At 37.8% G+C, this 72,089-nt stretch overlaps 1 protein-coding gene across 5 annotated transcripts; it reads left to right on the forward strand.

Annotated features, from left to right (window-relative positions):
- Positions 1–7,139: 7,139 nt before the first annotated feature.
- Positions 7,140–35,365, forward strand: LOC120781300 (43 kDa receptor-associated protein of the synapse homolog). 5 transcript variants are annotated; one of them, XM_040113498.1, is made up of 9 exons: positions 7,140–7,240; positions 22,337–22,390; positions 26,163–26,245; positions 26,298–26,464; positions 26,534–27,196; positions 27,266–27,364; positions 27,425–27,616; positions 27,680–27,879; positions 32,748–35,365. In XM_040113498.1, exons 2-9 carry the CDS (start codon positions 22,353–22,355, stop codon positions 33,181–33,183), a joined length of 1,878 nt encoding a protein of 625 aa, XP_039969432.1. In that variant the 5' UTR covers positions 7,140–7,240; positions 22,337–22,352; the 3' UTR covers positions 33,184–35,365. The 5 variants fall into 5 exon arrangements, with proteins under 5 accessions (XP_039969432.1, XP_039969433.1, XP_039969435.1 ...); XM_040113499.1 differs by having other exon boundaries at positions 7,153–7,286; XM_040113501.1 differs by having other exon boundaries at positions 7,208–7,229.
- The last annotated feature ends 36,724 nt before the right edge of the window (positions 35,366–72,089 follow it).

Here is a 72,089-nt window from a genome sequence, read left to right on the forward strand (position 1 = left end):
GAAAGTATTCGACGCTGTACCCGCCGGGGGAAGCAGAGGAAGAGGAAGACCTCCACTCCGTTGGAAGGACCAAGTGGAGAAGGACCTGGCTACGCTTGGAATATCCAATTGGCGCCACGTAGCGAAAAGGAGAAACGACTGGCGCGCTGTTGTTAACTCGGCTATAATCGCGTAAGCGGTGTCAACGCCAATTAAGAAGAAGAAACATGGATGGCACTGAAAAACTTAAGCATCTATCAATCGGAAAGTCTGCAAAGCTAAGGTGCTTAAAAAATATATGTAGCTTTCCAGTGCATTACCGGCACAATACGAAGGCGTGGATGACAACAACATTACTTAACGAATGGCTTCAATTGTTAAATGACTCCATGGCTGCCGACAATCGAATGATATGCTTTTCATAGACAATTGTACGGTGCATAATGGCTTCCCTCATCTTAGCCACTTAAAAATTGAGTTTTTGCCACCCAACACTACGCCTAAGCTGCAACCCCTAGACATGGGTATTATAAAAGAGTTTAAGTCATTATACCGTAAGGAAATGGTAATAAAACTGGTTAATAGCATTGATGAACAGAAAAAATTCAATTGCACAATATTTACAGCTATGCAAATTGCTTATAAAGCTTTGAAAAATATTAGCACACTGTGTATACAAAACTGCTTCCGTGCTTGCGGTTTCATTAAAACATTAAATAATAATTTATAGGAATATAGTCAATTGAACATTGACCTTGGGGAACTATTTCTTTGAGCTTTGAAAATGCTATCACTTTCGATGAACACGTAAATGTTGACATTGACGTTGCAGTAGCCGGTATTTTGACAGATAACGATATTTTGGAAGAAGTTTCGCCTAACAATAATGAAAGTTATGAAGATGATAACGTCGAAGAAGAAGAAATTTTAACAAACTGACAAGTCATAGCGTTAATACCACAATTAAGACGTTATTTTTCAACCCATGATGTCCCAAATAATGTCTTCGACAACCTAAAATGTTTAGAAAACTCAGTAGAAAAAATAAGAGAAAAAAATATGAAGCAATCCCAAATTACTTTAAAACTTTAATTTTTGTTATTTTACTTTTATGTTTCTAATCAATAGGCTTATTTTTTTGTTATTATAATTTTATGTTACTGTGTAACTCGTACTTATGTTGATTTGTTGGGTCCAACAATAAAGAAATATGTAAACAACATCTATAAAAAACCGCCGTTAATTCGAATTTTTCTTTGTTGAGCCTCGTTAAATGGAAATCTCGGTAAGTCGAAGTCCCGCGTAATTCGTAAAAAATGTGATCCCCGCGACATTACGAATTATCGCGACTCGACTGTACATAAATGTTAAACACCTTCATAGATATAAAAATGCAATTTTACAAATTTTATTTATTTCATGCCAACTGTCTCTGTCACGACATGAAGGTTCAAATAAATATCCCTTCAAAAAATATTAAAACTCAATTGTGTTATTCCTTTTCTTCAACATTTGACATACACAGAATTTTTTCCAATTCTGACACTAAAATTTTCAACTGCCAAATGTCAAAGCTCAGTCGTTTTGACGTTTAGCATTTGAAAAATAGGGGTGGCCGGATTGAAATCCTACCAAAAAAATATATAAATGGAGGGACTTGTTGTCGTGTTGAAGACCAATAATAAAAAGTGTGTAAGGAAAAAACGGAAATTTAAATGTACTCGATGAAACGTTTTGTAATGTGATGCCTCATAGTATTCATTTTCAATGGAAAATTATTAAAACATTTATTAATTGAGGGCTAACAAGCTGTATCGCTTTTTTTAAGTATTGAAAATTCAGAAGTAAATTTTTTTCAATGTATCATAAAATGATTTAAATAGTTTCTCTATATATTAAATTACCACTAAATGTTAATTTTTAATGTTAAAGGCACACCCTCAAATTATTGTTTTGTCCGATCTGGCTATAATGGAAAATGTTATAAAAAACGCATACTTTGAGGCGCTCTCACACTGGAATAAGTTGGCATTCCTTTTATCCCTGATTACAACGACAAAGAACGATTGTTTCCATGTCGTTACTATACTCGTTAGAAAATGGGCAATTCCAATTTATTTTCGATAAATGTCGATAACGTCAACTGGAATACAAGATAAACGCTCTTATTTCGCTTTACGCGTACAGGGAATAGTAGAAATATTGCCCTGATTTCATTCATTTTAGGCAAGAGGATACATATGTAAAAAATGATTACTTCTGAATTTTGATAAAATGGATACGGTACATTGTTAATCGAAAGTTCGAAAATATTTTTATTATCTGTATATTTTGGCACAAAGGCATCATAAAAATATTCTCCTCGATTTTCAATAATAGGTCTCGCAGATTGACCGATTGCTTCACTTTTTGGGCGTAAGACAAAAGAACTTGAGGGCACTATTTGCGTAAAGTTTTATTTCAAAAACTTTATTTATAATATGTTTGAATAATTTCACATACCAAATTTGGTTGAAATTATTCAAGCAGTTCCTGATTTATAGGTCCCACCACTAAGGACTAAATTATGATATAAAAGTGTAATTTGACACAGTAGCAAGGGGCACTTGTGGGCGAAAAAACAGTGGCCCCGCCCTATAATAAGTTTAATGTACATACATATCTCCTAAGCTACTGAAGCGAAATAACCCCCTCTCTCTCCTCATAACGGTACTGTTAACAATTACGAAAAGCGCAATAAATATATAATTAATTATGTCAGACACTTTAAATTGTACTTCCGAGATCTAATGAGAGGTCTTTATGGGAGTCGGTGTGAAAATTGGACGATGGGCATGGGACCGCCCAATTTTTTGTGAAATCACATACTTCGAAACACGACCGATCGATTTTAGTATTTAGCATTCTTTTCATATTCATATGCCACAGTGTAAAAATGGCCCAAATTACACCACTCGTATTTTCTATATAACACGATTTCAAATTCCGTTTGATTCTTTTACCTTGCAGAACACAAATTACGAAGTAATTAACATAATGGGATACAATTTTGCACTAATAATTCCTTTAAAGGTAGCACATGACTAAAAATTGTCCAAATCCAATCAAAACTGTTCAAGGCCCTAGGTACAGATTATGTGCACCCCAGTATCTATAGTTGACTTCTGACCGAAAATATCAGTCGATGTGTGAGATATACAATTGAAATTCAGACAGAATCCTATTCTGACAATATGAAATCAAAAATGGGTTGAATCGGGTCAATACTTCTCTGAGCCCCCATATAACTAAAATTTTCGAACTCCAGGTGACTTTATACTCCATATATCGGCCAATATTTGAATTATCTCAATGAAAACTACAGAAGATGATTTACTCATGACAGAGTATCTTCGTGTCTAAAAGAAATAAAATTGGACGAAAACTTGACCTAGCTCCCATATAATTAATACCAGGATTTTTGAACCTCCGACTGACTTTACTCCATATGTTTGGTGATTGTATGTAAGGTACCTTAAGGGGGGAGCCTGCTTTAGACGCTTCAAAAAACCGATTTTTTTAAGGATTTTTTTGGGAGGGAAAGCAATAAGTGATTAAAACAAATTTCTAGGGTCTACAACCTTGCTTCCGCCGTTTTCCAACAGATGTCTCTAGGGTCAAGCACTGGTCGATTAAATCGTTTTATATCGATCTTGGACATTTGTGTCAACATTAACCCAACAAAATATTTTTAGAGATCTGTTTGCATCCCAAACTTATTCTCCACTGAAAATGTCACTTTTTGAGCCGAATTCTCGACATTTGCGGAAAAATTTTGCTTTTCTTTTTTAATTCCAAGAAAAGTGCGGCTGAGGACCCGTCCACGCTTTACTGAGGCTGACACATACATAAATAATACTATTACTCTACTATTACCATCTATATGATTTCTATTAGGTATTAAAAAAAACGGCGGAAGCACACAAATTTTTTGGATACGAAATCTTTAATATTCTGCCTTTGGGAAGCATTTGCCCGATACATGTCGCTTGTGCATTTGTCGGACGGCGGGCAGGATGCAGGTCGCAATTTCTATCGGAAACTTTGACTTTTCTTATTTTTTTTTAGTTTAAATAGAAGATAATGTAATTCCAAACATAATAAACTTTGCGCCAATTCCATACGACGTTTAGTTTTTTTTCTATCCTGCCCGCCAATTAAAAAAAATCGTAAAAATGAAAAACCGAGAAATCGCGCGTCAAAGTTTTCGCTTTCTGCCCAATCGCTCATATATCTGCTAGACGCTCGGTCACTATTTTCCTTCTAGCTTCGAAATTATTTCAAATTCCCATCTAAAACTTTTGAAACATATTCTTAGATTATTTTTAAAGAGATTTAATAATACATATAATGCCGATACTAACCCAAGTCCCATATACTGAATACAATGATTTGCGTTTTTTTAACAAACCTTATGCCGAATATGTGGATATGTTATATATAATATATGTACTACTGTGATCAAATTGAAAGGTGAATTTTGTTCATTTCGTTTCCTTCAAAGTAATTCCCTCCCGCTGCAATACACTTATGCGAATTTTCCAGTCATCATAGCACCACTTGGAAAAATCCTCAGTGTCCTCGGAGTGGTCATGTGAATTTGCTGAATAGCCAGAAGTTACACGAAGGTAAATCAGGCGAATGCGGTGGTTGCGGCACTATATTAGTTGAAAATATGGTGAAATGATCACGAATACCCAATGCAGTATGAGATGATGCATTATCGCACTTCTTTGTTCAATAAATTCAGACATAGTAAAAATCGAAGAATTCACTTTTAGAGCCTCACAAACGCGACGTATATCTCAAATACTAATGAATATTTTGACGTGATATTTAGCATAGATGTTACTAATTTAGCATAGATGTTACTAACAGTACTACTAACTTACAGAAAAAACAAAAAACTCGCAAAGTGTAAATTAAAAATTCACCTTTCAATTTGATCCCAGTAGTATATATAAAATTGCTTAGATTCTGATTTTCTGGTTGACGTTTTACATCTTAAGGTATTTGCCTGTTTTTATTGTTTTTTTTTTATAAACATTTTCAAATTCAAGCTAAGGTCTTTCCGATGATTAATACTATTGGTTCAGCTGAAAAAGATTCGTTGGTTTTCCTAATTTTGAGGAGAAGCCGAGGAAGCCTTTGGTTGCCTTATATTGTTGTAAAGGCAGGAGTCTGTCACCAAAAGTTGTGCTTTTTTTTACGAAATCGTAGTCAAGCCAATACTGTGTTATGGTGTATTTGTCTGGTGGTGGCGCTCGATAAAGTCACATTGGCTAAACAGCTGAACTTGTTCAACAAGCGCACTTATAGTACATCACCAACAACGGCGTTAAGTGCCACCTTTCTACATATAGCACCCGTCGACATAGCTTCCTTTGCTGCGAAAGTTGCTATTCGACTCCAGGAAACTGGACACATTAGGGTCCCAGAAAGGGAATTTCCGAAATCTTCTTTCACCACGATTGTATTGCTGATAAGTTGTACCACCGCTCAGCGGAACCAACTGTAAGCGGCATTTCCTCCGCGCACATACCTCCGGGAGCTATGTGGGTGAGGCGGAGTCTCTGGAGAAGAGACGCAGTAAATGTTTTTATGAATGAGGGCTGAGAGGAAATCTTCTGTCGGGAGCTCCCAATCAACTCTTGGTTCATATAGCCAGATCACTGTAGTGGTTTTCAAGCCGAAGTGGGTTGAAGTGCGGCTTCATTTAAAGATGTATCCTTTCACTCCCATAGCGGATATACTATACAGACTTTGAGCTAATCAAGTAGTTCATGAGCCCACCAACAGTACCACCAAGCTACTTCAATATAAAACTTTTCTGTGTAAATGGCCACAGTGGAATCGTTGGAAGTTTTAAAGTTGATGAGCTTGCAAGAAAAGGCGCGAAACTTGTCAAAGTGGATCATCCAGATACTTCCTCTTCCACTATCCACCTATCGCCAGACTACGTTTAAAGCATGACGCTTGCCATACTTTTTACGAGCCCGACGAATTGACTGGAATAGATATTAAAGGCCTCAATAAATTTGTGGGAGGCTCTAGACGTTTCGTCGATATGCGACGGGCCGTGGGCATCACAACGGACAAGTATCTTAGAGCATCTTTGAACAGTTTTTATATCAATTCGCAATTCATAATTGTTTATATCTGTTGTATCTTTACAATTGCACGACTTTTAATGACAATTTTGGACTTTTCACCTAAAGACTTCCCGTTTGTACGATGCTGTACCACCAAATTTCTTTGATCTGAGGTTAGCGATATTTATATACTTACTTACTTTAACTAATTTTTGACAGTATGTTTGTATACATTTTTCTTTGAACTTAAGTATTTTGTGCATTTTGCTTTTGTATTAACGGCATAATGTGTAGTAACAAATTGCAACGTTATCAATAGTTATAAAAAAAAAACATTTATAAGAATTTAAATCTTACAATAAATTAATGGTTTGAGGCGTAAACTTCAGTTATAACTTTTGATGTTGACTGTACAATACATTATTATTAAATAAATACGGAAAAGTTATTGCTGGTGTAAAAATCTGGGTACTGAGATTTGAACTGGAGGTCAAAATTTGGAAATGATTGGTAAAAATTTGGGAACAATTTAGTATGACGAAGTGATGGAAAGAAATGTTGTGAAATGCTGAATTTAAACTTGTCAACTGATATGTACATATAATAATTACTCAAAGGATCAAGCTTAAAACGGCACAGTGGCAAGTTAGTAAACATAGAACATAGTTGAGTTAAAATACCATAATATACGACGATTTACAGAAGGTTTTGGAAGTAAACTTCATTTCTATATCGATTTCTAAGCACGATGTATAAAAATAAAAGCATATCTTAGCTATACTCAAACATATTCATATTTTGAAATGTTACTATTAAGTAGACTAAATAATATTAAATTCTGCGTATGTGAACAGGATACCGGCACGGGTGGCTGAAAATAAAAATAACGTGATTTTTATCTTCTAAAAGTCGCCGTTTCTAATCATAAATGACAAATTGAAAGAATAACGAGTGAAATTATTCACTGTCTGCTAAAGGTTAATAAATGAAATGGAGTGAAAGGCGAGCTCGAAGAAATGTCAGTGATTGTGGCATTTAAGCATCAGCAACTAGTAAGGACTCATTTTATCTGAGTAGAGAAGAGTCACGTCGAGCAGGGCAGAGCGAAAAGACAGCAAAGTTTGTGAATAGTACGATTTAATCTATTAAGCGATATTTGTATTTTTGTTAACGTGTGTACGGGAATCTACAACTATATTCATTATTTACATACACACCTTTTTGATATGTTTACATGGTGCTGCTGCTACAGCGGTTTCTTAAAAGGATAATGCAACTTTTTTTGGAAATTTTATTTCTAAAAAACAATTAACCAATGTGAATCATTACAGATGGTTGCTATCCTAATGTTCTCGCATAAAATAAGTTTTTGTGTGTTTTTAAATAGGTTGAAAAGTATTCATAATATATAGTCTATGTGCATTAACATCGCCATAAGTATTTAAACAGTAAGAATGTTGAAATGATTGATATTTTATATGCAATAAACCAAACCTAATCGCTTTGAAGATTTCAAGGACTATTTCAATGCATATATAGTGAGTGAAAAAAGTGGCAAATGAACAACGGTCATGCGCCTAAAAAAGGATACAATCATTCATGTTGTTTATTAGCACATATTTCATTGAAAGCAACTTTAGTTGTTACAAAAAAAGTTAACCATGCACATTTAGGGTAGAGGTACCAAGTGTTCTTGCAGTTTTATAGTTAAAATCTCTGACTAAATATGCAGTTCCGTCCTAAAAATTTAAGTTCAAAGACATTAATTTATGAGCAGTTTTTTTTCTAAAGGTTAGCCTAACAAGCAGTGGTATTTTTTCTAGCTTCAAATCGCCCTTGACCTGAACAACTCAGCTTAATTTTAAGTTTTCACTTAAAGCTTTTGTCAGAGCCTTATTTATAAATATCTTTTATTTATTACACAAATGTATGTACATTACAAATTTATTCACTTGCTAAAGAGATTTTTTCAAATCCTTGGTTGCTTGCTTGTACAAAAGTTATAGGTTTTATTGTCTTTAGTGAAATAAACTAGGTTTAAACTGCCTTACTACCAGTTCAACTGGTCAGCTCACTATCTTTTCAAAAAAGTATTTGTTTATTTTCCAGACCTGAAGTATAAGTTGCAAACATGCATTACATTTCAGGTTATCTGACTATTTAATTCAAAGTACGCTTTCTAAAATATTTAAGCTTACAGGTTTTGAGATATCTAGAATAAATACAGTGTTCAATAATAGAATTATAGTTCCGTAATTAAAACCCAAAAAAAAATCGGTGCAAGCGAAGATAGAATACCCTTCAAATACCAAAAAATGAAGCCAAATTTCATGAAGATATCTTGTCAAATTAAAAAGTTACCATAGAACAATTACATTCAGTTTGTATGACAGCTATATGAAATAGGGGCTCGATCTGGATAATTCCTTTAGATATTTCATCATCAGTTTATATGTCTATATGCAGTTCAATTTGTCTAAATTTGCCTTCGACAGTAATGTCCTTAATGAAGATATGCTGTCAAATAAAAAAGTTTTTCATAACAGATCTTAGGTCTGAGCATTCAGTTTTTATGGCAGCTATACAGTACCTGTCCAATAAATTACGAACGAACAAAAAAATTCTCCGGAGTTCTAACTTTAATCATTAATAAAAACATAAATATTTGGCGTATTTAAAAAAGAAAATATTTTTATATGCTATATACAGTAAACTTAAATTATCATATTTTTGTATTGAATCATATTCAATATTATTATACTATATTAAAAATATTACATTTTTGTTTTCGTTCGTAATTTATTGGACAAGTACTGTATGATAGAGCAGTCCGGTCTTCAACATTTCTTCAGATATTGTAGCGTTCCTTTGGACAATAGTCTCTGCAGTTTGTATGCCAGCTATTCTGAAAAATGATCAGTTTCATTGGGAAAAAGGCCGTGTGGAGATTTTTAGAGAAATATCTAAAAACTGAAGGCGACCTTGGCTAAATCGTCACGCTGATTATATATATACATACATACACTGTGATCAAATTGAAAGATGATTTTTTTTCATTTCATTTCCTCCAAAGTAATCCCCTCCCGCTGCAAAACACTTATGCCAACGAAATTTCCCGTCATCATAGCACTTGGAAAAATCTTCTTCGATTCAGCTTTTACATCCTCAATTGAATCAAAACGGTGTCCTAGGAGTGGTCATGTAAATTTGTTGAATAGCCAGAAGTTACACGAAGGTAAATCAGGCGAATGCGGTGGTTGCGGCACGATATTAGTTGAAAATATGGTGAAATGATCACGAATACCCAATGCAGTATGAGATGATGCATTATCGCACTTCTTTGTTCAATAAATTCAGACATAGTAAAAATCGAAGAATTCACTTTTAGAGCCTCACAAACGCGACGTATATTTCAAATATTAATGAATATTTTGACGTGAAATTTAGCACAGATGTCACTAGTACACCAACTTACAGAAAAAACGAAAAACTCGCAAAGTGTAAATTAAAAATTCACCTTTCAATTTGATCACAGTAGTATGTATATACTTGCCGACCTGGCAAAGTTTGTTTTGTCATAGTAAATTTTTGGAAAATATGTTACACTAAAAGTGTGTGAAAAATGTAATTATAATTGAAAGAGACATGAAGATGTAATATATGTGAAATTACAGTATTGATAGCTACCTATATGTATATCGAAAAATGTTCATATTTCTACTATTAACTATTTATATTAAAAATAAACAAAGATTAATCACTCAACGCAATGGGGTGTATACTTTTGTCGATCAGCCCGTTTTAGCGCATACCAACAAACTGTATGGTTTGCTCACGCGAGAATATGTCACGTAAAGTTTCCGTGGAAGAAGCATAATGTACCCAAATCCAAGTCACAAACATACAGAAACAGGCTTTGTGAGTTATTCATCGCCATAGGAAATACCAATCTAATTATTAATCAATAGGGGGATTCTTTTGCTCTTGCAAGATTGCACGATGACACAAAATGCAGAAATCCTACACCGAAATATGCAAGAGCACGTCAGCACCCATTGCAGAATCTAGTGATATAAGAACAGCTGGTTCGGTAAATTTATTGTGCATGACTATTATGCAAAACTTTTGTGAATGACTATTTCAACGAGTATTGTGAATAAATAAATAAGAAAAACAAAATAAATTGCGAAAAATTAACGAATTAATTATTTAACAAGAAAACACGTTAACTTCGGCTGCACCGAAGCTAATATACCCTTCACATTTTGTGAAAATACCACGTTAAAAGCGAAAGTTTTCCATTTCCATACAAGCTCGTATCGTGTTTTTTTCAAAAAGCCGAATCTATTCCATAAAGGCACAAGTTGTATGCGACTAAAAGTTAAGGGTTCAGCATGTAGTAGCGGGACACTTTGGTAGTGTACACGATGCTCGCATGTTTCGTACTAGTGCTCTCTCCACTCAGGAAGGTTCACTTCCTTCTTCTTCTCAATGGCTGGCAGTAGATTCTGCTTATCCATTGCTGACCACCCGTTCGATCAAATTCACAACAAACGGACTATTCAAAGCGTAAAGCTTTCAACCTGCGGCAGATATCACGTGAGGATTGAACATTGCTTTGGGATTCTAAAAGAACTCTTTGGCAGCCTCAAAGAATTAAGAATACGTATTCAGGACGAAAAAAGTAATATTCTATGTTCCAGCTGGTTTATTGATTGCTGTATATTGCATAACATCTTACGAGATACTTCTAACGATATTGAATACGTAGACAATATACTATGTATGTAGTTGTCGATAGCGATGTAGAATCAAATGAATTTTTTCCACATGAGCCAAAGCAAATCTTTGTACACAATAATGTTTGATGATCAATAAAACATTAATTAGCAATATATCGGGTGATTTTTTAAGAGCTTGATAACTTTTTTTTAAAAAAAAACGCATAAAATTTGCAAAATCTCATCGGTTCTTTATTTGAAACGTTAGATTGGTTCATGACATTTACTTTTTGAAGATAATTTCATTTAAATGTTGACCGCGGCTGCGTCTTAGGTGGTCCATTCGGAAAGTCCAATTTTGGGCAACTTTTCGAGCATTTCGGCCGGAATAGCCCGAATTTCTTCGGAAATGTTGTCTTCCAAAGCTGGAATAGTTGCTGGCTTATTTCTGTAGACTTTAGACTTGACGTAGCCCCACAAAAAATAGTCTAAAGGCGTTAAATCGCATGATCTTGGTGGCCAACTGCCCATGCATCCCGAAAAATGCACTGTTTGGTGTGGTTTGTACGCTGGTGGAATCATTGGACCGTATTTTTTCAAAGATGCTGTTGGACGCAACGTTACGGTGAATGGCGATCGCTATCGTTCGATGCTAACAAACTTTTTGTTGCCAAAGATGGAAGAACTGAACTTGGTTGACATGTGGTTTCAACAAGATGGCGCTACATGCCACACAGCTCGCGATTCTATGGCCATTTTGAGGGAAAACTTCGGAGAACAATTCATCTCAAGAAATGGACCCGTAAGTTGGCCACCAAGATCATGCGATTTAACGCCTTTAGACTATTTTTTGTGGGGCTACGTCAAGTCTAAAGTCTACAGAAATAAGCCAGCAACTATTCCAGCTTTGGAAGACAACATTTCCGAAGAAATTCGGGCTATTCCGGCCGAAATGCTCGAAAAAGTTGCCCAAAATTGGACTTTCCGAATGGACCACCTAAGACGCAGCCGCGGTCAACATTTAAATGAAATTATCTTCAAAAAGTAAATGTCATGAACCAATCTAACGTTTCAAATAAAGAACCGATGAGATTTTGCAAATTTTATGCGTTTTTTTTTAAAAAAAAGTTATCAAGCTCTTAAAAAATCACCCGATACATATTAGGGTGTGTCATTCTGAGGCAACCTTTTTTTTCAACTGAAAAACAAGCTAAAAACTTTCGAAAATGTGAAAAAAAAGTCACTCAAAAGATGAGCTCTTAATATTAATATTAAGAGGTGCCTATTTCAAATTTTCTATTTTCCATATAAATTACATGGAAAGAAAATCTTTTTTTTTGTGGTGGTTATTGTGCGGAGGTTATTATATACGTATGTGCACGCGATGGCTGCCAGTAGGGATGGTAAACTCGATACGGATTATACTCGAGAATCGAGTTTTCTCGTAAAATAATCGAATAGTAAATAATGTATAAAAAAATCATTTAGATTTTTTTTATACTCTTGCAACCAGTTGCTACAGAGTATAAGAGTTTTGTTCACCTAACGGTTGTACGTATCACCTTCAACTAATACAGTTAGATATAGGGTTATATACATACATACAAGTTTAAATGATCAGGATGACGAGAAAAGTTGAAATCCGGTTGACTGTCTGTCTGCCCGTCCGTCCGTCCGTACAAGCTGTAACTTGAGTAAAAATCCACAAATCGCCATTAACCGAAAACATGTAATGGCCACCCCCTCTAAAATGTTTAATGTACATATCTCCTAAACCACTAAAGCTATAACAATAGCTACGCTAGAATATTATAAGAACTCCTACCAACAGTGTGAATGAATGCCCATATAACGGCACCGTTCAAAACTCCTAAAAGCGCAATATGATCATAACTATTTACGCCAGAGACATTAAATTTTACCTCCGAGATGGTGTGAGAGGACTTTATGAGAGCTGGAGTGAAAATTGGACGATGGGCGTGACACCGTCCACTTTTTGGTGAAATACCATATCTCGGAACCCGACCGACCGTTTTCGACTAAATTTAGTACGTATAATTTTTATTACAGTGTTAAAATAGGCAGAATTGGACTACAACCACGCCTAATTCTCACAAAAGATACATTAAAACTCCATTTGATTTTTTCACTTTACAGTACACAAATTAGGAAATAAGTATTACTATGTAATAAACTTTTGCAGTAATAATTCCTTCAAAGTAGGACACCTTTCGACAAAAATTTTCCAAATCCACTCAAAACTGTTCAAGATCCTAGGTACCGAATATGTGGATTCCAATATCTATAATTGACTTTTGACTGAAAACATTGGTCAATGTGTGAGGTACATAATTGAAATTCAGGGATAATTCTTTTCTGACAATAGTAATTTTGTATGCCAAAAATTGATCGAATCGGGCCAATAAATTGGGAGAACGTGTTTAAATCATGACAGTGTATCTTTGTGCCAAAAAAGGATAAATTTGATAAAATGACTTTCGTTTTGGTTGACGTTTTACATCTTAAGGTGTTTCCCTTGCTTTAATTATTGCAAGTGGCAAGAGTTCGGTTGCACCCGAACTTAGCCTTTCCTTACATGTTTTTTTTTTATAATTACTTATTACTTATACAAAAATATTTATGTATTTTAGTAATATTATTCTTCTTCTTCTTAATTGGCCTAGATACCGCTTACGCGATTATAGCCGAGTTAAAAACAGCGCGCCAGTCGGCTCTTCTTTTCGGTACGTGGCGCCATTTGGATATTGCAATCGAAGCCAAGTCCTTCTCCACCTGGTCCTTCCAACGGGGCCTCCACTCCGATCTTCTTCCTCTGCTTCCCCCGGCGGGTACTGCGCCGAATACTTTCAGAGCTGGAGTGTTTTCATCCATCCGGACAACATGACCTAGCCAGCGTAGCCGCTGTCTTTTAATTCGCTGAATTATATCAATGTCGTCATACAGCTCATCGTTCAATCGAATGCGATATTTGCCATGGTCAACGCGCAAAGGACCATAAATCTTTCAGAGGATGGAGTCATGTGTAGAAGTTCAAGCAACTGAGGAAAGTTCTCTGATCGTCATTCACTTGGGAGTGGCCAGAAACGATTCTCTTATATATATCTCAAGCAGCTCACGACTTTCGGTCTTTGACCAAGTATTCTCTGAGTAGCCCAAGAACATCCGTTGGAAGTCTAGCTAAAGTGAGAAAGCGAAAGATCCCTTCCACAGGGTTGTGGGCTGGGTTTGGGACCCGCCACGTAAAGAACACTACCATTGAAACAGCGTTTGGAGAAGTCACTTTTTGGAAATTTACGCTAGTATGTCGGATAAAAATTAACTTTTTTTTATTTTTTTTTACAAACAATCCTCATTGGATACCCTTCAAAGTGGGTCAGGCCTTTTTTCATTTCATGCAACGGTTTGGTCAGCTGTAGCGAACAGACAAAAACCCAACTTATTTTTATAATAGGTTGTCAAAAAAGTCTTGCGGTATTTTCGCTAGTTGGCGCTGAAAGCGCGTAGTTCTAGTTTTATTCGTCGCATCGGGTCATGCTATACCTTTTTGGAAAGCTCATTTCAAGCCCTAACACGCGTTTGATTGAATGTCGTTTCTTTTAAGTCGTTCGTGAGTTGTAGCGTCGCAAACATGGAGCAAAATAAAGAGAAAATACGGCATATTTTACAGTACCACTACGATAAAGGCAAAAATGCATCTCAAGCCGCCAATAAAATTTGTGCAGTTTATGGACCCCATACAGTTTCCATTACCACCGCACAACGATGGTTTCAACGTTTTCGTTCTGGTGTAGAGGTGGTCGAAGATGCGCCACGCTCCGGAAGTCCTGTCGTCGAAAATTGCGATAAAATCGCTGAATTGGTCGAAAGAGACCGGCATAATAGCAGCCGTAGCATCAGTCAAGAGCTGGGCATGAGTCCTCAAAAATTCATTTCAATTTCAATAAAAAAAAAAAATTCAATAAAAATACCGCAAGACTTTTTTGACAACCCATTATATACGATAAAGCAAACCGGATGTTTTAATATTGTATATTAGGTATATGGGGTCTAAGGTCAACCGATTTTATATTTTTTTACATTACCATACACTATGAACACTACACATACTTATAATACGTGGTTGAGTATTATATTTCCGAATTATTAAAAAAACGCAAATTTTAATAATCAAAAATCGCTCAATTGTATAGTTGTCTAAATCTCACGATTAATCACATGGCGATCTTGCAATATCACTATGCGCACAGAATCATTTGCAGTTTAATTACATTTTAGGCAATATTTCAAGTGAAGTGCTGAATACATTGAGCGCGACACGACATGGCAGCACGACAGTGAACTGTAAATGGCGTCGTGAATCTTTCTACATGCACATTTGTAAGAGGCAGCGACATAACAATTGCCGGCATGTACACAAGACAACACGGCTGTCCATTTTGCATGTACACAATTTCGTTGTGGCCATACTAATACCTTACTCTTCAATGAAATTTTAATATTTTATTCAAAGTGAAATTTTTTATGCAAAAAATAAGAAAATGGGTAAATTTATTTGTTTTAAATTAACAATTATTATTACAAATGATATAATAGAGCTATTTTATGCTTTTATTTGTAAGATAACGTCAGATTTGTTAGAGCCTTGAATAATTTTACATTTTACATATTAGTGGCATCACCACTCTACCTCATCTCTCTACTGTCAACTCTACAGTCGTCCTACTGTAGTTGGCAAATATAAAAATATAATGAAGTTAGCGAGAGCAACAACTGTCGGCCTGCGGTCGTGTAGTCGTGCAGCTGTCAAAATTACTGTGTCCATAAGAACGTGTGTATTTTAATATTTGACAGATGTCGTTTGCAGTCTGTCACGCTCAACTTGTTCAGCACTTTACTATAAATAACACAAATAGCGCTCGTATGTCAAAATATTCTGAGTATGTATAACACCTTAAGTCTCGAAATCGCATATAAAGTCTTATTGAGCGATGTGTATGAAAGACTGAAGCCTACCGTCTGACCCACTGATTAGACTTTATCAGTGTGGCTTTTGACCTGGTAAATCTATCTACATTTTCACCATGCACCAAATCTTGGAAAAGACCCGTGAGAAGAGACTGCCGCATGACTTTTTCTATCTATTGCTGTTGAAAATAATACGATCTGTAGAGCTAAATATGGAAGGTAAAATCTTCTATGAAAGTGTACAGCTGCTGGCGTACGCCAATGTTGATATCATTGACCTCAACACCGACGCGTTAGTTCTGCTTTCTCCAGACTGTATGAGGAGCGAAGCATATGGGTCTGGTTGTGAACAAGACGAAATATCGTCATTGCATTCTCGACTTGTCTCACATGTCACTGTTGGCAGCCATACTTTTGAAGAATTGGCTATGCCATGCTCATCATTTTAATTTGCACCCGAGTCTTTCATACCATCTCGGGTGTAAAATTTAATGTTTCTGGCATATTTACTTATGCATTTATCGCGTTTTTAACAGAACTCTTTAATGGTTAGTAGGTTTCCTCTATTTTCACGGTGTCGGAAGGGTTGCCAACAACTAAGGGTCGTATTTAGTATTTTTTATTACTCTCATCTGCGATCTCGAAAGAGAACAAACGCAAATATGAATAACCGAAAATTGGCTTGTTTTTTTTTTTCAAAATATTCTCCATTAAGTCCTATGCACCTGGAATTAGAAGAAGTCACTCGGTCCAAGTCAGGACTATACGGTGAATGACACTTGAAATCGGTGTGTTGAGTGCTACAAAATGTATATGTTTCAATCGATGTGTAAGAGCTCACATTGTCGTTGTGAAGAGTGGCCCAGCCTCAGCGGTTGGTTTTCCTGATGTTTTAATTACAACTGGTAAACAAATGGTTGTGTACAACTCAGACTTTACTGTTCTTGGTTTTTCTCCTGATAGGTTGCGACATCTTCAGTTTATCGAAAAAACCAAAGAAAACCATTTACTTGGAAGTGTGAAAAAACTTTTGTTGGATGTGGCTACTGTTTACTTCCGCGCTCATACGCGTAAATCTACATCATTCAATTTGAAATGTTTGCCAATCCTTCTAATGCTTGTAGTTGCCTCAATCTCACATAACGATCTTTGCGCACAGCATCAATAGATTATATCAAATAGTAGACGAATTTGTGTTAACTTGCTTTTCCATAAGTAAACTATTTTATTGACATCGATACAGAAAGAATTTTCGCTTAAAAATTTTCATAGACACATTTAGCACCTTAGAATTATTTTCCTCCATCTCTTTTTGAATAGTTATTTTATTCGCTTTGTCTTTTTGTATGGTGTACAGGATACATCAGTATTTGACTTAAAGTTACAGTGCAGAAGGACCCACTCCCTCTTCCAGACATTTCTTTTAAATTTTTACCGATATTATTCTTAATTGCTTAATTTTAAACAAACCGATAATATAAAGGCGTGATAATTTTTTGTACCTTTTCCATATTTACGAAAATTTCTTAAAATCTACTTCAAATTGATTTTTGGTAGTGTGTTTTTGTCTCTAAAGTACACATTTAAACATATTTTGGGACGTCCTTGCCAATTCTTTCACATAAATACTTACAAATGCCCCATTATTTAAATTTCCGCAACTCACTCATTCATCTATCCCTAGATTTCGACAAATATTCTCGATTTTGCTGTTTTAATAACTTCGAAATTATTAATTCCAGATCGATATCTCCAAAACTGAAGGTCTAGTTCGCATATATACAAACATACGGATTGTTTATACTTATATATGTACTTTAAGGATCTTTGATGTTTCCTTTTGGGAAACTTCGCAGCAAATTGAATATCCCTGTAAAGGGTATAAATATGTTTCCTGAAATATACACGCAAATATTATAGTTTCTACTAAATGATTAAATGGTCTTGATTTCAGAACTTAAAACTTAAAAGATGAATGACTGCAAATATTAAGATTGAGAAAATTTAGTGAGCAATTTGTACTAGCACATATTTTGGTATTCCATACTGTCACTCAGCTTTACATTTACAATTCTCACCAAAATGGTTTTACTACAAGAACTAATGAAAATAGAAATGTCTTGCAAATTGCTTGTCTAACAAGATTTGTTTGAAAATATTTCTTTTCCATGATTTATAATTGAGCGCGTGATTGGCTGGTTTCACTCCAAAGGCTTGTCTATTCAGTTTGAACTAAAATGTTTGCACAATACCCCAGATATAATGGCTAATAATGATCTATACTGTAGAAAGACTAACCATTTTAAAATTTAAAAGTGAAACGATCTCTGTCTTCGATTTGCTGTTTCTACGCCCTTATCTTTTTGTTCTACTCTCTTCCTATACATTTTACATAAAAAAAAGCAATGAATTTATTTTAATTCGAGGCAAAGGAGTATGCGGATACCTCAAAAATGTGGTTTCTTCAATTCTATTAAATTTTATTTTACAGGTATCAGTTTTGCCCATGGAATAGTTCAGTTGTTAAATTAACGAGAAAAGTAAAAATTCAAATGTTTTCTATTCGTTTTTTAAATGTAAGACTTCAAATAGAATAAATTTATTGTAAAAATGTCAAGCGTACACAAAATCAAGAGTTTACTAAAACTGTTTTTTGGTGCGTAGGGAATATCTTTTCCTGCAAAGCGAGAAGCTCAACATTGCACAGTGGTTCCGTCAGAGGGCAAAAATCAAAAAAACCGATCAGAAAATATTTAAATTAAATTTACACAGTTTGTCTTTAAAATGTCCAATCTTCCAATTTGCAAACCGGTTTTCGCTGGAATCCTAACGGTACATTCTAAAAATAGAATCAAAAGCATGAACACGTGTTCATTTCAACAGCGCATCGGAGCTGTGGTGAAATATTTCGAAGCAAAAGCGCACTTCAAATCGGGTTCAAGTTTATAGATTTATATTATTATTTGAAATGGATTTTGAAGCTCAAGGTATTTATTTTACTTTATGAAATTAATTTATACTAACTTAAGATGAAATATTTAAAAACTAACTTGATATGTGAAACCTATTTGTTTTTACTTGTTTTGTGTGTCTTAAATTTGTTTACCTAAAGTTTTAGTTGTGTTCCCCCACGATTCCCTATTAGGATTATTATTTTTTATCTTAATTAGAGTTTTAAGATGTTAAAATCGTTAAAGTTAGGTGCGGAAAGTTGCGGATGTAGTTGTAATCGTTAATAATGCTAACACGACTTCTTATTTTTTCAAAAGTCAAATTTTGCCAGCGCGCTGCAGCAGAGCCCTGTGTCGTCTTTTGTGTCTCTGTCTTTGTTGTGTCTTTGTGTTTGTCTTTTGTGATTATTTACAGCTTTTATTTGTCAGTTAATTACTATTACTTAAAATTATTCTAATTATTTTTCCATTTTTTTATAATTTTTGTTTTGCATTCCCAAAGGAGATTCGTATCGTTGTGTATTTTCACGACAGTATATTTTAAATTTATGGTGCACCAAAGACGGTAGCAACGCTGCGAAATTACGGGAAGTTATCGACGATGTCAAATTTAATATTGAGAATAACGGCTACAATTTCGAACTCAACGAACTTTGTAAATCGGTTGGCTACATATGTAAAAAAATTGTTGTTTTTTGGACTCGGTATGATCGGAAAATATGGTAAATTGTACAATATCAATATGATTGGCTAAATGTAATGGAGTCAATTGTCCTTAAGTCGACCAAAAATTCATCTCAGCATATAGCGGAAAGTCCTCATCGTGGTCGTCGAAAGGTTGATTTTGCGGAGTCTTCATCTAGAACAAAGCGAAAGCTCGGCTGATTGAAATGGATGAGTCCGCTGTTTCTGCTTTGCGCAATGAAAATCAGCAACATCCGACAATGCAAGCAGATCCCACTGAAGTAATTTCCCTAATAATGGAGACCGCAATGTCCAAAAGTCAATATCTGCTTATAAGGAATTTCGTTAATAGTAAAATATCCTTCGACTTATTTCCAAGCTACCACACCATAGTAAATGCAAAAAAAAAGAGATACCCTAAAAATATATCAGTTGATGAATCTCATGCTGAAATTGAGTTGCAAAGTTTACTGGATAATACAGCATCGAGCATATTGGAGCTTCAAGAAGATGTAGTTAAATCAATCACAGATGAATCGATTGAAAACCTAACGTTAATTGGAAAGTGGGGTTTTGATGGAAATACGGGTCAGTACAAACAAAGTTTTTCAAGTTACGATTCAGAGGACAAGAGCCTATTTGTCACCTCATACGTACCTCTCCAACTAATTTCAAAAAGTACCCATTCAATAATTTGGAAGAATCCGCGGCCTTCATCGACACGTTACTGCAGGCCAGTTCGTTTTCAGTTCAAAAAGGAGACTACTGAACTGTCAATCGAAGAGGAAAAATACTTCAGGGAAAAAATACATCAACTTAAACCGACAGAATTTTTGATTCATAATAAAAACATAATTGTTGAGCATAATTTACAACTGACTATGGTAGACGAAAAAGTGTGCAACGCTTTAAGTGAGTCATCCTCTACAAAATGTTTTATATGTGGAGCAATTCCAAAAGAGATGAATAACTTGGATAAATGTTTGAAGAAAGACGTGAACAGAGAATATTTCGAATTCGGTTTATCCCCACTTCATGCGAAAATACGTTTCTTTGAATACTTTCTACATCTTTCCTATAAGTCTGTTATCAAAATGTGGCAAGCTAGAGGTCCGGAGCAAAAGTTAACAGTTTTAGACCAAAAGCATCAAATTCAATCGGCGTTTTGGGAAAAAATGGGAATAATAGTAGACAAGCCCAGAGACGAAGGTAGAGGATCTTCTAACGATGGAAATGTGGCTAGAAAATTTTTCTCAAATCCCAAATTAGCTTCTGAAATTGCAGGGCTTAATGAGAATCTTATCCATCGTTGTGCCACTATACTCCAAGCTATCCCCTCGGGGTACAAAATAAATTTGGACATGTTTAATGAATATGCCATCGATACTGCTAAGGAATTGATAAAGGAGTATCCATGGTACTATTTGCCAGCTACAGTCCATAAGGTGTTAGTTCATGGATCTTCTGTGATTGAGCATGCACTCGTATCAATTGGAGAGCTTTCGGAGGAAGCTGCCGAGTCGAATAATAAGCGAATTAAAAAATGTAGACTATATCACAGCCGCAAAATGTCACGCATTGCAACAAACACAGACATATTGAACACACTAATTTTACGGTCGGACCCATTTATAACTGGGCAAAGAAAACATGGAAAGAAGGATAAATCAACGTTACTTGAATCTGTGTTCAACTTATTAGAAGAAACATTATAAATTTTTGTTATAATTACATTAATTCGTTGATGGCTGTTGATTTTTTGATATGATATTATTTTAGTAGGTTTATAGCTTGAGGATTAGATGGGGGAAGAGTTTTAAAAGTTAATAACGAATTTTCGCCAATTAGATATTAGATTTCATCTATAAAGAGGAGTTTTTGAAGTTATACTTCTTATACGAGTTCGGAAAAGGTTGCGATAGATTCAGGTTGCGCAACCTTGCTCAATATAAATCTACACAACCTTGCTCAGATTCAGGTTATGCAACCTTGCTCAATATGAATCTACGCAACCTTGTCTGCGAAGATGTTCGAGCAGCAAGCGAAGCGGTGACGACAATCGGCGATCGTTTGTTCGTTTCTACCAACAACGCAATGTTGCCATGCTTATGCTGTTGTTGTTTTTGTAGAACAATGTTTCAACTTTTGGTTGGTGACATATTCAATTAAAAAAAATCGATTCTGTTGGGATTCGAACCTTCACACCTACGTGCTCGTCGTAACTTTCCAAGCGCTTACCACCTAGACCACCATTGACACTTGCATTGTGTTGTCCTAATTATGGTTTGGTTATGCATGAAAGAAATATACAATGGATCGCCGATTGTTACCTCTTTCCTTGCTGCTGCTGCGCATATGTATGTTTGTATGCTTGTTCATTATTGAAGTTATACTGCTTTTTCTTTCCTTTGTCTCTCATTTCTGCGAATTCTCAACTCCATATTCGTTGCAATAAAAGTTCTATGGCATAAGAAAAATAATGGCCGACGATTGTCACCTCTTGCCGCTGTAGCAGCTTCGCCTACAAACATGCGTAAATATGTATGTATGTATACGTATGATCGTGAATACATATCGACGCAGATTTTTTCGAGAAGCACCAGAAAGTTGTGTAATTTATTATTTTTAGCTTTTGCCATCGTTGCGAAAAGACGACTTGTTGGCAAAGGCATGATCGGGGAGATAATATATTATAATTAATTTATAAAATGTGAATTTAAGTTTTCTAGTTTTCTTTCATACAAAATGACAAGCATTTCTTGGAATATCACTAAGAAGTATAACTTCATCCGCGCGTAGGGACTCCACGCACCTTTTTTTTTATAATTTCATATTTATTGTTTTTCTTGTTAAAAAATATAACAAAGTATTGTTATTTTTTTAGTAAACACCGTATAATCATGTCATGGGAGAGCATATCTTCAAAGGATCTTCTCAGGTAAGCATTCTTCGAATTTTTTGTGACCGTTAATGATTTTTGAAGTGAAACTTTTTAAGGCTCGGTATTAGAATCGTATATTAATTGCAACTAAATTTGGGGGAAAAAGTTAAAGCGCAGGGTTTAATTTTTTTAGATGTCTTTTACCTTTCTGAAGATTATAATTCAGTAAAATATGCAGAAAGTTAGGCAAGTATAACATGGCAAAAATGTATATAAATTTACATAGGCTTAAATAATATTGCATTAAGTTCATAAAGGAGTTAGGTGTAGTCACAGACATTATTCAGTATATTATATCATTTTATATAAACAAAAATTAGTTTTCGATTGATTTAGCAAAAATATCTAATAATGTGGGGCTTGTACCCATATGTATATTAACTTCGTTTTAAAAATGAAATACTGATATTGCGGCTTACTGTTATTTTAAAACATTTTACAACGTACAAGGATTTTATTAATGAAATCATTTTTTTTTTTAACTAAAATAAACAAAATAAACAGTTTGTCTTGGTAAAATCATCGCTCATAATCAACGTCGTCACGTGCGTACGGCGTTCTGTGGTCAAGTCATCAACTCTCGTTGGCATTTTCTGGTTCCGAGTCTTTTGTTCGAAGCTTCTTGCGAAAAATGCTTTCCGTGTTGCTCAATCCGCACAACTCGGCCATCATTCATTGTTTTCGACCTGGAAGACGCCGTCGTTTTCATTATGAAAATTTGACCATGGTTTTGTAAATTCTGCACTAGTCGTCGTTTGATTCGGACCTTCGGCTACGCCAACTTTAGTAATTTGATATGCACCCAAATACTTTGGCTTTAAAAGAGACCACCTACCAAACGTGTTTTCTTCACGGAGAGTAAATCGTTTACTGAATATTGATTAGCTTTTGGTTTCTTTTTAGGAGTTCTAAAATTACTTCTTCTTCGATAAGCCCGAAATTCAAAAGGTGTCATGTCCATACTTCTGTTGTATGTGAAACTTATCACTTGTTGAACTCTGTTTGTGAATTTGTACCACTTCGTCGTATTATTCTTGCCCAGTTTTGTTAAAACACTAATAAGAACCGCGTTCAGTCGGTCTATTTGACCATTGGAATGGGGCAAGCCAGTGGTGATTTTAACATGCTTAATATTCTGCTAATTTCAACGAATCAGTTGCGGCGAATGTAGTTTATAAAGCTTATTGGTTGACTGTAGTGGTACAAGAGAATTTACATGATACTTGCAAAGAGGATTCGCCATTTATGAAGCGGATGCAATTCACCTTATTTTTTACCCAACTTTCTATACAATGCATGCTACACAATTGCCGGTATTCATTTTTATTTCTTCATCAAGCTATGTAATACGAAATTTTCGACAAATTCCATCTTTCGCGTTTTTAACTACAAAGTGCCTTTTCGTGAGCGCGCCGAATTACTTCTCTCTGCATGCGAATAATTCTCAACGCTCCTATTACAGCGAATATCTCTAATTTGTAACTGGAAGTTCGGCATCAGAAGTCATTTTGCTCATGTAATATTTAGGATGTAATTGGTTGTCACCTCGGAACATTTGCATATAACATAACAACATATAACACCGCTTTCAGAATTTTCTTGAGTAAATTAAATACAGTTTTTTTGTAGCGATTCATTTGGTACTTCTTACCATGTTTAGTCAGATCAAATAATGGGTTGGAAATTAACGCAAATGGTCGGCAATGGGTATTTAACTAAATCTTCGATTTTGCTCTTAAATGGTGTCATTATTTCTGGCTAAACCCAGAAAACTTTGTTATTGTTTTAAACTTTCAGCAATGGGTACTTAACTAAAGCTTCGATTTTGTTTGTAGATGGTGACATTTCTTGATTTCCAATGACGTGACTCGGAATTTCTACTCCTTTTTTGTTAATTTCCATTTTTTCCAATTATTTGCAAGTCTGAAGTCTTTACATTGATTCAACACTTCTTCTAAATTACGCACAGCATCATTTTCATTCAAAGCTGGTTTTAATATGTCATCTATGTATTCCCCTACGCATAAAATGTTGGAAAATTGCATTTAGACATCTTTGGAAAACACCGGAAGAGTTCGACAAACCAAAAGGAACTTTCAAAAACTGGTACTGCCCGCCATATGTAACGAATGACGTGTATTTGCGGATAAATTCAGACACAGGGGCATGGAAAATTCCATTTTTTAAATCTTTTTGCATTTTTCAATCGGTCCAGCTGGCCTTCTATTAAGGGTAATTGAAATCGATCTTTTATAATGACATTGTTTAATTGTCTATATTCTGCTGACAATCTTAAAATCACTGGACTACTAAAATCAATTTGAACTATCACTTATACCGTCTTTCAACCACTGATCAATTTGACCGTCAACAATACTTATTTGTGTTAATAGCAGTCTACGTGGTGTAAACAATATTGGAGATTCATCAAGTAGAATAAAATTAGTTTGCACATTTGTTGATTTGCACTTGTTCGGTTTAAATTCACACACCATATTACGGACTTTTTGTTTCGCTTCCACACTATTTTTCATCGGTATAAAATTTATCTACTACTGGGTCCACTTTCATCAAAGCAAACACGTCTTAAAATTTGTCAAAAGGAATTTTTCGAATAGAAAGTCCATCTTGATTTATTTGTACAAATATCTGCTTACAAGCAAAAATCTTCGCCGATCACCACGCCAATACTTATCAATATTGAAGGCAATACTAACTAATTTAAATCTTAAATTTGATTGTCAATGCTTGTATCATGGCTGAGTTCACCAATTGGTTTTATATTATTGCAAGGCTTACGTTCACCAAAACCTATTAGACGAATTTGTGACTTTTTTAACACAGGTTCTTGTAGCGACTTGAAAATATTATCAATAATACTTTTGTTTACAAAAAAACACTTCTTTTTTCATAATACTGTTTTTGGCACACAAACGACATTTTTATTTTCTTCTTGTGGGCAATCTTTTGAAATATGGCCAAATTTTTTGCATTAGGAACACTTTTAGAATCTTCTTTGCCACCAAAGTTCATTGAGAAACGCGCTTCGAAAAACGATTTTTATGTTTATTACCCTCTTCTGTACCTGCGCCAACGTCATCAAAGCTGCGCATAATATCACCATCATCATCGTTGTCTTCGGCATCTTCGTCGACACTTTTGTCATCGTCGTTCTCCGCCACTACGCATAGCAACGTTGCGTTTCACAAATCTTGACATATGTTCAGTTTCAAATTACTTGCACTACATGTCAAACCTAATAAGTTACAGATTGACGACAAATCTTCAGCTCTCAAACTGTTTACTATGTAGTTCAATTTCTGTGCATCTGCTTTTGTTTCGAAAATGAGTTTGTGTAGAGCCGTTATTCTTTCTTTTCATCTTGGAAAAAACATTAATCCTTGAAGATACATCTGAAGTCAATAGAACAAAAAAAATGGTTTTATTAATATAGAATAATTAACAAAGTACGGCCCCAGTTAAACAAAAATCTTTACATGTTCTAAGAACACTCTATAAACTTCATTGAAATCTATAGAGCGGTTTTCGAGCTACAGTGGTCGCCAGTTCAAAAAATATATTTGCAAAATCCACGATGTTCACATATGTATATACTTATTTTCTTTAATTATCCCAATATGTATTCATTTAATTATTTACGACTCTGGTAGTTTCTTTTCTATCGCACGTAGTTCTCTTTTTTCAACCATATTTAATTATGGCTTCTTATATTTCGATCAAATGTAATTAAATGAATCTTCTTGATTAGTATACCACACAGCCATAATTTATCAGCAACACATTTGCTTGCATCGCCGGATGGTTCACGCTACTTATTGGAAAACTCTAATGGTAAGTAAAGGCAGGACATAATATAAGCTAACTCAATGAAACTACTTTATAGATCTGAGTCAATTAGATGAAAGCTATTCACGACTAGCTGGTTGTGGGTCCAGCCCCGATGTCACATCGCTTTGGGCGCGGCATGGAATATCTGCCTCTCATAATTCAATTATAAATTGTTTTTTAGTTTGTCAACGTAGTTTAAAACAGTATATGGCACGACGAAAAGTAAACAAAGACATAATATTTGCAAAAACAAAAATCATGCTTTATTATAAAAAATTACAACATTCGTAGATTGAACGAGGTTTGCGCCTTTATGAACAACATAATCAAAATGCTGCGGTACGCATTTGGCGAAGCGCTTTAAAAACGACTGATCGCCGTGAAGATTGTTTTCAATTACTTGGTTATCTTTATCAGGCCCATATGGATTGGGGTAAATATCGTGAAGCGATAGAATTTGGACATCGGCAATTAGGAATATCTGAAGAGTTGGATTCACCTACAATGCGTGCGGAAACTTATCTAAACTTGGCGAGAGCACACGAGCGCCTCGGAGGTCTGGAACGTGCTCTCAGCTATGCACGCCATTCACTGTATAACGAATGTGGGACCCAATGTCGAACTGGAGGGCTTGTGCATTTGACAGTGGCACGCGTTTATTTGGAGATGGGAGGATTTTCGCGTGCACTTGAAGGGTTACAAGGGGCTCATAAGATAGCCACTTCTATAAGTGATCCATCGCTTGAGTTGCAGGTATATGTGACGCTGTCTGAGCTGTTCGGTCGTCTGCAGGATAATGATAAGAGCGCAACCTATGCATCTAAAGCTTATGATTTATCGCGTTCATTACAGCTAGGCGATCTCAATTCGTCACATCATCGCGCTGCATTGTTGCGGATGGCGGCTGCTCTCCGTAAACAAGGCGATCTGGGTGACGCGCATGACTATTGTATGGTGTGTATATTTTGGCAAGGATCCTGTCAATTTATGATAGTTATTACGATTTACTTCATTCTACTTCAGGAAGCCACTCGCCTTGCGTTGATTTCTGGGGATCAAGCAACGTATACGCGAAGCTTACGAATAATGGGTGATATATATCGCAAGAAAGTGGACATGGATGTGAGTTTATATTTAGTTTATATGCCATTTATAAATTTTCTACAAAAGTTGACTTTCAAGCGCGCTTTTCGGCAATACGAACAAGCTATGGGAACTTCAGCTGCACTAGGCGATCGCATGGCACAAATGGAAGCAATGGATGGGGCAGCGCGCTGTTTAGAATCATTGCGGATACAGCAAAAAATTTGTAATTGCCGGCCACTAGAATTTAATACGCGTTTGCTAGAGGTCGCAAGCTCCATTGGCTCCAAGGTACTTTTAATTTTTCTGAAATTATCCATTGCTTTTTTATTATAATTCTATGCATCTGGACAGCTTTTGGTGCGTAGAATACGGAGTCGTCTTGCACTTATCTATCGTGCTTTAGGCGATGAAGAACAGTACAGTACACATTTGCGGCTGGCGGGTCAAACAGATGCAGCGCTTGGGTTGTTTTGTGGTGCATGCGGTGATACTTTTGGCTTAGAGCCGAACTCAATAGAAGCACTACCATGTGCTCATATCTTACATGCACGGTTAGTAATTAATTCGCTTATATATATATAAGTTCATATATAAATATATATATATATGCAAGAGTATATAAATATATATATATAGTGGGTCGTCAAAAAAGTCTTGGGGTATTTTTATTGAATGCTTTTAGCGTCAACTAGAGAAAATACCGCAAGACTTTTTTGACAAACTAATAGTATACATATACATATATATGTGACCTGGTCTACGGAAAGGGGGCTTAGGTGTCAAAAAAAAGGAGAACAATTAATGAGATAACGAGAAACTGACGATTATTTTTAACAGCTTTTCCCAGAAAACTAGTTTTCGCACGTTAGCTCCCTTTTCGTAGACCAGGTCACATATATATATGCTTTTTAAGAAATTGTAATTGCATTGACTTTCAAAAGTATTATTTTGTAAAATAATTATTTGCACCAGAAATTAGCTTGGTTCAAAATTACTTGTCATTTCGGAGAGATATTACCTTGTATTTCTATTATTAGTTTTTATGGCCGATAGGTTATATTTTCTTCGCCAAGTCTTCGTACTTTGGAACACACCTTGTACATGAACTCTATGTATACTCGTATAACTCTTATAAAATTTGTTAGAAAAACCGGATGTTCGAAAATCCTGATATTGGTTATATGGGGGGTAGGTCACATTTTCGCCCAATTGATTGTTTAGGCACAATAATACATTGTTATGTTATGCGCAAAACATGTTCTGTAATTTTCATTCAGATAACTCAAATATAGGCTGATATATCCAGCATAAAGTCGCCTGTAAGTTCGAAAATCTTTATATTAGGTACATGGGGACTCAGGGAAGTATTGCCCCGATTCGACCAATTTCTGGCATACAAACATACCATTGTCAGAAAAGAATTATCCCTGAATTTCAATTATATACCTCACACATTGACTAATATTTTCGATCAAAAGTCAATTATAGATATTGGAATCCACGTATTCGGTACCTAGGGTCTTGAACAATTTTGATTGGATTTGGTCAAAAGTTTATTACATTATATTACTTATTTCTTAATTTATGTACTGTAAAGTGAAAGAATCAAATGGAATTTTAAAGTGTCTTTTATGAGAATTAGGCGTGGTCCAATTTTGCCTATTTTCACATTGTAACAAAAATGATACGTACTAAATTTAGTCGAAAACGGTCGGTCGGGTTCCGAGATATGGGATTTCACCAAAAAGTGGACGGGGTCACGCCCATTGTCAATTTTCATACCAGCTCTCATAAAGTCCTCTCATCGATCTCGGAGGTAAAATTTAATGTCTCTGGCGTAAATAGCTATGATTATATTGCGCTTTTAGTAGTTTTGAACGGTACCGTTATATGGGCATTCATCTGTTGGTAGGAGTTCTTATAATATTCGAGCGTAGCAAATTTAGTTGTTGTAGCTTTAGTGGTTTAGGAGATATGTACATTAAATATTTTAGAGGGCGTGGCCACGCCCACTTTTTCAAAAATTTTTACACACAGGACAGCTTTATATTATTAATTAATTAATTTAGTGTTTAGACCGATTTCGCTCATCTACGAACTCGAAGAACCTACGTGCCAAGTTTCATCGAGATATCTCAATAGGTGAACAAAACTATAATAATCTGTAGCAACTGATTGCAAGAGCATAAAAATAAAATATTTAGCCATTACGTACACATTATGTGAGCTACTAGTGATCAAGCTACTTATATTGACACCAGGAAAAACATTACTTAATGCCTTTCAATTGAAGCGAAAAATAGTCTGGAATTATAATGCCACCCAATAATGCATAGAAGCGGCATTACTTTCGGACTTTTTCATTGCCTGCCTTTAGGTAGTCAGGTAGGAATGCAATCCTTCCGGGCTCAATTTGCGTTTAAAGTGCCATTTTTATACACCTATACCATACTTTTAGGTCTTGCTAGCTTGTTTCGTCGTTGCGTTTAATCTATTTGTTACCCTCAATAAAAATAGTTATCTCTTTGATGCTTTCTGTAGATAGGCATTCCTAGTTTGGTATCTGATAGTGTATGTTCTATGTCAGGTTTGTGATAGAGCTGGGCATTCACAGAGAAAGTATAGAACCGTTTCCTTATTCCTTTTCAGTTTGCAGCTGCGGCAAATATTGTTATAGGGCATTCTGTCTCACACAGATTCGTCTAAGCTTCTGACTTGGCCAACTGCTGTTCGTTGCCAAAACTGTTCCTGTGACCGGGAACCCAAATTATGGAGTTGAATTTTCAGTAACCTTAAAGCTTTCTTACATTTGCTGACAACGCTGAAAGTAATCTTTGGCGACGTTAAGGCTGGCAATGCCATATCTGTATATATGGTTATTTCTGAATACATCCGTAGTTATTCAGTAAAATTCCCCAACTTTAGAGATGTTAAGTTCACAAGAACTTAATTTGATTATTTTCATAACTTCATTAAGCAAAAAATCCGGGTCTGAAAATAGAATTAAGAAACTATTAGAATTAGTAGTACCATTGGCTTGAATTGGAATGCTATGTGTATCAGTATGCTATCCCAATACCAGTTTCTTTTTGAACTACATAGTTTATTTTATATAAGAATGCTTATATTAAATAACAGTGTTCAAAATTTTGTTCAAGTGCATTTGATACTCTCGCAACTTGCAAGAATCAAAACTTGGGAAATACTTTAAAGTGTAAAGCCAATCATATAGAGTAAAGGTAGCCGGATGTTCGTAAATCTTTGTATTAAGTGTACGGTGGCTAAAGGAAGTATTGGTTCGATTCAATCAATTTTTGACATACAGACATATTATTATAAGAGAAGGTTTATCACTTAATTTCAGTTATAGTACATATCACAAGATATTTTCGGTCAAACGCCAACTATGGATACTGGGGTTCACATATTTGGTACCTAGAGTCTTGAAAAGTTTTGGTTGGATTTAAACAATTTTTGGTCGAAAAGTGCCAAGCTGCAAAATTTTATTCCGCTGTATTAATTACTTCTTGATTTGTGTGCTGGAAAGTGACATATTCAAATGGAACTTTAAATTGTGTTTTATGGGAAGTAGGTGTGGTTGTAGTCCGATTTCGCCCATTTTCACACAATGTCACGTACTAAATTGAGTCGAATTCGGTTTGTGGGGTTCCGAGATATAGGATTTCACCAAAAGGTTGGCGGTGCCACACGATAACACAATTTTAAATTCCAATTGATTCTTTTACTTCATAATTACAACACAATTAATACAATGGGATTAAACTTTACACGAATAATGCCTTTAGTGTATGCCACTTTATGACAAAAAATTGTTCAAGACCCTAGGTACCGAATATGTAGACTAAATAGGGAGGATGGAGTCATGAGTAGAAGTTAACGCAAGTGAGGAAAGTTCTCTGAGCGCCATTCACTTGGGAGTGGCCAGAAATGATTCATTTACACATGACTCATGCAGCTCACGACTTCCGGTTTTTAACAAAGTATCCTCTGTATAGTCGAAAAGCATGAAACAAGGAGGATGAAGGTGAGGGACAGACTCCGTCGCAGCATCAAGGCGAAGTTTTTCAACACATCACTGATTTGCACCCACGCACCGACGGAAGAGACGGACGATGTAACCAAAGATGTTTTAAATGAGCGCTTGGATGTCAAAATCATGCCTGGTGACGGTAACGCCAGAATGGGCAAAGAAGGTATATTTGCACAATAGTCAGTAATTTCAACCTCCATGATGAAAGATCCCCAAATATGTTGAGGTTAATCGACTTCGCCGAGGTCCGAAATATGGTTATCTGTTGTACTAGTTTCCAGCATAGAAGAATTCATCAAGTTACCTGACTGTCTCCGGATCGAAAAGCCATCAACCAGATCGATCATATTGTGACACGGAAGACACGTCTCTAGTGTTTTAGATGTGCGTACTCTTCGAGGTCCATTATCTCGTTGAAGCCAAGATACGCGCCCGCCTCTATGCGCGATCAAAAAACACAAGGAACGTTCGAAGTCGAGAAGCTGCAATCAGAACAGACATCCATCTTTTTTTCTACTTGACTTGCACTACTGTTCTCTGAGAGCACTCATTAGAAACTCGGTATATGAGAACTGAGGGAAGGCATTCCAAATTCCTTACGTACAGCTGCAAACGAAACCATTGGTTTTAGGAAAAGGCAAGAGGACAGCTGGTACGATGAGGATTGTCGTGTCGTAGTGGAGAGAAAACAGATTTCCTACCTCGCAATGTTACAATTGACCACAATAGGATTGACCGGGATAGGATAGATACCGAGAGTTGAAGAGAGACGCACTGCAGACCTAAAAAAAGAGAGGATAGGGGCAATGCTCGAAAATTCTACGAAAAGATACGGCGACTAACAGAAAGTTTCAATATCGAAACATCCTCTTTTAGAATCCCCAGAGGTGATCTAGCGACTGATGCCCATATCATACTAAAATCCAGAAAAAAGGAGACCCCACAATCTGCGCCAACCACGGTGGGATAAGCCTCCTCAACATCACACATAAGTTTCTATCAAGCGTAAACTGACGTTGAGCAATACCAAAAGCCGTAGATAATTTCGTTTATATTGGAACCAGGTACCTTAACGAGATTGCGCACAATGTTTCTCATTTAATATAATTAATAATTTATTAAGACTTAGTTTAAAAAAACATTTGCCAAATATATATTTTAAATATAATTTTTATTAAATTCTTTAAACAGACAGGACATGTTATTCAAAGAATTTATTATTACGAGTTTTTTCCGATTTGTGTTACATGAAAAAAATATATAGCTGGTTTGTTATATGTGTAGTTAAATGGAAAGTGTAATTTTATTTTCTGCCACTGTTACGTAACATACCATATACATATATTTATTTCCTTTATATACGTATAGTTGCGCTCATGATCTTTTGCGACGGCGAGAAAAGGGTCCCTCTCGTGCTTGTCCAGCATGTAATAAATTATTGAGCTCACGACTTCATCTTTGTGGTAATGAAAGCAGTTGTGGTCCTGGTGGTGGTAGTGAACCCACCGACACCTTAAATATCAATGACGCTGCTGCCGATGCTTTACTGGCAATCGATACGGTCGACATTATGGCGCCACTTTGTACAGCGAACGGTAGAATCATACGTAATTCCAATGAAAAGACGATCATCTGTAACGGCTTGACCAGTGCTGGGCCAAATGTTGACAGCACCTCTTTGCTATTGACCACAACTTCGTCACCAAAACCTTTGTACCGAAGTAATTTATCTTTGGCATCCCTAAGTTTGCGTGCTTCTAGTTTAACTATAGATAGCGCTCGAAATGCCACGTCGTCGGTTTAGAAATGATTGCGATATTGTTATGACCAAAATAATATAGAAATAATGAAATATTAAAAAAGCAACAAACAGACGCAACAGATTGTAAAAATAGCTCAAGATACCATAACATAAGTATACGTGCTCATAGGCACCTAAGTTGCATAGAAGTCTTTTAAAAATTTACAGTCAATGTTATTAAAAAAGGGATCCATATTAAAAAATTGAAGATTCGTGCAAAATGTAATTCAAAACAATGTTCCTACTAGTAGTCATAGAAAAAAGAATGATGTAATGAAAGATTAAAGAAGAAAGTGAGAGAGTAAGAGTCCTTTTATTTGTATTTTAAACAAAGAATAAAAAATAGAAAGATAGTACGAGTACGTATATCATTCTTGATCGTATGAATAAATGGTGAGCATTTCATATCACAATCAGAGATAAAGGGGTGCCCAACTTATTCCAGAGTCAGACATTTTCCATTGTAGCCATATCGGAAAAAATAACAATTTTGGAGAGTTCTAACTAAAACACCCAATATTTATTACGATAAAAATTATTATATATTCGTTTAGTTTACAGAGAAACAATTTATTATGACTTTATGGTACATTAAAACAACTGACTTTTGAACTTTCAATACAAGATAAAGGGACTTGAGCTTAATATATATTTTCGGTAGAATTTCAATCTGGTCGTTCCAATCGTTCTAATTGCGAAACGTCTAAACCTACCCGATCAGTCACCTGCCAAAGGCGAGTCTTTATCGCTGGCACAATTGTGCAAGGCCGTCGCCTAGGCAGCATCTGTCAAATATTAAAATACTTAAGTTCTTTTGATTTTGCCGACGACAATGGGCAGCTGTAGTCTAGTCTAAAGTTACTTTACCGGCAGAATACAGAAACTGCTCTGATATATCATTTTTATAACAAATTATTATAATTTATATATCTTTTGCACACAAAATTCCACTATGATCAAAATATTTAAATGTCATTCAAGTGAACGGTTTTAGTACAGCAACAACGAGGTTGTGTACATCAGCTTTTTGATATGTCGCTGGCCTCTTCCAAATGTTCAAGAGTCTGGCTTCAAGACGACATTTGCATACAAGAAAATTTCGCTGTGGTGCAGTCATCTTTTTGTTCAAAACATTACGCCTTATAGTTCAGTCGTTGTCGAGATGAAATTAGCATCGCGCATTGTGGTGCCGCTAAACCAAATGTGCTCTGCACGAAGTTCTGTATTATTGTGAATGAATTTTTTGTAATGAAAAACATGCACGTAACATATATAAAATCAACTAAAAAGCATAGAATTGTTTGTTTTACTAAATAATAAAAAATATTCTTATTGAACGGTTACATAGGTCTCAGGGGGTGTCTTTACTTTCGTGCTTTCTCGCTCTCAACTCTAAGGCTGATATCACGGGCACCTCAAATTGCTAGCTTGCATTTTTTAATAGAGTCTATTGCCATACGATAATCAGCTGTTTAATGTAAAAGCAAGAATAATAATCCTATAAGTTAAATAAAAACACAGAAGAAGTTATTATATAAGTGAGTGTTCGCATCTTTTTAGGTCCGCATTAAAAACGCTGGAACTAGCAGAACTAAAGCAAGGAATCCCGTATGGATGAATAAATATTATTGCATATTAAAATTATGGAATTTCAATTCTGGTGTCATTGAGTTTAAATTAACTGATATTCCCTTCTATTTTCTGTTTTCAAATATTTCCTTTTCTTGAAAGTGGTCAATGTAATTCATATGTATAATTGTTTTCTTATTAACTCTTTCTCTCTCCCTTTCTTTTGAAGTTAGTATTTTGTGTGCTTCCTTTAATGTCTGTCTTAGGCAAACTACTCAACTATAGTTAGTAAAATGTACATTAATTTTAACTCTATGAATAGTTTTAATGATTTAAGGCTAAATAAATATTAAGTAATGTTAAGCGACTAGTACCTTAAAATATTAATAACAGAATATTAAATAAGTTACCTATTTATCGAACTTAAGAAAAAACAGTTGACGAAGAAATTGAATGAAAATATTTACCTAAAGTAATCCAATCTAACCAATTTATGAGCTACATATCATTGATTTGCCTACAAAACTTTGTTTTAATGATTATTAATATACAATCCCCAACACAAAAAAAACGGAATTAAAAATGGTCATTACGCCTCTTCCAACTATGGATTGGATGTTGAATGTTTTTATTTATTGCAGATGGGAAAATCGAACCAGTGCCATGCACAAAAAATATCGGTAAAAAACATTAACTTTAGCTCCAGCTAAGGTGTAAAACCCTTCACAAATAATAAAGTTTTCATACCAGAACTAAAATTTGATTTAATTTAAAATATTTATTTTTTCACTTTATTTTGATTTAATATCGAAAATGAATCCAAGTTTTCAATCAGAAATTCTCTCCTAAAATTGTTTCTTCACTGAAAACTCTACTTTATGATGGAGTGATGACTGTGGTAGCCGGTTTATACCTTTTTTTTATTTAATCTACCTGTTATTTCGTAGTAGCAGCATTAAAAATCATTAGCTAATACTTCAAGAAAATTTATTAAAATTAAAAGAAATTATATTAAAGTTACTTTAAAATAAACTTTTCTGAATATTAGAATAAATTTAATATCTTTAAAGAAAATATGTTTTCTATCTAATATTGATTTAGGAGCATTCCTAGTGCTTTCTAAAATGTAAACTCATGGAAGTTGTTATACTATATAGTATATGTATTTTTTATACCTTCGCAACATATTACTACACAGTAGTTTCGTTCACCACACGGTTATTTGTTACACTTAAAACTAGTTGAGATAGATATAGTTATACGGTTATATAGTACTAGTATATTATTAGACCGAGTTGATTAACAGCGAGCCACAAAACCAAAAAGCGCGTATGCGGGAACTGTTCTATTAATCATTCTGAACAACTTTACGTAAGAGTGACCCCTTGTCTCTTATCATGATGAAACTTTGACTTGTGTTCCTTGCAAAAATGGGGTGCTTTGTATTGCAGATGGGCGCAAGCAGGGTACTACCACGCTCACAGAAATTGCTCTAACGTATGCTAAATCAAGAAATAGTCGAAATCGGACTATAACCCTTTAATTCCGAACATGTGGATTAATGCTGTTTTTTACTCAAAATTTCGGTAAAGCCCTGAGATATGTAATTTAAATTTTGAGATTATTATTTTTTTTTGATAATTGTGAGTTTGCTTTTAATCCATTTGGTTTCTTTGAACAGTGCAAGTTGAATTTATATGCAATATTTTTATACAATGAACAGGGTGTATTAGGTTTGCTACGAAGCCGATTCGTAGTCGTTTATGATCCCGTATTGTAGACCGCTGATTATAGGAGCCTGAGATAATTGCTCTCAAAATTTCAAGTGAGTCATATCCTCCATTAAATATTCGGCGAAATTTGAGCTCGTTTTCTCACTCTGGACAACATGCAGAACTGCGAGGGCACTTCAAATTAATGTTTGATGCTTAAGGGGGGAGCTTGCTTTAGATGCCTCAAAAAATTGATTTTTTTACTTAAATCTCTTTAAAAATAATCTAAGGATATGTCCCCAAAGTTATAGATGGGAACTCGAAATATTTTCGAAGCTAGATGGGAAATAATGAGCGAGCGTCTAGCAGATAAATTAGCGCTTGGGCAGAAAGCGAAAACTTTGACGCGCGATTTCTCGGTTTTTCATTTTAACGATTTTCCTTAATTGGCGGGCAGGATAGAAAAAAAACTAAACGTCGTATGAAATTGGGGCAAAGTTTATTATCTTTGGCATTACATTATCTTCTATTTAAATTAAAAAAACTAAGAAGTCAAGTTTGACCATGTTTTACACAACATAAAGTAAAATTTTTTTGGTCAAAAACTACTTTTTTTCAGTTTTTAAAAAATTTGTAAAATTTGACACTTTTTTTTTGAAATTTTTTTAGTTTAACTAGATAAATTATTAGAAAATATGAATCTCTTTGAATTGATTGTTTCCGTTAAAAATTGCGACCTGCATCCTGCCCGCCGTCCGACAAATGCACATGCGAGATGCATCGGACAATTGCTTCCCAAAGGCAGAATATCAAAGATTTCGTATCCAAAAAATTTGTGAACAATGTTTAAATATGTAACTATAAACCTTGGAAATTTCGCTTTAGTCAATCATTTCTTTCCCTCCCAAAAAAGTCCTCAAAGAAATCGATTTTTTTAAGCCTCTAAAGCAGGATCCCCCTTTAAGTGCAATACGAACTAGCTTCTACATGATTTCTTTTCTGTCGAGGAAACATGGCTTTCCGAATAAGTCGATTGTAATATCGAATTTCTTTTTACTTTGTCACATTACTTCCATTATACACATATTATATAACAGTTGTGTAATGTGGTAAACGAAAGCAAATGCAATAGAGTAAGAAGGAGTTGAAGTTTGAAAAATATAATTTTGAAATAACTTAATTATAAGAGTCTCCTGATAAATTTTCCTTATATGGTTTACCATTATCTGCATTGGCAATTTGTTATTCTTCTTCTTCTTAATTGGCGTAGACACCGCTTACGCGATTATAGCCGAGTTAACAACAGCGCGCTAGCCCTTTCTTCTTTTCGCTACGTGGCGCCAGTTGGATATTCCAAGCGAAGCCAGGTCCTTCTCCACTTGGTCCTTCCAAGGGAGTGGAGGTCTTCCTCTTCCTCTACCTCCCCCGGCGGGTACTGCGTCTAATACTTTTAGAGCTGCAGTGTTTTCATCCATTCGGACAACATGACCTAGCCAGCGTAGCCGCTGCCTTTTAATTCGCTGAACTATGTTAATGTTGTCGTATATCTCGTACAGCTCATCGTTCCATCGAATGCGATATTCGCCGTGGCCAATGCGCAAAGGACCATAAATCTTTCGCAGAATTTTTCTCTCGAAAACTCGTAACGTCGACTCATCGGTTGCTGTCATAGCCCAAGCCTCTGCACCATATAGCAGGACGGGAATTATGAGTGACTTATAGAGTTTAGCTTTTGTTCGTCGAGGGAGGACTTTACTTTTCAATTGCCTACTCAGTCCGAAGTAGCACCTGTTGGCAAGAGCAATCCTGCGTTGGATTTCCAGGCTGACATTGTTGGTGGTGTTAATACTGGTTCCTAAATAGACGAAACTATCTACAACTTCAAAGTTATGACTGTCAACAGTGACGTGAGAGCCAAGTCGCGAGTGCGACGACTGTTTGTTTGATGACAGGAGATATTTCGTTTTGCCCTCGTTCACTGCCAAACCCATTTTCTGTGCTTCCTTGTCCAGCCTGGAGAAAGCAGAACTAACGGCGCGGGTGTTAAGGCCGATGATATCAATATCATCGGCATACGCCAGCAGCTGTACACTCTTATAGAAGATGGTACCTTCTCTATTTAGTTCTGCAGCTCAAACTATTTTCTCCAGAAGCAGGTTGAAGAAGTCGCAAGATAGGGAGTCGCCTTGTCTGAAACCTCGTTTGGTATCGAACGGCTCGGAGAGGTCTTTCCCGATCCTGACGGAGCTTTTCGTGTTGCTCAACGTCAGTTTGCACTGCCGTATTAGTTTTGCGGGGATACCAAATTCAGATATCGCGGCATAAAGGCAGCTTCTTAGTATAGTGAATATCAGGTTGGTTGTTTATTTTCCAGGTCTGAAGCCACACTGATAAGGTCCAATCAGTTTGTTGACGGTGGGCTTTAATCTTTCACACAATACGCTCGATAGAACCTTATATGCGATGTTGAGGAGGCTGATCCCACGGTAGTTGGCGCAGATTGTGGGGTCCCTTTTTTATGGATTGGGCATAGCACACTTAAATTCCAATCGTTGGGCATGCTTTCGTCCGACCATATTTTACAAAGAAGCTGATGCATGCTCCCTATTAGTTCTTCGCCGCCGTGTTTGAATAGCTCGGCCGGGAGTCCGTCGGACCCAGCCGCTTTGTTGTTCTTGAGGCGGGCAATTGCTATTCGAACTTCTTCATGGTCGGGTAATGGAGCGTCTGCTCCATCGTCATCGATTGGGGAATCGTGTTCTCCTTCTCCTGGTGTTGTGCGTTCACTGCCATTCAGCATGCTGGAGAAGTGTTCCCTCCATAATTTAAGTATGCTCTGGGCATCGGTCAATAGATCACCTTTGGGGGTTCTACAAGAGTATGCTCCGGTCTTGAAACCTATTTTCGTAGAATTTTCGAGCATTACCCCTGTCGGCCAGCTTATCAAGCTCTTCGTACTCACGTATTTCAGCCTCTTTCTTTTTCTGTCTACAAATGCGTCTCGCTTCCCTTTTCAACTCTCGGTATCTATCCCATCCCGCACGTGTTGTGGTCGATCGTAACGTTGCGAGGTAGGCAGCCTGTTTTCTCTCCGCTACGAGACCGCCCTCCTCGTCGTACCAACTGTTCTTTTGCACTTTCCGAAAACCAATGGTTTCGGTTGCAGCTGTACGTAAGGAGTTTGAAATGACAGTCCCCTTATACCGAGTTGTTGACGAGTGCTCTCAGAGAGCAGGAGTGCAAGCCGAGTTTTTGCTGCACAGAGGCGGGTGCGAATCTTGGCTGCAACAAGATAGTGGTCCAAGTCGATGTTTGGACCTCGGAGCGTACGCACGTCTAGAACACTGGAGACGTGTTTTCCGTCTATCACAACATGATCGATCTGGTTGGTGGCTTTTCGATCCGGAGACAGCCCGGTAGCTTGATGTATCTTCTTGTGCTGGAATCTAGTACCACAGATAACCATATTACGGGCCCCGGCGAATTCAATCAGCCTTAACCCATTTGGGGATGTTTCGTCGTGGAGGCTGAATTTACCGACCGTAGTGCCAAAGATACTTTCTTTGCTCACCCGCTCACCCTGGCGTTAAAGTTGCCAAGCACGATTTTGACATCGTGGCGGGGGCAGCTCTCATAAGTGAGCTCCAAGCGCTCATAGAAGGCATCTTTGGTCACATCGTCCTTCTCTTCCGTCGAGGCGTGGGCGCAAATCAGCGATATGTTGAAGAACCTCGCCTTGATGCGGATTGGGGCTAGACGCTCATTCACCGGAGTGAATGATAGTACTCGGCGACGGAGTCTCTCTCCCACCACGAATCCAACACCAAACTTGCGCTCCTTTATATGGCCACTGTAGTAAATGTCACAAGGACCTACTCGTGTCTGTCCTTGTCCCGTCCATCGCATTTCTTGGATGGCGGTGATGTCAGCCTTTATTTTTACGAGGACATCAACGAGCTGGGCAGCGGCACCTTCCCAATTAAGGGTCCGGACATTCCAGGTGCATGCCCTCAAATCGTAGTCCTTATTTCGTTTGCCATGGTCGTCATCAAAAGGAGGGTCTCTCATCCGAGGCTGTGTTTTCATTTTCATTGGGGGTGTTTTTTACGTGGCGGGTCCCAAACCCAACGCACAACCCTATGCAGGGGATGTTTCGCCTTCTCACATTAGCTCGCCTTCGAACGGATGTTCTTAGGCTACCCAGAAGATACTTGGTCAAAGACCGGAAGTAGTGAGCTGCTTGAGCCATGCGTAAAAGAATCGTTTCTGGCCATTCCCAAGTGAATGGCGATCAGAAAACTTTCCTCACTTGCGTGAACTTCTACACATGACTCCATCCAATTTGTTATTACTTTTAGAAAAATCAGTTCGATGCTATTCAGAAATGAGTACGAAGCTTGAGCAGGGGTAAAAAATCATAAACTGCTGAATCTAAAAAGTTTTAAAAACGCTATTACATATATTACTACAGAAACGCAAGTGGTGCCATCAGATATTGCTCTATCTGGGCTTTCTTTCCATCAGTTTCGGAAAACTTCCAAATTGATGGAAAATTCTCAGAACATCTTGATAGATATACTCGGGAATGACTTAGAGCCTCTGCGAATGGTAGGCACCTTGCCGCGGTGCAGGGGCTTAGGCGCAAGGCATACTCGGTATCCCCCAGCCGGTGTGAATGGTGCCGAAGGGCACTGCTCAGGCAGGATGTCGGGTACCGCATGCGTGCGTCAACCAAGAGCTACCACCTCCTAATCCAGGGTGTTATGCGACTCCCGTGCCCATTGGATGATTTGCAGCCAGGAGGTAAATTCGGCTGTATTCGAACGGAGCCTCCCCAACACCGGGCCGAATTGGGGAGTAACTGTGGCCTTACCGCGTCAAGGGGCTCTGGCGTGGCGGACCTCCTAGTTCCCCATTATAGTAGTAGACCCGACAGCTCACCATGCTGAGCCAAGGGTCGTAAGAACAAGATGAATCAGCACAACACAACCACAACAACAACAACAAACAACCCAACTACAAGGCAACGACCCAGGACAACGACCACGGACAAAGAGCAGGCAAGCAGCGTTGGTAAAGAGGGTCAGGAGCTAAGCGGAAGTTTAGCTTCCTTGACGCTCTCTCGCCGGAGGAGCGGGCGTTGTTTGAGGAGCACGCGAGAGATGACGACGACGACGTGCCCTCATGCAGCGGCGCTCGCCTGGCGAGAGTGTCCTCAGCCGCCGCAGCAGCTACGAGCGCCGCCAAGACCCCTAAGTAGGCCTAGCGGGTCAGACTCGGGGAGTCGCATCGGGCAGAGACCGATGGCGCTCGTAGCAGGAGGAGAAGGCGCAGAAGAGGTGGGCAACGCCCTCTCCCAGCAGCTGGAAAGCCCGGCGGGTGTGACGACCCGCACAGGAAGGGTATGAGTGGTGCCAGCATGAAGTGGTACCTGCGTTATCTCCGGGATGGGAAGACTCCCGAGGAGGCGGAAGCTTCAGTAAGAGGACGGAAGGAAGGGAGCAATGCATCCCCAGCAAAGAAGCGCAACAGGGCCGTGTCAGCTCGCACGCAAGGCAGCGGCACTAGAAACCAAGGCCCGGTCAGCACAACTAGGACCGCAAGGCGTGGTGACGGAAGGGCAGCGCCCAAGGACACCTACGCCCAAACTGCGAAGCGGAAAAGCGGCCAGCTCACGCCGCAGGAGCCCCCCAGTTCCAAAAGAATGAAGGGTGGCAGCACCAGGGAAGCCGGAAGTCAACCATCCGTACCAGCTCCACACCGGGAGGAGGAGGGAGGCGCAGATATGCGGATACTGTTAAAGTCATCCGCATGGCTGTACTTCCTCAAGACTACCCGGCGCGGTTGCTTGGATCGGAGGAACTTACCGCGCTCCAGGACATCATTATGGATGAGGTCTTTAGAGGAGACGACTACGCGGCGTCCTTCCTTGGAGTTGACTTCAAGGGAGGCATGATACAGATTGACTGTAAGGACGAGAGATCCGCCAACTGGCTGCGGGTGTTCGCCCCAAAGCTGGACGGCTGGAAGGGTCCCGTCCTTTGCGCGAAAAAGGCGGAGGACGTGCCAATCATGCACAGCATGACAATGTTCCTCCCCCGTTGCGGCGATAAGCCATACGAGTTCGCCCTAGGGTTGGTGAAGAACCAAAACCTGGGCCTCAGTATCGCAGCCTGGCGTGTCGTAAGCAGCGAGCTAGAGAAGCTAGGCGATATTAACGGTTGGAGATTGTACTTGTACATAGACGATGAGTCGTACAAGTACGTCCGAGCAGCTGGCTTCCGCCTGTATTACAGGTACAGCACGGTGGTAATGCGGCCTCACAAGCCGGCAGCCACCGGGAGCAAGGAAGCTGACAAGGCTGCGACGCAGGAAAGCGAGGGCATCGAAAAACAGGCAGAGACTGTAGCGGCCCCGGAAGCAGAAAGGATGCAGGTGGATGAGGTTGCGAGCGAGCCCAGCGTGAGCAGGGATGGGCAGGCTATGCCTGTGGCAACCTCAGTAAACCCGGACGTCAGTTCCTGCGGTCTGGGAGCAGAGCTACCCTCCACGCAGGAACTCCTTGAGGGGTTAGGAGACCCACTGGTCGGCAGTGCGGTTGACGGCGGGGACGAGGATTTGCTCCCCCTCGAACCACTTTTGTAGTGACCGTCAACACGGAAATTGCCCAGGTGAACCTGCATCACGCGTCGGCAGCGTCAGCTGTCATAGCGAGCAGGTTCACAGCGGATAAACTGGGCATACTGCTGATCCAAGAGCCTTGGGTCCATAGAGGAGAGGTTAAAGGCCTCAAGTTGGAGTGCAACAAGGTAATATGAAATCTCTCTAGCGAGAGACTTAGGGCTTGCATAGTGGTCAGGAATAACATTGAATTCTTCTGTATTTCAGAGTTCCTGACGCAGGATCTGGTGGCGGTGCAAGCCAGGGACTTCGAAGGCAAGGACTTCGTACTGGCTTCAGCCTATTTTCCAGGGGAGGCATCCACGGCACCCCGGTAGTGGTGGATAAGCTGGTGGAGCATTGCCGTAGACTCAAGCTTCCCCTCATCATTGGCTGTGATGCGAACGCCCACCACCTAGAATGGGGCAGCACCAATTGCAACACTAGAGGTGAGTCCCTTTTAGAGTACATATTAGGTAATAGCTTAGCGATAGAGAATGTGGGGTGTGAGCCCACATTCATAACTATAAGCAGGAGGGAGGTGCTGGACATCACCTTGAGCAATGAACACGCAAACGGATTGGTCTCACAATGGAGAGTCTCAACGGAGCCCTCTTTGTCAGACCACAGGATTGTAAGGTTCAGGCTGAAGGTGGAGACCAGACAACTTCCCCCCAGACGCAACCCTCGGAAGGCGAACTGGGATACCTTCCGTGAGATGCTAAGCGAGGAATTGAGCAAGAGGGGGCAGACTGATAGGAGCGTTTCAGCTCCGGGAATTGAGAGTAGGCTAACGGAGCTGAACGGGGCTGTTATCAATGCCTATCATGGCAGCTGCCCTCTAAGAGTGCCCACAGACAGTCGAAACTGCACCTGGTGGTCAAGGAAACTGGCAGACCTCCGGAAAAAGGTACGGAGCCTATTTAACAAGGCGAAACGTACGGGGGTCTGGGAAGAGTATAGAAGCTACCTCACCTTATATAATAAGGAGATTAGGTCTGCAAAGCAGGCTAGCTTCAGAAGGTTCTGCGAAAATGTCTCCTCCACGCCAGAAGCGGCTCGGCTGCATAAAGCTCTGGCTAGAGGTACGACTGACGTAGTTATAGCAATAAAAAGAGATGACGGGACTTTTACGACCAGCGCAGAAGACAGAGCTACGGAGCTTCTGCGGGCGCACTTCCCGGAGACTATTCGGGTAGACCAGTGTCTACCCGTGATCGAACACAGGCCATCCCGCGAGGATTGGAGGATAGCCAAGCAGCTGTATACGGCGGACTCAATCAAGTGGGCAATGGCCTCGTTCGAGAGATTCAAGTCTCCGGGACTGGATGGCATCTTTCCAGCGCTGTTACAGCAGGGGGAGCAGCTTTTACTGCCACACCTGGTTCGGCTGCTGCGGGAGAGCCTCGCAATGGCGTATATCCCTGTAATATGGAGGACAGCGAAGGTGATCTTCATACCCAAAGTAGGAAGGAAAGATTACTCATTGGCGAAATCGTTCAGGCCAATCAGTCTGACTTCTTTCCTACTAAAACCATGGAGAAGATCGTGGACCATGACATAAGGTCGAAAGCGCTGAAGAGGGCACCTCTGCATGCGGCTCAGCATGCGTACAGAGCGGGCAGATCTACCAGTACTGCTCTGTACCAGCTGACCTCTGAGATAGAGAGTTCTCTGGAGAACGGGGAGGTGATGCTTTGCGCGTTCTTGGACATCGAAGGTGCCTTTGACAACACTTCTCACAGGAGTGTGGCCAGAGCACTGGAGAAAAGAAATGTGGCAGCACCGGTGCGTAGATGGATAGAAGCCGTACTGCGCACCAGAATTGCTGAGACCACAGTGGGAGATAAGAGTATTCGTCTCGGCACAACAAGAGGCTGTCCACAGGGGGTGTGTTATCACCCCTGCTGTGGAGTCTTGTCGTAGACGACCTGTTAGCAATGCTAACGGACAATGGGATCCGCTGCCAAGGGTATGCGGATGATATTGTTATTATAGCCAAAGGCAAATATGAGGACACTCTCTGCGACCTGATACAAAGAGGTCTAAACCTGGCAAAGGGGTGGTGCAGGGGGTAGAATTGAACATCAACCCCTCCAAGATGACCATTGTCCCGTTCACGAGACGCAGGTCCCTTCCCGGTCTCAGGAACCTCACATTAGGAGGGAGAGTGATAGAGATGACCAATAAGGTCAAATACCTTGGTCTCACGCTGGACTCCACTTTGCGGTGGAAGCAACACGTGGACCTGACAAAGCAACAAAGGCATTAATGGTGTGCAATCGGCTGGCGGGTAAGTCCTGGGGCTGTAAGCCAAGGATTGTTAGGTGGTTGTACACCATGATAGTGCGTCCGATAATCACGTACGGGGCGGTAGCCTGGGCCTCAGTAGCGTCGCAGACCTCGGTAGGAATTAAATTATCGAAGCTGCAGCGGCTAGCCTGTGTCTGCATGACGGGCGCAATGCGCACCTGCCCAACGGCAGCTATGGAGGCCCTTCTTGAACTCACACCGCTGCACTTGGTTATCGGCCAAGTAGCCAAGAGCACGCTTCTGCAAATAACGTCAGAAGGGTTTGGCAAAGGAAAGGTAATATCGTCCCAGAGGATGGAAAAGATTAGCGGTAATATACCAATCGCCCTCCTCCCGAAGGACAGCACTACCAAAACGGTTAACTTCACTAAGAAGTTTACGGTCACCCTCGGAAGCAAGGATGAGTGGAACAACTCCACCCTTGAACTGCTTCTGAGGAACAGCACTTTGAGGTGGTACACCGACGGCTCAAAAATGTCGGAGGGAATTGGTGCAGGGATCGTGGGTCCACGCACCAAGCTCTCTATACCTATGGGGGAGTTTCCGAGCATCTTCCAGGCGGAAGTCTTTGCCATAAGTCGGTGCATAGATATAAACCTCCATCGCAACTATCGCAATGAGCGGATAGCCATACTTAGCGATAGTCAAGCGGCACTAAAAGCGATCTCCTCCTACGAGATCAAGTCGCTGCTAGTGCAGGAGTGCAGAGAAAGGCTGAACAGCCTTGCGGAAAGAAACCAGGTGCACCTAATTTGGGTGCCAGGTCACAAAGGAATAGCCGGTAACGAACTGGCAGACGAGCTCGCTCGCTCCGCAGCCTCCACCAAAATGGTAGGTCCTGAACCCTTTACAGGGGTGGGTCCCCATACTATAAAGGAGCTACTTCGCAAAGAAGAGAGAGTGTGCAGAGAGAAGTATTGGCAACAAACTCATGGCATGCGGCATGCCAGGTTGCTAATGGGAGGGTACAACATGAGTAGGTTCAAAGTTGTAATCAACCTCCCCAGGAATAAGCTTAGGCTCTTGGTCGCATTTTATACTGGCCACTGCAAGTTAAATAGGCATTTATATAACATGGGCCTATCTTCTTGCACTGACTGCCGGTTCTGCGACATGGAGCCTGAAACACCGGAACACCTGCTGATCGACTGCACAGCAGTCTGCAGACGCAGGATTAAGGCCCTCGGATCCATGTTTCCGGACAGGAATTGCATCGACTCATTAGCACCCAGTAAAATTTTGGAATTCATCGACGTGCTGGGGCTAAGTGAGTCCATGTGATCTAGGAGAGGGCACAATAGACCAAAGGTCGCGGTGCATTCCTCATAAATAAATCTAATCTAATCTAATGACTTAGAACAGCCGTCATCTTAAAACCCAATATTTCAAAAATATTTGCAAAAGGATTTCGTTCAAAATATGATACTGTAAAACAAATATATTTTCTCTAAAGCTGGAGTGTTCTCTTCCATTTGGACAACATAACCTAGCCAGCCCAGCCGATGTGTTTTGATTCGCTGAACTATGTCAAAGTCGTGATATACCTCGTACAGCTCAATGTGCCATCGATTGACGCAATCGCCGTTGCCAATGCGTAAATGACCATATATCTTCCGCAAAACCTTTCTATCGATCACTTCTTAGGTCGACTCATCAGTTAACGTATTGCCCATGCGTCTGCACCATATAGAAGGACGGCAATGATGAGGGACTTGTAGAGTTTGGTATATAGTATGTTCGTCGAAAGAGGACTTTAATTTTCAATTATCTATATCTGTTGGCAAGATCGATTCTGCGTTGGATTTCAAAGCTGATATTGTTGTTAGTGTTGATACTGGCTCCAAGATACACGAAATTATCTACGGCTTCGAAGTTATGACTATCAACAGTGACGCAAGCCAAATCGTGAAGACTGTTTGTTTGATACTCTTGTATAAGATTGTACCTTCTCTCGTCGGGCATGCTTTCATCCGACCAAATCTTGCAAAGCTGATGCATGCACCTTGTCAGTCTATCGGCCGCTGCCGCTTTGTTGTTATTCAGACGGGTAATTGTTATTCGAACCTCATCGTAGTCAGGCTATGGAACATCTATTCCATCGTCATCGATAGGGGAATCGGGCTTGCTACCTCCAGTTGTTACACCTTCAGTGCCGTTTAACAGGATGGAGAAGTGTTCCTTTCATAACTTCAGTATGTTCTGAATATCAGCCACTAGATCACCACTTTAAGACCTTAAAAGAGTATGCTCCGTTCTTGAAATCAAATATTAGTTGTCATCTCTTTTATAGAATTTTTGAGCATTGTCGGTCAGCTTCACAAGCTATTCATACGCTCTCATTTCGATCTCTTTCTTTTTTAGTCTACATACGCGTCCTTGCGCAAACCAGTGGTTTCGCTTGCAGCTGTATATAAGAATCTTGCAATACCATCACACAGTTCCATTATACTGAGTTGCTGATGAGTGCTCTCAGAGGGCAGAAAGTCGAGTGGAAAACTGATTCGCTGTCATAGGCGCGCTCCAGCCGCTTATAAAAGGTATCATTGGTCATATTGTCCTTCTCTTTCCTCGGGGCGTGGACGCAAAACAGTGTATTGTTGAAAAATTTTGCTCTGTTGCGGATTGCGGGTAGATGCTCATCCGCCATAGTGATTGCCAAGGCACGACGACTGAGTCACACAAATCCCACACCGAACATGCGCTCTTTTATATGGCCGCTGTAGTAAATGTCACAAGGGCCTACTCGTCTTCGTCCTTGTCCCATCTATCGCATTTTTTGGACGGCAGTAATGTCAGCCTTTACTTTTACGAGGACATTAACCAGAGAGCCATCGGCACCTTTTCAATATAGTAACGGACATTTAAGGCACATGTCCTTAAATCATAGTCTTTATTACGTTTGTGTGGTTGTCATCAAAAGTAGGGTCGTTCATCCGAAGCTGATGCTTCCTTTTCATGGGGTTTGGTTTCTACGTAGCCGGTCCCAGTACGAAGCCTCGCTAGGAGAGTAGTAAAAAGCTTTATACACATTTATATAGTGAGTCGCTTGCTTCCTAAATTAAACTTCAGCCAACACTAAAATAGAATAAGTCGGAGTGGCTCCGCAGAAGCTTCTTCTCGTTTAGCCGCGACCCTTGCCTCCGTAAGCTACCGCATCTTACACAAGGTTTACTTACGTTTCTCGGGTGCGCGACAAGGACGCAAGAGGTGAAATTGGTTATAGTCTATAGGCTTAATCTTTAAGGTGGGTGTTCTGTAATAACCCCAACAATATTACAAAGCTCCCTTTTGAGAAGAAGTATAAGGCTTTTGATCTGTCCACCATCAACACTTTCCCAAAGTAAGTTTATGGTATGCCCAGATGAAGTTAAACCAGCTATCTACTGAGAGTCTATATATTGCCTGCTTGCATAGCAACAAGAAGGTTTATGGTCTTGTTGGTTAAGGCAGAAGTCTACTTGGTTCTGTTATAGCAACGGCCTCAAAGGACGAATTCTGGTCATTTATTTTTAAACTTCCTTCTGAGTATGGATTACTCTAGAAGAAGCCCGCTTCTGTTCCTATTTCATACTTTCATCAGTCGGTTTACATTTAGATTTCGCCGTTAGACCTGTCGACCCCAGAACCATTAATCCATTCTTATTTACTGGGGATTGAAAACGTTGTGTTTAATTCCTCATTGATATCCTTTTCTCGGTCGCATCGCTAATTGAGTCCGAGTTCATTAACAAAGAGTATAGTAGAGTATATTAACAAAGAGTAGATACAATGCCCGTAGTGACGCTGGTTCTGGCTCCAATGATTTAAAATCATGAAGCGGCTGGCCGGAAGTATGGAATCATACTATATTTCGCTAGCATATGTATTCCCCTGATATCGAGGATAACCTCCTTACCTCCAGAATCTTTATTCATGTAGTTTTTTTTGGCCGGTAGCGCCCAGCAAACTTTATTTCGATAATGTCGTCCACCACAATACCGCATGTGGAATTGTAAACCCTCCTTTGGGGCAATAGCTCTTCTGCAGCTGCCCCAAAGCCCTGTTCTTAATGTGTTCTCTCAAGCTTAGTATTTTATCTCGGATAACTCCAAGATATTTAAAGGAGCGCGATGGTAAAATAGGAGGGAACTCCTAAAAGATTTAATTGCGTTATTTTTGTCCGTCCTGTGAAAAGACAAATTTCAGTTTTCTCAGAATTCATAGTTAGGCCGTGACTTTTCTCCCAGTTGGTGGGGATATCAAGGTCTCTTTCTATGTGCCGGTATAAGCAATAGTGATAGCTGATATCAGTTCAGCCGTACTAGCGTTGTTGAATGCATGGAAGGAAGTCAATGAATGTCTCTATGGTGAATTAACGATTGTCCCAAGAACTTCATGTAGAGCGCCATCAACCGATTTTTCTTTGACGTACGCGTACTGTCTGTCCGTTTGATGAAATTTGTCGATTGATGAGATCGTCATAGATCCTGCCCATACTTGTTAGTGGGAAGGTTGTTAAACTGACTGGTCTGTTAGATTTTGGCCAGGAGCAGTTTTTCGTTCCTGGTTTCGATAAGAAGACAACTTTGGCCTTCTGTCACCAACGCTAGCCACGCTAAACAGACACATCCGTGACGGCTGCATTGAAATACCATTAATACTTGAAAATTATTGGGTAACATTTTAAATAAAATATTGAAGCAAGCATTCGTACCCCTTGTGTATCTGAATTGCGTTCTATCACGTAAATACAACATACGTCTATAACTATTACTATGTAATTCCTAACCATGAGCTATAACAGAAGGATCTTATTTGTTATATGATGGACAGACTCGTGAACGTCTCTGTTAAATGCGCCAATGAGAGTATTGGAAGATCGTATAAGATTTCATAATTCAACAAGAATTTTACAATAAAGCCTATCATAGACAAACTCGTTGTGCTGTAGAAGGAAGTATCTTTATTTATGTGTATGTATCTATATGAAATGTTTACCAACTGACGACTATACTTCGCTGTGTCGTACGCCAACGGTTTAACATTGATTTACTGCACACCCAGGTTTAACGCTGACGTTTCTCTTATTACACACTTTATAATTTTCTTTCGCCTGTCATTATGCTACACTTCCGCACACGACCAGTTTCAACACAAACAAATTGATGTTACTCGTCGAAATTTCTGCGAGTAACCATACATACATATAGTATCTAAACGGGTGTGCACTTAAGTAAATGTATAAGTAGATGCCCAGCAGCTAAATCAACTAATTATACAATGCTTAAATTTTTGTTTTTTTAAGAACAAGAAAACTAGTTGTTAGTTTTCGGTCAGAAATATACCAGTCTTAGTTGGAAAATAAACTAACTTTTCCTCCATTCGTTAAGCGGAAAAATTACTGGTCAAATAAAATAGCATATTAGAAAATTGTTTTGAAATTTGTATAAGTCGGATGTGTAGCCGAATGCCTGACCAGCTTTACGTCTCAGTATATACAGTAAACCTTTGCTTTATTTACATACATGTACTCAACTCTAGAAAACCTTAGGGTGTTGTGTAACATTTTTTTGCTACTGTCATGGTAATCAAGGTGTTGTGTTAGCATTTAAGCTATATACACATAAATTTTAAAGTTTGATAAGCTACACTTTAATAGATATTATGAAATGCAAGTATTTACATTATTTATGTGATTATTTTGAATACTTTGTATGTTTCTTAAATTTTACTGGAATATTACTTGTTATGTAAGTTGTTTATTATTAACAAGTTTTAAACACGCTTCAAGAATTTCTTAACTTTTGCATGCAAAAAGATACAGTCCTGGGTGGTAAGCTATCTTTTGACATATACAAATTGGTTAACCGTTACAACAAAAAATTAGTTGGAATTTGCATTTAGATATAAGAATATAATTTTAAAAATAACTTATTTAAATAAAATAAGCGTATTTAAAGTTAAAAAACAAGATTGGCTTAGGAAAGCAACAGCTTTTTTGTTTTCTGTCGATCTAATGTAAACAAACACAGCCGTAGAAAACTCACCACCGAGAAATCTAACACCAGGGACACATTTTATAAATAACAACTCACTACTTGCAAAATATCTGATTATCAGTAAATCAATGACACTATGACATTTAAAGCATCTATTAATAAAAATATACCATATATAAATCATTTTTAATTTATATTAAATAACAATATTTGTTGCTTTTGCCTCTTATTTACTACCTCAATATATACAACACTGCGTTGCTACCACTGAAAATCCAAAATGGTCGCTATTCTCCCCTCAGAAAGCTACCACGAAAAGGTTTTCTACTGTATATACTGTGCTTTACGTGTTGCAAACTGATGTCCGACTAGTTCATGACTAGCCTTATTTCATTTAAGAAATTCTAAATAGAGCGTAGCATGATTCCAGACTTGTTTGTTTCTTCTCTGCATTATTTATATTATGTCTGAAAATCGCAATTGACTTATTTTAGTACAACAACATGTTAAAAACAGCATTCTGGGTGGTTGACTAGTTGGACCTGTGGTACACATTATACCTAGTGCAACTTATAACTATTTGGTTCGACTGCAGAGTGTACATAAACATACAACATACATATGTATGTATATTATAAACCTAGTTGCTTTTGTAGTTTTGCCTGTCTCCAGTGCTTACCTAAAGTGTCTGCTGCTCGTGCTGGGGTTGTGCACATGTCGAAGGGTAGTTGGCGAGTAGTAGTTACATAGTATTGGGTACGGCTAAGGGTTGGTGAGCTTCTTCATATATGCTGATTTTGTTTTACTACTCGTTATTTTGCTTCTCAAATTTTGCTCTTCGACCCCATCAGAGCGCATGCCAAGTTGCGCGTGCTTTCGAAACTCAGTTGGATTTAGACTTACTTTCGAAAATTACCACAGAAACGGAAGGTTTTAGATGTGCGGTCGGTGGCGAAAAATACGATATGTTTTATAAAATATGGCCACAAAAAAAAAACGGTTGAGAAAAGCAATTTAAAACGTCATCTTTAATTCTTATTGGCGCTTGTATGTTGATACCCCGTGAATACGTTTATTTGTAGGGAAAGAAGTGCAAAAATTATATCAACAAAAATAATAAAAGGAAAATGATGGGCTAATATATATAAATGGCCTTCATCACTGAGTAAATATATATATATAACATACTCACTTAAAAAAGTGAAAATGCATATGCATATGTACATATGTATATATAATATTTGATATAGAATTTCGTATGTGTATTGTGTAAACATGTTTAAAAGGCTAGAAACGTCAGAAGATGTGTTACCTATACTTATTTTCATAAGGGACTTGCATATTGCGACTAAAACGATAACCACACAGTGAGTGTTTCCAATGTTGTGATAACTATTATTTCATATATTTGAAAAGACCGTTTTTAGTTGGAAATGTATTGTGTGCGGTTGAACTGTGTGTTTACCTCGGTATATGTCCTGCATAGCAGTAAAAACGCTGTTATTGTCTGTTTTGTCGTTGCCGTTGCGATTACCGTTGCCACAACCGTCTTACTGTGTTGTGCGCATGGTTTGCAATCGTTAGAGTCAGCAGTGACCGCCGCAATGCCAACTTTTGTCGATTAGTTCTCCTGTTTACCTACTCTTTCGTACTCGGTTATTTACACATGCACTCGATTGTACAATATACAAAAATGTGACAATACATGCGCGTTTGAATATACATATCAAGTGGAGAGCTTGTTTTGCAGGAGCAGCAGCAACCTCAAAAGTATGAAAAACAGTGTTCTGACACGAAATAAGCGGCAGAAAGTGTTCCAAAATAAATCCACTTTGATCTTTGCATAAATAACGAATCTCGCAAATAGCTAAATGAATAACAGAAAAATTAAGTAAGACACTTGTAATTATATAGTAAAAAATCGTTCAGGTGTAAGCTATATCACTTAAACAGTGAAATTGTATATAAATGCAACGGTAAATTATTAATGTCTAAATAAGTTTCGTTTGAATGCAAACATACATATATACATACACATATGCTTTCGCGTATATTTAAAAACTGCATATATGCAAGTATGGGTAGGCATACTCAGAATTATACAAAATGTTTAATTGCACACGCAAACGTGCAGCCTACGTAAAGGCTTTCATCTAACTACGTATAAACGAACAACACACATTAGATATCACATATGGTCATGTACGTAAAAGTGAGTGTATGCATCCGTTTGTATGCAAATATAAACCGTATATAAGCCTTTGATTTCCATATACTGTATGCCAACAAGAAGCAAGAATTCAAAAAAAGATAAATACAATATATGTACAAACACATAACTAAGAAAATGTAAGAAGGATACTATGTATAGGGAAAAACAACAATAAAATATCAAAATGAGTTTAACAGTCAGTTTAGTTAAATTAAAAAAAAATATATGTTAACTTTGGTTGCACAGAAACTATAATACCCTTCAAAAATATAAAAGATTCCATATAAAAACTTGATTGGGTATTAAAATAATATTCCCATACACCTGTTCTAATTATTATAAATGTTTATTTTTATATTGAGAATATAGGGAAGAAGTAAAAAAAATAATCGGAAATCATCATCAGATAGAGGAAGAACATAAGGAAGTTCATACATTTTCGGCATTAAACTTTAGCATACCCAATATTATACGTTGCCTTTATTTTGCTAAGACACCAACCGAAACTGAGGGCTAAAATAAATATTCACCAGATTTATCATTTATTTTGTTCATAGATACAAGAACGCACTATTATTATAAGGACACGCTCTCTTAATTTCATAAAGACAACTCACATATTAACTGATATATGCGGTATCAAGTTAACTGGATGTTCGAAAATCTCTATATTAAGTATACCGAAGACATTTCTTGACACAAGAGCAAGTTTCTAAAAATATATCTGACAGATTAACAGATCTTTTACGTAAACAGACAGTCATAGGCACTGGGGTCCACATATTTGCTATCTGGTTGGTTGTAAAAATCTGATGGAATTTCGACAATTTTTAGACATAAAATCACATATCTTTAAAGCACGTTTTTTGTAAAGCTTTATTTATATCATAAGGTTTATATACTTTCATCTAAAAGAATCATATTGAATATAAAATTATTATATATTTGAAAAAGTCGTGCTTGTAGTCCAATTTTACATAAATTTACAATGAAGCATAAAAATCTCAGGATAATTTTACGTACCCAATTCGGTTGACGCGGTTCCCACGTGTCCAATGTCCAATTCTGAAGTCGGCTTCCATGAGTCCCATCTGCGTCATGAATACTTCTAGCATTCTACTTTATATAAAAAGTTTTTGTACTTGTAGTAGTTTTCACAAAAACCTTTATACTTGTATAGAGAGTGGGCGAAGTTATCATCGGATATTTAAATTCAGAGGAGGTAACGAAGAGACTTATCCCGAGAAGCTGCCCAATTTTTCCTATTTGGCGGTAATCATGACATTTTATGGCAGTGTTCCGATGCCAATGCATGGTGGCAGTGAACACGTGTACCACGTTTTATCAGATTTTGATTTTGTTTGAATTGCGCAAGCAAACTCTCCCTGAGGTCGTGAAATCATAGAAAGCTTGCGTCATGCGAGTTCTTTTCTGCAAATGACGATAACACCGTGAAAAGTCAAATAGACGGTGCTTGAAAATTGTCGTTTTGGCATTAGAGAAGAAGCAGAGGATCTCTACTATACATCTCTTATGGATCGACTGAACACATTTTAGGAATGAAACGTATCACTGCTAGTCTCGTACCAAAAGACCTGAATCTTTCGAAAAAAAGCGACGTCGAGTAAAGGTCGGAAAAGAAATTCTTGACAACGTGGGATCCTACATTCATCCAACGCATCATTACTACGGGCGAGGCGTGGGTTTATGAATATAACGTCGAAACTATCCAGAAATCTAGCAGATGGCGCTCTAAAAATGAAAAAAACGTAAATTCGTTGAAAGCACTAAAAGCCACCCAAGACGAGCTTAAAAGTGCAAGGAAATCTGGTATAATTGCGTGCTCAGGAGCATTTTTCGAAGACGATAATAAATATTTGTATTAAAATTCCTGAAAATGTTCTTTTTCTTTTTCAAATTTTATCAGATGGTATATCTTACAGACTAATTTCCGTTATAAAGTCACCAATACACTGAGGCCTAAATATTCGGTATCTGGAGATTGGAAATTCATAGAATCATTTTTGAAATATGGAATGACTTTCAGCCTATTTCTGGTGTCTGATGTATAAACAATATTGTAAAGTGAAAGAGCCCGGGGAAATTCAAAATTGTGATATGTATATGTAATTAGGCGTGGCTGGTAGTTCCAAAGCCATGGGATTTTATATAAAAGACTTTTACACTGAATTAAACATTACACTTTAAACTTTTAAAACAACCAAAAACGCAGATTTCTTGTACTTAAGAGTTAATGGCACTTAAAAGAATTTCGCTTAACCCTCTCATGACCGAATTAAAATCAGAACACCTAAAAAATTAATGAGGACAGATTTGTGTTAGTCATGACGAATATATGAGCTGATAAAAACTTCGAAGTCCTTGGAGTCTTGGTTCGCTATATTCTGGATGTTGCCTTTAGGCAGGTGGTAATTAAAAAAAAAAAACAAGTAATTTTTTTTTATCGCATTTCATATTCAAATTTCAGTGTGGAAGAAAAATCATGTTTTTTTAGCAGATTGCAGCATAAATAGACATTGCTTTAATTGCAAAAACCAGTGAGGCATAGCATACATCTGCATTTTAATCCTCATTCTAACAGTGACCAAATTTATCAAATTGTGTAGATTTTTTAAGTTTATCATAATATGCTCTTTTATATCAAGCCGATTCAGATTTTTCATTGAGTTATAAAATTCATAAGAAATAAAAAATTTTCCCAAAAATAGTCAAATTTCAACCGTTAATATCTTTTAAACGGTTGGGTTTACGAAAAAATCATAAGAGACCATATTTTAGAGCATTCAATTTCCTACAAAACCCAATTAACAAGATATTTTTTCAAGTAGTTGGAAGCGAGATATAAATTTTTCTATCTGATAATAAGAAAAAATAAAAAACCGTTAGGCGGAGGACCTTCCCGTTACAATTAAAAACTCATATTGGGAGAGGCTTTCTTAGAGGTGTCTAGGAACCTATTTTTGCGAGTACCAATTGAAAAAAAAAAATTAAATTTTGAATCACCCTAATGTACATACAGTTATGTGAAAAACAATAAGGACAGTGGTCTGCAGTTAATGGTTCCAGAAATGTGGGGAAATTAACAGCAAATAACTAATCAAATTTATTGCGAACAAATTAAAAACAGTTTTACGCATATTTTGCTATGTTTTGTATTTTATTTGCATTTGTTTTCAAATTCACAATATTAGCATGTAAAAAAATAGTGATTTATTAAAAAAATACAATATTAAATAATAAAAGTAACTAGTTTTCATTCAGAAGTGATGATATTAATTACTTATTAGTTTAATATTTTGTTGAAAATACCTCGTTATTTAAAATTGATCAACACCGCTTTGGCGTAGAATCAACTAGGTTTTGGCAGACGGAAACAGGAATTGCATTCCATGAAATTTGAATAAGTTAAAAGGGCTTTTCATTAATACTTTGAAACTTTTCTATTAACGTCGCTTTCACCATACACCACAAATTTTCAATGGATTTTAGATCCAAGGACTGCGGTGGCCACTCCATTATTGACCCTAACCCCCTCTTTTGTACACTTAGCCGTGTTTTTAGGGTCGTTGTCCTGCATAAATATCCAGCTAAGTTTTGTATTGTCTTCAGCGTACTGTAGCATAAGTTCTTGTAGTATTGCCACAAAATCGGTTGCCGCCTTCACAGTCCGCTGTATCCTATGCAGCGACCCCAAACCATTGTATGAAAACGATCCCCAAATCATAATGTTTCCGCCAACATGTTTAACGGGCTTTATCGTATATCCGTACTTAGGGTTATAGGCAGCATTATTCGGTCTACTTACATAATGAATACCTCGATTAGAATTAAATAAGTTGACTTTTGTTTCGTCAAACACGAGAATGTTACGTCATTTTTCTTTATGCCAAAAGACATGTCCTTCGGCAAACTTAAGCTATTGTTGCACGTTCTTTTTTGACAACATAGGCTCTTCTATCGAGCTTCGGCTCTTCAGACTTTCCTTTATAAGTACTCTGTTGATGGATCAACATCAATATTCAAATAACGTTTTATAAGTTTTGGCGAAATGAATGGATTTTTCTTAACAGAGCAAACTATATTTTCTTTACAAACAAGAATATTTTTGACTTCCTGACGCGTGTTTCAATCTGTTAAGTACGAATTTCCTTGTTTCACTAAATATTTCATATGTTCTCGAGTTTTCGGATCGTAGTGCTTATACAATAAAAAGAAGAACCACGTTTAAATTTATTGATATTAAAACCAAAAGTATTATTTTTGCCTTATCTCTGCAAAAAAACACGTTTCAGTAAAACTATTTTCGTTACTGGTTTTAAATAGCATGCTGTCCTTATTAAATCGCACAACTGCTTGCGGACTTTGTTAAGAACAAAATGGCGTTTTACGAAATGTGTGCAAATACTTTTTTATTTGTTTAACGGAATCTGTTTTTATAAATAAAGAGTGATAAAAAAATGCCATTAACTGGCGTAAACAATTTTATTTTTGTTTTGTTTTTATGCATCCTTGTCCTTATTATTTTTCACATAATGTATAAACAGCCGCTTTCCAACAGCCATTATATTTACTACCTCCCTGCTTTTAAGGACAGTTTCTGACGCAATGCGAAATGTGAGATTATTGCACTAATTTCCACTTGGCTATCGATGCACATAATTATATTACATATATGTACATATATGCCACTTTTTGCGTTGTTAGCTAACTCAGCAGCTTTCCTTACCATTAAGATTTCTGCTTCGAAAATAATCCAGTATTCCGGCAGCTTGAAGAGTTGCCTGAGATCTAGCTCCGCGCAATAAATCCCGGCGTCCACTCCATCAGTCATTTTTGATGCGTCCGTGTATATACTATGCGCTAAAAAAGTAAGACTTTGTTAGTATTAAAATTCTTAATTTACTCTTCAAAATCTATGTAATCCCAATTGGCCTCAATACAAGTTTTCCAATTCTCGAAATATTCAATGCGCATAGCATAGCGACTTACGTTTAATGTCTTTAGTTGATTCGAAACGTTTTTCGTTTGAGATTGCTTAATACATAGAAGTCACACGGAGCTAAATCAGGCGAATAAGTTGGTTGTGGCACGATATTGTTTGAAAATTAAACGAAAAACTCAAGAATAGTCAATAGAGTATGCAATGGCGCATTTCGTGGTGCAAAAACCAAGAGCTGTCGCCCTATAATTCCGGTTTCTGTTTATAGCTTCACGCAAACGACGCCATAACACTCATATTGTATTCCTTGTTGACAGTTTGGTCGGTCGAAAGGCACTCGGAGTTCACCACTTTATCGTGGTTTTTCGACACTATATTCCGCTGATTGATTGTCTGTTTCGTAGGCATACATATATCTAAAACTTATTGCCCGTAATAATACGTGTTATGACATCCTGATAGTCGAAAAGCGTTGTTTCACAGACGTAAACGCGGCGTTGTTTTTCGAAAAACTCGAGTAATTTTGAACCCAATCGTGCTTTCACTTTTCTTAGGCTCAAATAATCTTTGAAAATGGGTTTGACTGATCCTTCCGTTATTCCAACGATGTAAGTAAGATCTCTAACTGCTAATCGTCAATTTCAAGCACTAAATCTTTTATTTTATTGACGTGTTGGTCATCAGTTGATGTTGATGGCCGTCCTGGGCGTGGTTCGTGGTAAACGCGTTCTCGACGTTCTTTGCGTAGTTTGTACCAATGAAAAACACTTTTTCGCGACAAACAATTATAAGCGAAGGGCTTTTCTAACATTCTGAACGTTTCGGCACCAAAAATTTAATTCTGTATACAAAATTTAATGGGACTCCTTTGTTTAATAATTCATCGCAAGAATAACTGAATGCGCTTTATGTTTTTCAGAAAAACAAGCGTATACTAAACTGTAATTATTATGTTGGTGTGAAATCCCTCTTTTACCGTGACTTGAAACCTTCTATCCCAGATAAAGAGTAAAGGTGCGCGGTCTATTTTATCCACCGACCCGCTGCCTATTCAGCTTTGTCCGAAATGTCAATTTTCTTCACATTGAGTTTCCACTTCAGTTTGCTGTCAAAAATTACTTCCCGGTTCTTGATCTTTGGTAGTTAACTCTACTCCGTTGAGCCCGAGGGTTTCCATGAGGGGACCTAGTCCTTCCTTGTTAAAAGTACCATGTCCGTCTTATCGGCATTTACTTCTAGGTTAGCCGATACTGAACATTGGTGTATAGCTTTTAGAGTGCTATTCACAACGATACTAATTATGCCTAGGAACTTGCTCGTCACACGTGACTCGCAACAAACACAAAAACAAGTTAAATTTATTAAGAAACAATTACTAAAATTTAAAAACATGAAAGAAATTAAAAAAAAAGACGCTGTCTTCGATGTTTTTTTCTCTCTACACAGATTCGTATTTTTTATGAGGCAAATACGCTCAGAGGCGTATTTCTGTGGCGTGACACTCGTTTAGCTATGTCGCCTGCATAAGTTATAAGTTTTGGTGCTTTTTCTTCAAATTTTTTCAGAAGCTTATTTGCTACAATGAACCACAAGAGGCGACAGTACAACCATTTGAGGAGTTCCTGTTCGAACTAACCTCAGCAATCTGGTTTCGTTTCATTCTGCGTTAATCCTCCTGCACTTTAGTAGAGCTGTTATCCATGCTACGATGGCGGGCCCCATTCCGGCTGCAACCAGACAATTAGCCATATCCCCATTGGATACGTTATTGAACGCTCCACTTATGCCAAAAAAGGCGCCCAGGTTATATTTCTAATCCTCTAAGGCTTTCTCTATATTTAAAGTTAATGAGTGAGGTGCTGTGCTCTTGTAGAACCCCCAAAGGTGATCTAATCACCGATGCCCAGAGCATACTTAAATTATAAAGGGAACACTTCTCCAGCCTGCTGAATGGCAGTGAAAGTACAACACCAGGAGAAGGCGAACCCGATTCCCCAATCGATGATGATGGAGCAGACGTTCCATTGCCCGACCTAGAAGAAGTTCGAATAGCAATTACCCGCATGAGGAACAACAAAGCGCCGATGGATTGCCGGCCGAGCTATTCAAACACGGCGGCGAAGAACTGATAAGGAGCATGCCTTTGCTTCTTTGTAAAATATTGACGAAAGCATGCCCAACGATTGGAATTTAAGTGAGCTCTGCCCAATCCACAAAAAAGGAGACCCCACAGTCTGCGCCAAATACCGTGGGATAAGCCTCCTCAAAATCGCATATAAGGTTCTATCGAACGTATAGTGTGAAAGTGTAAAGTCCACCGTCAACAAACTGATTGGTCCTTATCAGTGTGGTTTTAGACCTGGAAAATCAACAACCGATCAGATATTCACGATACGCTAACTCTTGGAAAAGACCCGTGAAAGGAGAATCGACACACACCACCTCTTCTTCGATTTCAAAGCTGCTTTCGACAGCACGAAAAGGAGCTGCCTTTATGCCGCGATGTCTGAATTTGGTATCCCCGCAAAACTAATACGGCTGTGTAAACTGACGTTGAGCAACACCAAAAGCTCCGTCAGGATCGGGAAGGACCTCTCCGAGCCGTTCGATGCCAAACGAGGTTTCAGACAAAGTGACTCCTTATCGTGCGACTTCTTCAATCTGCTGCTGGAGAAAATAATTCGAGCTGCAGAACTTAATCGAGCAGGTACAATCTTTTATAAGAGTGTACAGGCGTATGCCGATGATATTGATGTCATCGGCCTCAACACCCGCGCCGTTAGTTCTGCTTTCTCCAGTCTGGACAAGGAAGCAAAACAAATGGGTCTGGCAGTGAACAAGGCCAAGACGAAATATCTCCTGTCATAAAACAAACAGTCGTCGTATATTAAGTTTGTCACGAAGTTTGTAACACCCAGAAGGAAGCGTCGGAGACCCTATAAAGTATACATATAAATGATCAGTATGTTGAGCTGAGTCGATTTAGCCATGTCCGTCTGTCTGTCTGTCCGTCCGTCCGTCCGTCTGTCTGTCTGTATATATACGAACCGGTCCCTCAGTTTTTAAGATATCGTTCTGAAATTTTGCACAGGTTATTTTCTAAGACGAAAATGTAATATCAGAAAAAATTGTTCAGATCGGCTTACTATAGCATATAGCTGCCATACAAACTGAACAATCGGAATCTAGGGCTTGTATGGAAAACTTGCGCATTTGACAAGATATATTCACGAAATTTGGTATAGATTATTTTCTAAGACAACAATGTAATCTCCGAAGAAATTGTTCAGATCGGATTACTATAGCATATAGCTGTCATACAAACTGAATGATATATCTTCACGAAATTTGTTATGAGTTATTGTTTATAGAAATAATGTAATATCAGAAGAAATTGTTCAGATCGGATTAATATAGAGTATAGCTGCCATACAAACCGAACAATCGGAATCAAGGGCTTGTATGGTAAACTTTCGCATTTGACGTGGTACCTTCGCGAAATTCGCCATGGATTACTGCTTAAGGTGATTATATAATCTCTAAAAAAATTGTTCAAATCGGATTACTATAGCATATAGCTCCTGTGAAGGAACCGGTGCTACCGAAGTTAACGTTTTTTCTTGTTGTGTATTAGTCTAGGGGTAGTAGGGTGATGGGTAATAGCTTCCTAAGCATAGCCACTTTGGTAGTCTTTTCTAATTTGCAGCAGAGGCCCTTCCACGACTTCCTTTTGATTTGTTGAATCTCTTTTTTACATACTGGTTATCTTCGCCAGTTTCTAGAGTTCATAAACACTGCGCCTACGTGATCCGAGCTCCCTGTTGCACCAAGGCGGCTTCGAACTTCGCTTTGCATGCGACGGAGGACATGCGATGAAATATGTTGTACTGAGAATATTCGTAAGTGTGACGTCACCTTTTCAAGTTCAGAGGTTAAATCACATGCCTTGAATGTGGTTAATTTCTGTGTTACTATTTTCTTGTTCAGATTAGTGATTTTAGGATTTCGGAAAGTTTTACTTTTATTGAGAGCTGTGAATTTTACTTCAAATCTTACATGCCTATGGTCAGAAGACGAGTGTATTCGAAGCACTTTCCAACCTTCAACCTTGCGTCTTGTACTTGTATGTAGTGTTACATCTAGAACATTATTTGAGGCAGAAAATTTAGTAACGACTCTTCCCTGTTGGTCTCGCTGCTTCCACATACAGTGTGGTGCGTATTGGTGTCAGCGTTTATCACCAGGGGTCCGCTGGCGGCGCTTTATCATCGTAAGGCATGTAATAGGATTCAAAAAGTAGTGTCTCATTCTTGTCATCATTTGCACTCGCTATGTAAACGTTTCGGTAAAAGTTTTACAAATTTTAAAACAAAATTTAATGTTGGCTCTTTGTTCGAAGCTCATTTTCGCACCGATAACACAAACATACTGACACTTAAAAAGCAATAACTTCACTTCCATTCTATGAAATGTCATAAAATCAATGGACAATCGATAAAGATAGCAGATTTTAACGCACCCGTCGACATATAGATAGCGCTAACAGGGAGCGCTAGATTCAAAAAGTCCTGTTTACTTTTGATCGTACCTTGTAGAATCTTACCCAGATCCTTCTCGACCTTTCGCTCCTCCATAACGTAAACATAAATATTAACAGGTTGCACTTTTTCATGCGAAGGTATACGCTATCTCCGCCCCTCGCCATCTTCCCGAACCTATCGTACAGCATGTACTCAGTCTACCTTTTTGGAGACTGTAGTTCTGGCTAAAATCTTCCTTGCCCTCAACACCATCCAATCTTCGGTCGACACATCAGGATTTTTTCTTTGTAGAAGCCGCAGTGCAGCCGTTTTCCCGTTCGAGGCATAAGAACCTTCACTTTCGGAATGGTGAGGATGCAGCTCTGTCCCACTATTTCAAGAACGGCCCCCTCACACAGGCCTTTAAGTTTTACCACCACATCCTTTATCCATTGCAGGGAGGGGTCGTCCTTATATTTAAAGATTTGGACTCCGTTCAGCCAGCCAGTACCTTCAGAGGTTGCCGTAGGCGTGCTTGGGACTCAATCTATCTTTACAAAGAGTGCATCTTCACTTCGCAATCCCGTAATCGATCCGGTTCCCTAGCATTTCATATCTACCAGGAGGTAGACAAGGAGGTACATATAAACAATGACAGAGACATTTATACTTCCTTGTCTCTAGTTTCCCAGGAAACGAAGAATAGATATATTCATCTGCCTTAGCTAGACGTCGCCTGCCTGCATCGCCCAGACCTGCTCTAAGAACTAGCTCAGTAGCTAAGCCCAAACGGTGCTGGTAAGGACGCCCTTTACAAAATTATCATAAGTACCTCTTCACTTCTTTCAACATTATTATATTTTTAATTTATTCTCCTATTTTTTTATTAATATTGTTCAGTTGGTTTTAAAATGAAGTGTTTAGTTAAATATTTATATGCAACTTTGAACATGAAAGGGTTAAGCTTAGTACGCAGCTCTCAAGAAACGTAAAAACTTCATATAAAAAAACGCTTAAGAAACGGTCAAGATACTTTCCTGCGACAAACTTACTTGTGCTAGTACGCAGCTCTCAAGAAATCTAGTACCAATTTTTGATACTTTTTTCAGTAAAATGTGAATATGGCAAACCTGGTTTTGCGAAGAAATATCACATCAAATCAACAATTGTTTCTTGAAGGAAATTCGAAGTAATCGTCAAATTCATCCTAAATTAGTTGAAATCATTATTATGAAGTATATTCCATTTTGAAATGTTGTATAAAACCTACCAATCATCAACAACATTTCTTAAATCTCAATAAAAATATTTATGTTACCATATACATACACACATACATATTACGCACAAAGTTTGTTTTCTTTGTTTATTCTCTCTTGCTCTTCTAATGTAGATCATTCACAATGCGTAACCAGCTGCCAAAATTACTTGAGAAATAATGTATTTTTTTTCTTGAGCAATTACTTGAGAGCTGCGTACCAACCTTTAAGTACCATATGGTATTTACTTTCTGTTTGTTAAAAATATCTTTTAGCATTTTTTATCAAAGTTTTAATTAATGAAAACAAAAATATGCAGTTCTTTAACAATATTAAAATTAATTAAAAAATAGCAGTATAAAATAAAAGTGTTTTATAAGTGAAGAGCAATGTGATACCATAGGAGAGATTTTTAATTAAATTTTTGAATGGCGCACAAAATTATGCAGTAGTTAAGCCAATGGTACTTAACCGGGAATGACTATATTTAAAACCCATTTGGCTGCGAGGGCCTTCGTTGTTTGAAATGGCCTGGCTAGGCTACCCAGGGGAAAGCGTGTTGAGGGTAAAGACGATTCTGTGAACAAATTATTACAATAGATTGTTCTTTGGTTAATTTCTCGTTCGTCATTTGGCCGTTTTCCCGTGTAAACCTTTCCTTTAAGGGGGCAGTTTGTAACAGAATCGCAAACCTACCGCTGACTCACTGATCATCATCCTCATGCTCCATTGCAATAAATTTGCTTAGCACTTCCACGTGATGATGAACTGAAATTTTTTTGAAAATTGTATATGACATTACAAAGCTTGCAGTAGTGGCCTACGTAGACCTTTTATATTACCTTATGAAGTTTTTTTCTAAACCCCGTTTTTTCCAAATCTTTTCACCGGTATTGGATGATATATGTATGTACTATACAACTTTGAAAATCGAAATGTCCTGCGTAGGCCACATCACACAACGGAGGGTTAATTTTCAAACCATAGATGCCATTCCCGACTGTGACCCAATTATAGTTATAGCACTTTATAATTCTTCGATTATCATAATTTTGTTGTAGTTGCAAAAATTTGATTCCACCTACACACTTCCAACCTTTCTTTAGGACCAAGGTATATATGTAAAGGGCGCCCCAAAATTATGGCTGAATTTCCTTAATGCAACATTGAATCTCCTCCTTTAAAGGCATGCGTAGTTGTGTACTTGTTGCAGTAGACCTTTGATTTTAAAAAACCTTATAAAAATAAATCTAATGGTGACTAATGGTCCAAAACGAGAAAACGGGAAATGTCTCATGCAGTAATTGTATGAGATGTGACACCTTTTGTTGAAACCATATCAATATATCATCCAGGAAAAGAAATAGGTTATTATATCGCGTTATCGAGCATCATTAACAGCTACTGTCTCATTTGGTCCAATTACGCCTCCAGCCCAAAATCCACATCAAACAGTAGCTGTGGAGGCATTAGTTTTTCGACACTCGCAAACCCCAAAGCAGCAATCAACCTGCGTTAATTTTTTCATTATTTTTGAAATAAGGTTAAATAATGAAGACACGTTTTTCTATCGTGTAGAGACTCACCTGGAATTAAGCTCTCTCGTCATCTTGCCTTTGTACGTCACTGTAGACATATCTGTGATGCATTATCACGATAGTTGTTTAAATCAGACTAATTCGGCACTGATGATTGAGGAGAAAAAAGAAACTATGCGAGAAAATCACCTACCCTACTTTGACAGTTCATTGGATTAGATATGTTTGACATTTAGCAACTGCATAAATAGGAATAGGCAAATTGGAATCCTACTAAAATAAATTCCAAGGGGCACATTTGTAACCGTAAGTAAAGTTTAAGTTTATTAACTTCTCACAAAACCAGTTGTTTGAATATATTAACATAAAATACACTATCATATAGCATACATAATATCACCAAAAAAATTTAAGTTGTAACAAAAATTCAAATTTTGAGATATTTGAACATTTTAAATATCCCTTTACCACTGACAAATTTATGAGAAATTATTTATTTTTGAATTGTATTTCTTGGGCACTTCCATTCGAATGCTAAGATATATAGTAAGTATCCAATACTAGTTTAAGAAGATCATTACAATTGGTATTTGCTACAAACAACTACTCTTTCTTAGGTTGTACTTATATTAAATTTCCTTAAAAATAGTAGAACATCTCATATATTTCGAACAGATTTCGTCTTATCTTTTTACGCGATTCTTAGCCTATTCAGGGCCCCATGATTTCGTATTCGAATTGGCTCTCAACAAGCAGAATGAAGTAGTTACGCATCATATTATCAATCGAGCACCGACAAAAAGAGATGCCAACTCTCCCTCACTTTAAATTGAAAGTTTAAATCACATACTTGATTTTGACAGTTGACTGGAACAGGTATGTTTGACGTTTAGTAATTGGATCTACTGAAACGGACAAATTGAAATCCTCAAATATATACATATGTGAATAGAAAGGATTGTGCCGCCGCTCAAGATCACTAATACAAGTGTAAACTAATTGAAATTGAGTGAAACGCGAAATGTATTTGATGAAATGTTTTGTGATATGATACCTAGGAGTATTAATTTTCACTTCAAAATGATAAAAAAGTTATTAATTGAGAGCTAACAAGTTTCAATCACTTTACTGAGTGTTGAAATTTCTAAAGTTAATGGTATCAATATACCTCAAAATCAAAACAAAATATATGAAAACTTTCTCTATGCAAGGTGTATTCCAAAGTAAACTGGACTTTTTGAATCCTCTGGTGACGCCATCTATATGTCGACTGCTGCGTTAGAATCTGCTATCTTTATCGCTTGTCCAGTGTTCATGACATCTCATAGATTGGAAGTGAAGTTATTGCGTTTTAAGTGTCAGTATGTTTGTGTTATCGGTACGAAAATGAGCTTCAAACAAACAGCCAACAATAATATTTATTTTAAAATTGGTAAAACTTTTACCGTAACGTTTTAATTGATGAAACAAGTTTATGGCCATGATTGCCTATCCCGTAGCATAGTGCACGAGTGCAATGGTTTCAACGTTTTCAAAGTGGACGTTTCATAAATGACGATCAACATGTGGGCCAATCAAAATCCGTGATCACCGGAAATTTCATCGAAACTGTGTGTGAATTCATCAAAAATCATCATTTAAATTCATGCAACAACATGTCAACAGTTCTGTTGTAAAACTTACTTTTACCGCAGGGAGCCAGAATAAATAAAATACTTTGGTTATAGTTCATATGACCGTTCACATCAAGAGTTTATTAAGAACTAACTAAATGGATTACAAAAATCTTAAACGTAACCGAAAAACGTTGTTGTTGAAAGGGGAAAACTATGGCCAATCGTGGTTGCCAGATTCTTCAACACTCCTCCTCAACAACAATGATTTTTCTTTTCAATATCAAAAGTTATTGTTTCATTCCAAGTAATTCAATTAATTTTACATGTTTTGATTTACAAAGATTTTTAGTCAGAATATCTGCTGGCATATTATCTGTACTTAAATATTTTAAATCAATTACATTATCTTTTACAACTTGTCGTATATAATGAAATCTTATATCAATATGCTTACTTCGATTGTGGTAAACTGGATTCTGCGCTAAATGTTGTGAACTCAGATTATCACCATACATTACGAACGCACCCTTGCTTTTGTAGCAATCCATTTCATACAACAAATTTTTCAAATAAACTGCCTCCTTGGCTGCCGCCGATAACGCCATGTACTCAGCTTCGGTACTGCTTAAAGCAACTGTCACCTGTTTCTTACTCTCCCAAGAGAATACACAACCTGCTAAAGTGAAGGCATAGCCGGTATAGGACCTTCTGTCATCTACGCTGCTGCCCCAATCTGCATCTACGAAGCCCTCTGCTTGCTTACCCGTCTTTCTGAAATGAAGCTTTAAATTTTTCGTTGCAGAAAGATACCTTAGTACATGTTTTGCCGCTGTCTCATGTTCGATATGAGGATCGCAATTTCTTTGCGCCAACTTGCTGACTGAATGTAAGATGTCGGGTCTTGTCGTTACTGCTAAATACATCAACGCACCAATAAGAGACTGGTATTCTGTAGCATTAACTCTTTCGCATTCAATTGTAGAACATTGAATCTTAAAACCAGGATCAAGTGGAGTAGATGCCCCGCGACACTGCTCCATACCATACTGCTTCAACAAATTTTGTACGTACTGAGAGTGACCAACAGATATATCACCTACGCTACCAACACGTTCAATCTCCATTCCAAGAAAATGTTGTATTCTGCCTTTGTCAACAATATCGAAACCCTTAGCGATTTGTCTCTTTATCGTCAATAGATCTGTCTCGCTCGAACTTGCCACGATAATGTCGTCAACGTAAACAGCAATGAAGTTAAAACTTTTATCAATATTTTTCGTATAAAGGCATGGCTCATTCTGACACTGCTTGAAACCAATGGATTTTAAAGTGATGTCCAACTTACGGTTCCATTCTCTGCCAGACTGCTTTAAACCATATATTGCTTTCTTTAATTTAAGCACACGATTAGGATATTTGGAATCGATAAACCCTTCTGGTTGTTCCATATACACCTCATCGTCTATCTCGCTGTTAAGATACGCCGTTGATACATCCAGTTGATGCATATATAGTTCCTTTTCAGCTGCCAATGCAAACAGCATCCGTATAGTAGCATAACGTACAACAGGGGTAAATGTTTCGTTGTAATCAACGCCATACCGCTGGCTACACCCCTTTGCAACCAACCTCGCTTTGTATCGCTCAATGTTTCCATGTTTGTCTCTTTTTTCATTAAAAACCCATTTACAAGGAATTTTTCGTTTTCCAATTGGCAAATCGGTTAATGCCCACGTTTGGTTTCTAATAAGAGATTCGTATTCACTGTTCATAGCCTCTTGCCAGCGTTTACAATTCTTGCTTAACATTGCTTCTTTTACAGTGTTCGGTATCTTGCCACTGCTATCAGCTAGATTTACCGTGTGAAACTGTTTGCTCGGACGACCAGGTTTGCCAGTACGAAGAATTTTCGGTCTACCTCTTCTTCGTTTTTCGTTTGCATCGTTCTCACTTGTGCTATCATATATGATCTCGTTATCATCCTGCACTTCAAGTTCTTCACCTATTTCATTTTCTGCTTCTGAAGCTGTTTCATATTGCTCCTCCTCAATATGATCATTCGCCTCTCTTCCAACGTTTAAACTTTCTTCACCATGCGACTTTCGTACTGTTTCTATTTCAACTAGAACTCGTTCTGCTTCCTTTTCTCGTACGCTTCCTGTCGTAGATTCATCAAAGATGACATCTCGCTTTTCAACTATTCGTCTCTCACTGCAATCGTACAAACGATATGCTTTTGCTGTCAAAGAGTAACCAACAAATGTGTACTCTTTACCCTTTTCACGAAACTTATTGTGTTGATTTTTAATTAGACCAACTGCTTTTGAACCAAATATTCTCATATGTCGTACATTTGGCTTATAGCCCGTCCAAACTTCGTATGGTGTTTTATCACCAAGTGGTCTAGTCACTGAACGATTTCGAATATAGACTGCAGTTGCCACAGCTTCAGCCCACAACGACTCACAAAGTCCAGATGCACAAGCATACTGCGAGCCATCTCTACGATCGTACGATTCGCGCGTTCCGCTACTCCGTTCTGTTGAGGCGTATAGGGGACTGTCAACTGTCTTTGTATACCACTTGCGTTAAGGAAATCATCGAACTCACGGTTGACATACTCAGTGCCATTGTCACTCCTTAACACCTTAATTCGCTTCTCTGTTTGACATTCTACTAGACTTTTAAACAATTTGAATTTCTCCAGTACCTCAATAGTTTGTACGATTTCAAAAAATAAACAAACATACGTTTCGATTTGTCGTCTATAAAAGTTGTAAAATAACGCGCACCACCCAGAGACACTTTTGGCATAGGCCCACATACATCTGAATTAATTATGTCTAACAAATTCATCGAACTATGCCCACTGTTTTGTGGAAATGGCTTTGAACTTATTTTTGTCTTCATGCACACGTCACAGTTTATGGTTTTTGGTACATTTTTTAAATCTAACCCATTCACCATTTTCTTATTAGACAGTTCTTTTAGGCTTGAAAAATTCAAGTGTCCATAGCGTTTATGCCAAGTCATAAAATTCTCTTCTGCTATACCGAAACACGAATACTCACTCTTGCAGTCAAATATATGTATATAAATTATTTCTCTTTAGAGCTTTTAACACAACCTTGGATTTTTGATTTCTTATTATCGCTAAGTCACTTTCAAAACAAATAGTTACAGTATTGGCAATTGCTTTTCCAACCGATATGAAATTCCCCGCCATAGTCGGCACATATAACACGTATTTTAAATATATTTTGCAATTTGCCTGTATTTCGACTGTTCCTACACCTATCGCGTCTACGTAATTGTCCGATGATGGCATCACTCTCTCTTTACTTTGTCTGAGAGAAGCAAACATACTTCGCTCACTGCATATGTGAGTGGACGCACCACTATCAATGCACCACGATGATCTTTTGAAACCCGACCTATCTGTCGCCGCTAGCACTGCAAATGAACACTTTTCATTATAACCGGTGTTTTTGTCCTTTTTCGGCACTTTACATTTTGAGGCCATATGCCCACGCTTGCCACAGTTGAAACACTTTCCGCTGAACTGTTTCTTCGATGTATTATTATCCCCTTTGGAATTTGCGAGAAAAGCTTGCTGATTGACTACTGCAATGCTTTCTTTTTCTTTTTCAGACTGTCTGTTGTACTCTTCCAATAGCTTCACTTTTATAATTTCAAACGTTGGGAAAGAATCACGCGTTTCCATCGCAATGACGAAATTCTCGAAATTTCTCGACAAACTGGATAATAGAATGATAACCAGCAGCTCATCACTTAACTTTATGTCTAGCTCAGCTAACTTGTCTGAAACGCTAACAAACTCCTGTATATGTTGAACCATTGACATACCTTCAGTCATACTGAGGCTGAGTAACCGTTTATATAAGCTTACTTTTCGTATTGGACCACTGGGCTTATACACATTTTTTAACTTATTCCACGCTTCTAATGCACTGGTAGTGTTCTTTACGTACCCTAATTGTGATGGTTTTACACTTAACATAATTGTTGCCAAAGCCTTCTCGTTTTCGACTTTCCACTTGGCCAACAATAGCGCATCCTCTGGTTTAGCAAAATCACCACTAACCACAGTCCAAATATCCGCGTGCACCAAAACACATTGCATTTGTATGCACCACGTATCGTAGTTGGTATCATCTAACTTCTCTATTTGATATAACGAACTCATATTGTATTTTTTAAAATGACAAACACTTTATGCGACGCACGCAAAACAGAATTATTAGTATATAGTTTTTATTTAATTCCGACGTAGGTCCTGGGCCCATAACCTGTTGTAAAACTTACTTTTACCGCAGGGAGCCAGAATAAATAAAATACTTTGGTTATAGTTCATATGACCGTTCACATCAAGAGTTTATTAAGAACTAACAAAATGGATTACAAAAATCTTAAACGTAACCGAAAAACGTTGTTGTTGAAAGGGGAAAACTATGGCCAATCGTGGTTGCCAGATTCTTCAACAAGTTCCAACTAGCGCAATGAAGACATATACTCGACTAAGGATTGGACACACTATCATAATACACGCCC

The sequence above is a fragment of the Bactrocera tryoni genome, unplaced genomic scaffold (genome assembly GCF_016617805.1).
Source record: "Bactrocera tryoni isolate S06 unplaced genomic scaffold, CSIRO_BtryS06_freeze2 scaffold_541, whole genome shotgun sequence".
Classification (NCBI taxonomy): Eukaryota; Metazoa; Arthropoda; class Insecta; order Diptera; family Tephritidae; genus Bactrocera; species Bactrocera tryoni.

Excerpts from the sequence above, each read along its gene's own strand:
- LOC120781300 (XM_040113496.1), top strand. Across the intron at positions 26,246-26,297 it reads CTTATTGGAAAACTCTAATG|ATCTGAGTCAATTAGATGAA; the intron begins GTAAGTAAAGGC and ends ACTACTTTATAG. Across the intron at positions 27,365-27,424 it reads GCAAGAAAGTGGACATGGAT|CGCGCTTTTCGGCAATACGA; the intron begins GTGAGTTTATAT and ends TTGACTTTCAAG.